General features: G+C 39.2%; 2 protein-coding genes and 1 long non-coding RNA gene across 4 annotated transcripts in view; 2 read left to right on the top strand and 1 right to left on the bottom strand.

Moving 5' to 3' along the window:
- The window catches only part of LOC128534539 (gastrula zinc finger protein XlCGF17.1-like), a 172,961-nt gene extending 160,148 nt beyond the window's left edge, over positions 1-12,813 (top strand). Inside the window, exons 1-2 of one of the 2 annotated variants that reach the window (XM_053509006.1) lie at positions 10,342-10,604; positions 11,155-12,813. In XM_053509006.1, the coding sequence (XP_053364981.1) occupies positions 11,202-12,194 (993 nt within the window). In that variant the 5' untranslated portion in view covers positions 10,342-10,604; positions 11,155-11,201 and the 3' untranslated portion in view covers positions 12,195-12,813. Of the gene's footprint in view, positions 1-10,341; positions 10,605-11,154 lie in introns of those variants that run through there. The other variant, XM_053509009.1, reaches the window with a different exon arrangement.
- A 5,956-nt stretch (positions 12,814-18,769) lies between these two features.
- LOC128534558 (zinc finger protein 850-like) lies at positions 18,770-59,040 on the top strand. The gene is made up of 3 exons (XM_053509028.1): positions 18,770-18,943; positions 37,820-39,352; positions 56,796-59,040. The coding sequence occupies exons 2-3, from the start codon at positions 37,918-37,920 to the stop codon at positions 57,467-57,469; spliced, it is 2,109 nt and encodes a 702-aa protein (XP_053365003.1). The 5' UTR covers positions 18,770-18,943; positions 37,820-37,917; the 3' UTR covers positions 57,470-59,040.
- On the bottom strand, positions 24,781-25,739 carry LOC128534559 (uncharacterized). The gene is made up of 3 exons (XR_008361474.1): positions 25,554-25,739; positions 25,081-25,173; positions 24,781-24,963 (listed from the first exon to the last, which is right to left on the bottom strand). It is a non-coding gene; the product is annotated as an uncharacterized LOC128534559 (long non-coding RNA).
- Positions 59,041-72,089: the final 13,049 nt, after the last annotated feature.

The following is a 72,089-nucleotide window of genomic DNA, read 5'->3' as shown; positions in this document are numbered from 1 at the left end:
CAAATAGAGGATGTGACAGAGAGGCTGAAGACAGATAAAGATGCTAAAGAAAAGGAGATAAAAGTTTTGTGGGACCGTGTTCAAATACTTGAAAACCATAGTAAGAGGAACAACGTAAGGCTCGTAGGGCTGAAAGAGAAGTATAAAACGAACGGCACCTTGGAGAGCTATGTGAAGAAAGTTCTGAGTGCAGGCCTGGGGATCGATATGGAGGGAGAATTCGAAATTGAGAGAGTTCATCGAATACTGGCCCCCATGCCGAGTGAGGATCAACCGCCGAGACCGGTGCTGATCAGGTTTTTGAGACAATCAGCGCGGGAGAAAGTTCTGCGAGCCGTGCGGGAACTCCGTGGAATCGAGTGGGAGGATGTTAAGTTATCCGTGTTTCCCGACATGACGAAGGAACTGGCTGAAAAAAGAAAGACTTTTTTGTCTGCCAAGAAATCGCTTCAACAGTTAAACGTGAGATACACGCTTGCTTTCCCTGCTACTCTGAGATTTACTTGGAAAGGTAGAAAACGTAGTTTCACCACCACGGAGGAAGCAGAGCGTTTCATCAGCACTTTACGTGATGATGGGTCATAAACAGGTACGCCGTATAAGACAGTGATATTTTCGGATGATGAGGATTATATAAAAGTCAACCATGGGTGGAAATTAAACACGAGTGGGTTTTGAGCTTTATGGTACGCTGCCGAGCAGCATGCAGCTGGACAGTGTCATTACGAGCTGCATGGGGGGTGCCCCACGGACCAATAAGAGTTATTTTTCGTTGTTGCATGTTATATTTGCAACTTTTTTTTTGTTTTCAGGCTTTGGCTTAGAGACCAGGGACTGGTCAGAGCTCCCAGGTTCTGTTTTAAGGGAGCATTTTAAGTTACTTATTTGTGTTCATAACGTTTTTTGCAAATTTTTCATTAAAAAAGGTTCGGTCATGACAAAGTTTACTACTAAAAGTTTGTTACTGGACTTGCTAGGCAGGAAGGTCTATATAGGTATACATACACAACAGTGGGTTCCTTTGGTGCTTGAATTTTATTTTATTTCATTTTATTTCTCCCTTTCTTCTGATATCGATATTTCATAGTGCATTATGGTGGGGAACCATATAACATGTATGTCTTGGAACATAAAAGGATGTGGGAGTCCTATAAAAAGAGGTAAAGTAATGACTTATTTGAAACATAATAATGTGGATATCGCATTTATCCAGGAAACACACTTTAAAGGAGATGAGGCTTTAAAATTAAAGTACGGGTGGGTTGGACACTTATTTCATAGCTCCTTTTCCAGCAAACGGAATGGGGTTGCCATACTAGTGAAAAAGAATCTAAATTTTGTTATGACTGGTGAGGTCAAAGACAGTGAGGGGAGAATGGTGTGTATACAGGCCACAATAAATGGTACTGCTGTAGTGTTATGTAATATCTACGCTCCAAATATAGGGGATCCTAATTTTTTCGATGAATTAAATAAGAATTTAGGGGAAATGGATGGCCAAATAATACTGGCCGGAGATTTTAACCAAGTGTGGCATGCCTTTATAGATAGAAGTATATGTAGGGACCAAACATATCCTAAAGACAGAACAGCAATTCATATGATGAGTGAGGATAATGGATTAGTGGATATTTGGCGTCTTGTGAACCCACGTGAGAGGGAATACACCTTTTATTCTCATTGTCATAAATCCTACTCCAGAATTGATATGTTTTTGATCTCAAACACCATGACAAAGCATGTAACACACTGTAACATAAATGCTATTGCTTTATCAGATCACGCTGCCGTGAAATTAGGCATTGATATTAACTGTGACAAAGAGCGAAAAGGCAGATGGAGATTAAACACCTCACTGCTGTCACACGAGGCCTTTAGTTTGTCGTTAAAAGAAGATTTAAAGTCCTTCTTCGAAATTAATACAGGTAGTACTGATAAAAGGGCAACTGAATGGGAGGCATCTAAGGCTTATGTGAGAGGGAAGATAATTGGTTATGCTTCTAAAAGAAAAAGGGAGGATCGGGTCAGAATACAGGAATTAGACAACAAAATTAAAAATTATGAAAAACAATTATCCCAATGTTTCTCAAATCAACTATATCAAGATATTTGTAAACTCAAATTTGAACTCCAGGAGATTTATAATAAAAAGGTGGAATATGCTCTATTCAGATTGGAAACGACTTTCTATGAGGAAGGGGAGAAAACTGGGAAACTGCTTGCTAGACAGCTGAAGCAAAAAAATACATGTAATCTGATATCAGCTATTAAGAAAGGAAACGGAGTAGTAACATCAGTTAAGGAAATTAATGAGGTTTTACAGAAGTTTTACAAAGATTTATACACAGCTGATATTAGTCCTAAACAAGAAGAATTTACCAGCTTCTTCTCCAAACTTAAAATGCCTAAATTGTCCCCAGAGGAGGTGAATATGTTAGAGGGTCCAATAACAGAACTTGAAGTCAGAAAAGCTCTTCCCTCTTCTTTTAATGAAGCTCTAATATCGGTGATTCCTAAGAAAGATAGGGAACCAACGGAACCCTCAAATTTTCGGCCAATAAGTTTGATTAATGTAGACTGCAAGATCCTTAGCAAAATTCTTGCGTTACGGTTAGAAAAGGTATTATCCAACATTATAAACCCTGATCAAGTTGGATTTATGATAAACAGGTCATCAACAGATAACATGAGAAGGTTACTACATCTAATTTGGTTAAATAGAGAAAAAACTGACCCAATTGTTGCCGTCTCACTGGACGCAGAGAAGGCGTTCGATCGGGTTCACTGGGAATTTCTGTTCACAACTTTATCAAATTTTGGGTTTGGGCCTGGTTTCATAAAGTGGGTTCAAACATTATATAAGACACCTAAGGCATGCGTGATAACCAATGGTAAAGTTTCTCCATCTTTCGATCTCACCAGGGGGACAAGACAGGGGTGCCCGCTATCGCCACTGTTGTTTAATATCACACTAGAACCATTGGCTATAGCTGTTAGGGCTAATGCAAATATTTCAGGCGTACAGGGAGGTGACAAAGAGCACAAATTGTTTTTATATGCTGATGACATTTTGGCCATGGTCAAAGACCCAGATAAGTCCTTACCTCACTTAATGGAAACTGTCCAATCCTACTCCAAAGTGTCTGGATATAAAATTAATTGGACAAAGTCGGAAGCTACGCCTATATCCGGAATATGCAACGCAAATATGGTAACTAAATTTGGCTTTAGATGGATCCCAAGAGGAATAAAATATCTGGGTATTAAAATATGCAGGGAGTTAGAAGAGATTCCTATGCTAAATTTAGCACCACTTTTACAAAACATTAAAAATAACTTGGATAAATGGGGGAAAATTCAGCTAACTTTATGGGGGAAAGTAAATATAATTAAGATGGTGGTTTTGCCTCAAATTAATTATGTGCTGATGATGCTCCCACTTACAATACCAGAGTTGATCTTTAACCAATATGATATGATGGTTAAACATTTCCTCTGGAACGGGAGAAGGCCTAGGATAAAGTTTAGCAAACTATGTGCAACCCGTGATAAAGGAGGGTTGGGATTACCAGACCCTCGGCTCTATCAGATATCTTTTGAAATGGCAAAATTGGCCAAGCATTGGAATAATAATACTCAATTAGACTGGGTTATTATTGAAAAAGCCTTGTCACGGCCATACAGTTCTATCGAGCACCTGTCTCAGTGCTTAGAAATAACCATAAATCCTATCATGAAGCACTCAAGAGAGGTCTGGGTGAAGATTCACAAGATGCATAAATTATCACAATGTAAACAACCATACTCTTCTTTATGGTATAATTCTGCTATTTGTATTGGGAAATCACCCATATATTGGAAGAAATGGCACATGAATGGCTTGTGTACTGTTATAGACTTGTTTGAACAGGGTGTGTTTATGTCTTATAATAATCTTGTACAGAAATATAATTTAAAGGGAAAAGATAACTACTGGAAATATCTTCAAATTAGGAATTGTGTTTCCACAAAAATTCTGCACACAGACGGAAACAATATCTTGGACTTTTTAACACTACCCCATCCTCAACAAAAAGCCTCCGTATTTTACAGGATGACCAACCAGGTGCTTAGCAATGACTGCATTAATTTAAAGACGATATGGGAAAAGGATCTTGGGACTGAATTTGGGCTCGAAGAGTGGAAAAGAATTTTGTCAAACACCGGAAAATATGTAAGAGAAGCTAGAGGACAATTTACACAGTACAAAATCTTACATAGGTTTTATTTGACACCTCTTAGACTTAACAGAATGGGTTTGACAAATAATGATGTTTGTTGGAAGTGTCAAAAAGATAGAGGTACATTTATTCATTGTATTTGGGCTTGTTCAATTATTCAGCCTTTATGGCACCAAACTTTAAATATCTTGAGCAAATGGCTTGGAACAACAATACCATTATTACCAAGGTTGTGTCTATTAGGAGACAGGGAGCAGATGCCAATTACTACAAAGGAAGAGTTTGCAGTGATTATGGTGGGGGTCTCTGTGACGGCTAGAGTCATTTTGAAGCACTGGAAAACTCCTAAAACCCCAGAGTTAAAAGAATGGGTCAACATAATGACTAGGACAGCTTCGTACGAACGTTTGCTTTGCAAACTACATAATAAGAACAAAGCAGGGGCCCCTGTGGGTATTCCAGTTTGGGAAGATTTTTGGTCTTTTGTGACGCTGTCTTCTCATGTAACACAATAATTGTGGCTTTTCATTGTTATTACCATTGTAATTTTTCTCTATTTATTGATACATCTACTTCTGTTAACTTCAGTCACTGTAATATTTTGGCCTTGCAAACACTATTGATACATTTGTTGTCATGTACCGAATGAAAACAATAAAAACTTAAATTACAAAAAAAAAAAGTGGGGGTGGGGGCAATAAAAACAACATATTAGTCGACTCCATTCAGGATTTGTATTACATGTTCTTGTTTAGTGAAGAATTCACAGACGTATACCACAGGGTATGTCTTCTGACAGGCTGTTAAATTAGAAACTGCCTTCATTAAAGATACCCTTTTCCTGAACTACATAGATGGATTACTCCAACACTAGTTAAGGAATGATGGATTTATTTCTTGTTAGGTAGATGCGTTTCAATACTCATCCAAGTAGCTACTTCTTCAGTCTGAGAAACTTCAAAAGTCCAAAAGTCAGACAACCTCACCTGAATGATTAAGAATCTTTACGGACAATGATGGCTTTATTATACACCACCATTTGTATTGACAGTATGAAAATGCAGAAAAGGTGAACTAAATAAGAAAAAAAAAGGTGGGAAACAGATATAAAACTTATTTATATGCATTTTCAGCCTGTATTACATGCATTATAAAGCCTAATGTACAGTTAGGTCCATACATTTTTGAAGAATGAGAATTTGTTTCTGTGAATTCTTTGTGACGACCCAGATCTCCATTGTGAGGCCAGCAGATGCAGCTCCCAGCTGTTATATACAATAAAACATATAACAATGACAAACCATGGTTTACAGCAAAACTCAGACAGCTTTATCAGGCCAAAGAGGATGCCTACAGGAGTGGGGACAGGATCTTGTACAACCAGGCCAGGAACACACTAACAAGAGCGATCAGAGCGGCTAAGAGAAGCTACTCTGAAACACTGTGACGCCACAAGACGCCATCCTCCAACACTGTAGGGAATCCACAACTGGTTGATGACCTGAATGAGTTCTATTGTAGATTTGAAACACCCAGTCTCACACCACACCCCTGTCCTGACCCTCTTTCTACACCACCTAACATCTGTGGTCATGAAGTAATTACCAAACTAAACCAGCTCTCTGTTCCTAGCTCTATCTGTCACTGGATCACCAGCTTTCTGACAGACAGGCAGCAGCTAGTGAGATCGGGAAAATTCATGTTCAACAGCCACACCACCAATACTACAGCCCCTCAGGGATGCGTTCTCTCCCCACTGCTCTTCTCCCTCTACACCAACGACTGCACCTCTAGAGACCCCACTGTCAAGCTCCTGAAATTTGCAGATGACACTACAATCATCGGCCTCATTCAGGACGGTGACGAGTCTGCATACAGAATTCAGGTCGAGCAGCTGGCTGTCTGGTGCAGTCACAACAACCTGGAGCTGAACACGCTTAAAACAGTGGAGATGATTGTGGACTTCAGGAGGAACCCACCTGCACTTCCCCCACTCACCATCATGAACAGCACTGTGACAGCAGGAGTCATTCCGGTTCCTGGGCACGACCATCTCTCAGGACCTGAAGTGGGACATTCACATTGACTCCATTGTTTAAAAAGGCCCACCAGAGGTTGTATTTCCTTCGCCAGCTGAAGAAATTCAACCTGCCACAGGAGCTGCTCACACAGTTCTACTCAGCCGTCATTAAATCCGTCCTGTGCACTTCAATAACTGTCTGGTTTGGCTCAGCTACGAAAACAGACATCAGCAGACTACAAAGGACGGTTCGGACTGCTAAAAGAACTATTGGCACTGGCCAATAGTAAGGAAAAGGGCTCGGATTATCACTTTGGACCCCTCACACTCAGGCCACCTTTTATTTAAATTTTTGCCGTCGGGTTTTTTTCCCCAGGCAATCTCCCTCATGAACAGTTAAACATCAACTGTCAATAAATATATGTGCAATATTGTGTACAGTACCACAGTGCAATATACTGTATAATATCACAGATTTCAGATATTTATATGCGCTGTTTTGTCTTGTCATCTGTTTTCTGTTCTGGAAGCTTTGTCACTAAAACAAATTCCTTGTACGTGCAAGCGTACTCTTTCTGATTCTGATTCAATTGGTTCACAAAAGGGTTAATTTCTTGAGGCTTCATTTGCACACAAACCCCCCTACTGGTCAAAGAATGTAAGATGAGCAGATGTGTTCATAGTCATTTTACCTGTACTGTATGTGATCCTCTCAAAGCTGTCTTGCTCTACTGTAGGTTGGGTATGGGAATTAAACATGATTTTGATTAAACTATGCATTTTTCTACTGTGAGGACAAGATAATAGCCCATTTAAACCATCTTTTGTTGTTTTCTCCTATTAATGTGCTAGTACTGTATAAGATTTCAGTGCTTGTTACATTTTGATCAATGTTCCATGGTAGTAGCACATTGATATTTGATCAAAAATATCATCATTGATCAGGGACAGTGATGTTTTCCAACTGGGGCAATTTTACTAAGAAGATGAAATAATAATAATAATAAGGCATTATAGGTGCTTAGTGGATGTGAGTCTGGCAGGACGTGAACTCTTTTTTAACTGAGGCAGTGGTACTCAAGTTGAAGTAGGCTTTATTGTCATTACAACCATATACAGTTAGTACACAGTGAAACGAAACAACGTTCCTCCAGGACCAAGGTGCTACATGCAACATAAATTTACAACATAAATTAACATAGACACTATACTAGCTAACCAAGAGGCCTAGTTAGCTGGCTAGCAGAGACAGGACAGAGAGACCTAACATAAATTACAACATAAATTAACAAAAAAACTAACTAGCTAGGTATAACATTTTTACAGACAACATAAAGTGCACGTGCAAATGTGCAAACAAGAGCAACAACAAAGTGATAGTGTGCAACCACGACATAACAGAACATAAAATATGGTGTTGAGGTAGTGGGTAAACATAAACATTCCTTAAAACAGCAGCAAGAATTGAGGAATAAGTGCAAAAATTAGTCCAGTAATGATCATTGTGCAAAAGATAAACAGTGAAGCATTTACAGGTTGGTGTGTACGATAATTTGGTGGTGTAGGTCAGTGTGTCTGTACTTGTGTTGATTAGTCAGTCCAGACCCCATATTTTGAGGTAGTTGAGTTAAGCTGTGTGATAATGTTTGTGTTTATCAGTCCAGTCCATTTTTGTTGAGGAGATGGATGGCTTGTGGAAAAAAAACTATTGCACAGTCTGGATGTGTGTGCCCGAATGCTTCGGTACCTTTTTCCTGATGGCAGGAGTGTGAAGTGTGTGTTAGAGGGGTGTGTCTGATCAGCCACAATGCTGGTGGCTTTGCGGATGCAGCGTGTGGTGTAGATGTCTTCAATAGAGGGGAGAGAGACCCCGATGATCTTCTCCGCTGTCCTCACTATTCGCTGTAGGTTTCTGCGGTCCGATATGGCACAATTCCCAAACCAGACAGTGATGCAGCTGCTCAGGATGCTCTCGATAGTTCCTCTATAGAAGGTGGTCAGGATCGGTGGGGGAAGCTGGGCCTTCCTCAGTCTTCTCAGAAAGAAGAGACGCTGTTGGGCTTTCTTGTGTAGGGAGCTGGTGTTGAGGGACCAGCTGAGGTCCTTCTCTAGGTGGACACCCAGGAATTTGGTGCTTTCCACGATTCCCACAGAGGAGCCGTTGATGCTCAGCGGAGAATGGTCGCCTCGTGTCCTCCTAAAGTCAAAAACCATCTTCTTTGTCTTGTCAACATTTAGAGACAGGTTGTTGTTTTTACACCAGTCCGTTAGCATCTGCACTTCCTCTCTGTACGCTGACTCGTCGTTCTTGCTAATGAGACCCACCACGGTCATTCGAACTGTGTGTTGCTACACAGTCGTGAGTCAGCAGTGTGAACAGCAGGGGACTGAGCACACAACCTTGTGGGACCCCAGTGCTCAGTGTGGTGGTGCTGGAGGTGCAGTTCCCGATCCGTACTGACTGAGGCCTACCGGTCAGAAAGTCCAGGATCCAGTTGCAGAGGGAGGTGTTCAGGCCCAACAAGTTCAGCTTCCCAATCAGTTGTTGGGGGATGAGTTGTTTAGCTTCCCAATCAGTTGTTAGGGACCTCAAGATGGCGCCGGTGAGGTCGGCTGCCATCACGACTGCTCCAACTACCTTTTCTTTGTTTTAGTCTCCTATAACCAGAGCTCTTTCAGGTTTCTCAGCGGGTGCATCACTGAGAAGAGCAAACCTGTTGGACACGTGAAGCGCAGAAGAGCTGTGCTCCGGTGGGCTAGCCTTAGCGTTAGCTTTGGCTGAACAAGTTTGCCGCCGAGTCGTCGCCCACTCGCCCCGCTGTGAGGGCTCTAATGGCGGAGTCTTATGGACTGAAGTCTGGAGTCGTCGCCCACTCGCCCCGCTGTGAGGGCTCTTATGGCGGAGTCTAATGGCGGAGTCGGGGGCTGGTTATCTCCGCCTGCGGCACCCAGACTGTCCGCTACGGGAATAATGCGCTCTCTAACCCTCTCTAAAGTCTGGATGCGATCCTCTAACCCTAATATCTTCTCCGTCAGAGTGATAACTAACACACATCTATCACAAGTAAAGTTTTCGCTAATGACGGAGAAAGAATGTCTAAACATCCTGCACTCACATTGAACGAGCTGAATGGTAACATGATAACGTTCCTGAGTTGGAGTTTAGTTGTTTGGAGCTAAATTCCGTTTGTTGTTCTTAGACGAAGAAACTCGCGCGTTCTTTAAAAAGCGCAGAAAAAGGCGAAGCCAAATAGTATGAAGATGTAAAAATTAGTTGCTATTAATATTATTGTTGTATAAATTAAAAAAAGCTATGTAATTTAAATGCTAATACAAACGTGAAACTTTTGCGGCAACGATACAAAAACAGGAAGCTACGTCACCAAATATAACGCCATAGTTTCAGGTCTAGGTTTGATTTCGTTTTAAATTGCCGGTTTATCATTTTACATTTATGAACATGAATAAACAAATACTGTTCATGACCCAATTTGGTAATACACCGATTCAGGTTTTTTTTTTTTCATAGGATTAAATGTAAATAGAATTAATCAATTCCCCATCACTATGAACTATATTTGACTTTTGATTCCTTTAGATTGCAAAGTATTAAAAAAGCCTTAGTTATACAAAATAATACAGCACTAAATAAACAGGAGCGAGCTAGCACTTTTATTTTTCATGCATTGTTCATGCCCCTTTCTGAGGGAGACTCGCTGATGTGTAGGAGCGGAGTAGAAGAAGATGGGTGGGGAGGAGGTTAGTGTTAGTGAGAGTCCCCTTCCATAATAACACTGGGACATTCTCCTTGACGGGTTTTCTTTCTTTCTTTTCTTTGCCTTTGTTCTGCTGATAGCGGCTGCTTGGGATGGCGGTTTCTGGGTCGTGTTCTGAGAAGGCTCTCTTAAACGGGGACAAATTTACAGGACAGATAAACAAATTGAACAGATAAAGCTCAAAAATTAGCTTTGCTTTTCCTCACATTACATGACATTTTAAACAATGACACAAAAAGTCGTTTTGCAGATTAGGATCAACGGAGTTCTATTGTTCTTTGTTTGTGGGAACTCGGACAGGAGATCTTGCAAATCAGATCTCTGACACAAATGACACAGACTAACAGAGTTGGAGATCATATTCTCTGGTTAAACAACAGCAGGAGCAGTGAAGTTCCAATGAAGAAAATAAAAGGAAACATTTACGGGCACTTTCTCACTGCAGTCCGGAAACCGTTGCCGAGAACACTTGGCCCCGGAATCAGTTGATTATTGTCTGTGAGATTGCAATCGTTCTGAGCTCGGGAACCAATCCCTGGGCCGATTGCAGAGTTGGTCTCGGGAACGATTCATGCATTCCGAAGAACGGTAGGTGCAAGGCTTATAGAAGATACGTTTGGACAAGAATTTAATTGTTTATTTATTAATTTATTTTTTAAATCACGTGTGGTATGCAACTGGTTCATTACTAAACATGTCATGTGCCGTCTCCACATGTGACTAAATCTGTACATTTTCAAACAATGCTCTCACCGCAGATCATGCACAGATTTTTAAAAAATGGCTAAATTGTAAGCTAGAGCCAACTAAAAAGCAGCTTCTGGTATTTCTTTTTGCTGGTATGATGTATTGTTTACTCAATGTTACATACATTAGGCCATAGCCGCTTTGATTGGCCCTCAGACCCACAGGTAATACTTTTGTCAATTGGGCATGAGAGGACGACAGGATTTTATGCAGCGTATCAAAACTTATTGCCCATCTACAACCTGTGCTCTTTCCACATATCTAATAATAATCTATTAATTTTTCATTTAGATTGGGGTCGGGTGGTGGGGGATTATTTTCATCTGGACAATGCCTAAGAATGTCATCAAAGTCGTTTTTTTTTTTTCTTTTCTTCTCTTTTTCCTCTCAGAGACGATCATCATTTACCAAGTCTTTCCTTCAAAATGAAGGTTAAATATGAGAAGTACTGAGAAGGCATTATTTGTTCCAAACACATCTCGTGAAGAAATGAAAAGGCAAAATTACCGGTGTTCAGATTATGGGAAGATAATTAGTTACCAAAGTAATCTGAAGAAAGATCAGCAAGTTCACATGGGAGAGAAGCCGTATCCCTGCTCACAGTGCAGGAAGAGTTTTGCTACTTCAAATCTTCTTCGGAGACACCAGCGTACTCACACTGGAGAGAAGCCGTATCCATGCTCACAGTGTGGAAAGTGTTTTACCATTCCTAGTAACCTCCGAACACACGAGCGTACTCACACTGGAGAGAAGCCCTATCCATGCTCACAGTGTGGGAAGAGTTTTACCTCTGCTGGTAATCTCAAAACACACCAGCGCATTCACACTGGACAGAAGCCATATCCATGCTCACAGTGCAGGAAGAGTTTTACCTCTGCTGGTAATCTGAAAATACACCTGCGCATTCACACTGGAGAGAAGCCGTATCCATGTTTACAGTGCGGGAAGAGCTTTGCTTCTTCTAATCGTCTCCAAGTACACCAGCGTATTCACACAGGAGAAAAGCCATATCCTTGCTCACAGTGCGCGATGAGTTTTACCTCTGCTGGTAGTCTCCAAATACACCAGCGCACTCACACTGGAGAGAAGCCGTATCCATGTTTACAGTGCGGGATGAGTTTTGCTTCTTCTAATCGTCTCCATATACACCAGCGCATTCACACAGGAGAGAAGCCGTATTCATGTTCACAGTGCGGGAAGAGTTTTACCACTACTGGTAGTCTCCAAATACACCAGCGCACTCACACTGGAGAGAAGCCCTATTTCTGTTCACAGTGTGGAAAGAGCTTTGCCACTGCTAGTTACTTCCAAACACACCAGCGCATTCACACTGGAGAAAAGCCGTATATCTGCTCACAGTGTGGGAAAAGTTTTGCTTCTTCTGATCGTCTTCGAAGACACAAGCGCATTCACACACGAGAGAAGCTGTAACTCCATTACAACACGGTAATGTATAGATGTCATGTCTAAATACACTGCCTAGACAAAATAGATTATAAAATCGACATCAGAAGGGTACATTTATTGAACTATGTTAAGTAAGGAATAATCAAAGAGGTCAACTGGGTTAAGTAACCTTTAAATTATCTTGGAAGAAGAGTACTGAACCGTCATCTTTGTGGAAGAATTGTGTTCAGAAGGATAAAACTTGACTTGAACTTCACTTGAACACTGGGAGAACTTGCATGGCAAAATATCAAAAGTTTAAACTGTAAGTATGTTTTTAATAGTGAACGTAAGACCATTTCTATACACACATGTGATGAGAGCTTTTTTGTTTGTGAGACTCCTCAGAATAAGAGCTTGACTTTGGTAGGGAGCATAAAGTATGAATTTTGTGGCAATGAAAAAAGGTCATGTGGTCCATATTGAGCCTTTCCCAAAGCAATGGGCGCATCAGGGTAAGAATGGAAGTGCATGAAGCAATTCACCCATCATTTATAGTGGCCACTGTACAGTACAAGCCTCTGGTGGCAGTGGTGAATCTGTGTTTATTTCAGTTGCTTAGGTCTAGACTCAACAACATTGTGTGTGAATAAAATGAAGTCAGCTGACGATCTGAATGTACTGAATGACCTGGTTATTCCATCTATAAAGTTTTCCTTCCCTGATGTCGAGGACTCAGATTGTGAAAGAGTGGTTCTGGGAGCATGAGGAATCTTTTTTACACATGAACTGGACACATTGTGTGTCTTTTTTTGGTAACACTGAAGTCTGCTACAGATGTACAGAGTATAACAGTTTTGCTCACTGAAGCAGCTGTAGAAATGTGTTGACTTTTTATATTTTTATTCGTAATTTATTATTTTTTTTTTTTTACAAAATTCAAAGAAATACTACTGAGAGCTCCCTACACGTTTTATTTTAAGATACCAAAGTTTTTTAAAGGCTATGAAAATTTGTCCCAAACAAAGTTAGTACAAAGTTAGTTTATTCCCCTCACTCTCCAGGGCAGTTAACAGCTTTTGTGATTCAAATGGCTGTTTGTCACAGTTACTCACTCAAACCCCAGCCAGAAGACATCATTCTTATTTCATTATAACCATGCAGGGCATTTGAAATCGCAGACACTGCAACTCCTGAAGCAAGTTCATAGTGTGATTTTTGGCTAGGGGTCATTTGATTGGATGTGATCACCTAAATCTACATAACAAAAGGTGTTAATTGGGAGGGCCCAGTGTATGTGGGTAGTAGAAGAGGAGGTTGCAAGTTAGGTTTGAGTAAAAACATTCCAGTAATACTACTGTTAAAGGCTTGCTTAAATGCATTTCAACAAAGTTTAATGTAGAAGATTGTCATTCTAAATTTTGAAAATTGAAAAATTAAAGGTTAAGATGAAAATGTTAAAAAAATTAGTTAAATTAATTAATTTATTTTTGCTACAAATACATATTGGTTTCAAATGTTGTAGTGATTTAACCACAAAATATGAATCACGAATTGTGTACCTACACAGATAACATTTAATCTTCTATATTATATATGTAGGGAACAATATAGTGCAAAATATATCATTGTACCCAGTAAGGAGACTAATGACTTAAAACTGTGTGCTGGGCCACCAAGGCCTCACTTTGTTGGGCTATGGTGAACTGAGTTTAAACCCATACCCAGTTCCCAAATACTGTGAACTTCTTCAAAAAGCAAGTTATTCTGTCATTAATAACATTACAAAGTTTTACATTATCTCAGTCACTTTCTATACCGCTTTATCCTGTATTCAGGGTTGGAGGGACCTGGAGCCTATCCCAGGAGGCTTAGGGCACGAGGCAGGGTACACCCACATACTCATTCACACACTACAGGCAATTTTGGAAAGCCAATCAGTCAAAACTGCATATCTTTGGACTGTGGGAGGAAACCAGAGTACCCGGAGAAAACCCACCAAGCACGGGGAGAACATGCAAACTCCATGCATACAGAGACTGGAATCAAGCCTTGCCGGGAATCGAACCCAGACCCTGGAGGTGCAAGGCGACAGCATCTCATTATCTCATTCACTCTTATTAGCTATTATTGGACTCTATTCTTGGATCTAGTACTGTTAATTCTAAAAACAAGTATCTTAGTCTGTAGTTATTAGTTCTCTAAGTTAACTTATTAGTACTTGTTTTAGGGCTTACCAAGATTTATGCTGGTTATCTGCATCAGTGTTTGTAGCCTTTGTGATTGATGGCTGTTTATCACAGTTACTCACAGCCAGAAGACATCATTCTTATTTCATTATAACCATGCAGGGCATTTGAAATAGCAGACTCTGCAACTCTGAAGCAAGTTTAAAGTGTGGTTTCTGGCTGGGTGTCATTTGTTTGTATGTGATCACCTAAATCTACAGAACAAAAACTGTTAATTGGGAGGGCCCAGTGTATGTGGGTAGTAGAAGAAGAAGTTGCTAGGATGGTTTAAATAAAACATTTCCAGTAATTCTGCCATTAAAAGCATGCTTAAAAACAGTTCAGCAAAGTTTTATGGAGGCGATTGTCATTCTAAATGTTCAAAATTAAAGGTTAAGATTAATGTTTTAAAAATTAAGATTTTCTTATTTTTTGCTGCAAATACATATTGGTTAATGTAAGAGAATTATTTCATATAAAATGAGTTATTTCTACTCTCTTGCTCGCTTCCTCATAGATCTGTTTAATCTTCCCTGCTGTTATCTTCCTTTCTCCTCATGCATCTGTTCTTAAAGGTGCTAATGCTCCCACTCTCATCTTCTCATTTTCTATTTATGTCTCTCTGTCTCAAGCCAACACCTCCTGATTCGTCTATGAACGGATACCTATCCAACTTCCACTTTTTTGTTCTTCAGGATCTCACCAGGACATTTATATGGGTTCATGTTTTTTGTAGTCACATCTGTAAATGGCACAGATGATAAAATGATAAAATAATTTGCTGTTAATAAACAGAGACCTTTCTAGCAGACTGTGTGTGTGTGTGTGTGTGTGTGTGTGTGTGTGTGTGTGTGTGTGTGTTTGACTGAGTCTCTCCTAGTGCCAGAAAAGCATATCGAAGCCCAGTGGTCAGACTGAGCAACTGGCTTTTTCAACTATGCAATTTTAAAATTTTACAGTTTAAAATATCAATTACCGGTCTCTTTCATTACTATGAATTACTATGAATTTAATTTCTATTTCATGACGTTTCAGTTGACTCATTATTCAGGATTTGTATTACATATTCTTGTTTAGTAAAGGATTCACAGACGTATACCACAGGATACATCTTCTGACAGGCCGTAAAATTAGAAACTATTAGAAACTTTCTGCCTCCATCAAAGAGACTCTTTTCCTTAAATACACAGATGGATGACTCCAACACACTGGTTAATGATTGATGGATTTATTTCTTGTTGGGTAGATATCTTTCAGTACTTATCTAAGTAGCTACTTCTTCAGTCTGAGGAACTTTCAGTCCAGAAGACCGATAACCTCACCTGGACGACTGATAATCTTTATGGACAATGATGGCTTTATTATACACCATAATAAAATGCAGAAGATGCAAGAAAGGTGAGCTAAATAAGAAAAAAAAATCTATAAAGAAACCAGATATGAATTATTTATACTAAACAAAAATAGAGATATGGTTATTTTGTGTATATAGAAAAAAAAATTTCAGATCTTTGAGTTCATCTCATAAAAAATGGGAGCAAAAACAAAAGTGTTGCGTTTATATTTTTGTTCAGTATATATTCAGCCTGTACTACATGCATTATAAAGGCCTGGGGCCTCATGTATAAAACTTATACGCACATAAGGCAGAATTATAGAACCTGCGCAAGGTTCGCTTTATAAATCACAATTATCTGAATATTGTGCGCAGGTGCACGTGCTTATAGCTTACCCCAATCTCCTCCCGAAATAACCATATTTGGAGGTTAAGACCGCCTATTTTGAATATGCATGATCTCCCTGCATATTAATACGACCGATAATTGTCATTGATCTGTTGGCTAAAAATGGAAAAACAGAAACGAAAAGCAAAAAAAAAGAAACTTCACCGACTGCGAGATGGAGGTACTGCTGTCTGAGGTGGAGGGCCGAAAAAAAGTTTTATTTGGTGGGCTCTCTGCGGGCATTTCAAATAAAAGAAAGATGGTAGAATGGGAGCAAGTATAACAGAAGCAGTCAATGCTGTTACATCGGTGCTTCGCACAGTCCAAGAGACCAAAAAAAATGGTCAGACTTAAAAGTAGTCGTTAAAAAAAAAAAGAATATGTGCACACAGGCGCAGTGTTGTAACAACTGGTGGTGGTCAAGGAATCACTGTCAAGGAATCAGCCTTTGATGCAAGGGTGGGCGCGATTATAGGGGAAACAGGATTAAGTGGAGTTCTTCCAGAATTCCAAAGTGATACGGATGTGATTTGCGGTGACGATGCTAAGTAATTGATTTATCTACACATTATATAAGTTTTTGTCTGTTTAAAATTCTGCTTTTTTATTGTGGATAATTTAAATCAACCAATTCAAATTCCGCGGAAGTGGAAAGTCCTAAAATATTCAAGTGACAAATCTAGCAATGTAGCTGCAGCTGTATTTAAGATACGTTTATTAAAACAGTCGATTTTCCTGTTTATTCATATGCAAAAAAATTAACTTAAAAAGACAACACCACTTGTACTTGAACACACAGCGCGTGGTTTCTCCGCAAGGGTCTTTCCAATACTGGCCCGAATTCAGAACACAATTCCAAGAGGATGGCTCTTGGGAATCGAAATCGGCTCATGAGCCAATCATCATCATGAGCAAGGAAATCTTCACGGTCTCTGAAAACACGCTCCCTCCGTAGAGCGTCATTAGCAAGGTCATCTAACAGCGCTAGAGCATCCATTATGATGATATGTTATATACGCACATACCTTTTTATAGCCCATTCATTAAAAAAAAAGTTAATTCAAAGTATTTGCACCTGGTTAAGAATGCTGATAATGATAATTCAGGTTGATGCAATTTGATTAATTGGGTGATGACTATTTTAAATAGTTATTGCTATTTGGGCCAGTTGGTGTTGCCAAAACACATACTCTTCTAAAAAAGTGCGTACGCACGGTCAAGAGCATCCTTACGGTGCGCACTTATTTACGCCAAGTTTATTTTTTATAAATCCCGATATGTGCGTGGAAAAATGCGTACGCATATTTCTATGCCCATTTTGGGCGTACGCAACGTTTATACACCAGGCCCCTGATGTTTAGTTAGGTCCATAAACTTTGGATCAATGAGAATTTTTTTTTTGCCATTTGGACCACTGCATTAAATTTTGTAATAAAACAAGATGGAAGCAAGGTAGAGACTTACAGCTTTAATTCGATGGGTTTGACAAAAGTGTGACATTAACGATTCAGGAATCACAGACATTTCGTACAGACATTTTTTGAGGGGGCTCATAAGTAATGTAACAAATGACAATGACCAAAATACAATTAAAATATGTTACTCCACATCCAGCTACACAAATTTAAAGAAAAACATAAACATATACATCGTATGAACCCATATTTAGAATTAATCCATAATTTATTATAAAATAAAGATGGATATTCAACCTCGTCATTTCACAGTGTACCTTTACAAAGTCCCATTAACAAGTGGTTTGTGCTGCAATGTGATTTCCGATTTTAGAATTTAGTTATTCAATAATTATAAGATAACGATTTAAAGTGTAAATATACATGTTTTGAGGATAGCTCCAGCAAAGACACACCTGTTACTTTCCTCTAGCAAAACCTTAAGTTACTAATTTGAATGATTACTATCCATTACTTTGAAAGACTGGTTTTAAATAACATCAAGACATCCATTCACTTTAACCTGGAGCCCCAAGTGGTGTCAGTGGAGATTGCGGTTATATAATCTGTACGAGTGTATGTGATTGGTCCAACCCATACACTCCAGCTTTACAGCTGAAGGACAGAAGGTGGCACCATTACCATGCACAGACAAAATTATTTGATCTGTTCTGCGTGATGGAGCTGGTGTTGCCTCACTTTTCATCTTGTTAGTCTGATCTGGACTGTGACAACCAGTAAGTGAGATATTCTATGCATGTGTCATTATCCAAGTAAAAAATCTGAAGGCATGTGCAAAAATGCAGATGTGCAAAATGATGAGTAGTGTGTTACATCCTGACTTAGTGTGTTAGCAGGAGTGTAGGAGAGTGTTTTATTGAGCGAGAGAAAAAACAACAACAATGAAAGAAAACAGTAGTATCCAGACTAATGTATGGACACATTGGATTTAACAGCATGCTATTTAAAATGTGAATACTGTGGACAGGAGAGAAAACAGTAGAGCACACCATGCTGTATTGTTCAAAATACGAAGGTGAAAAGGCAAGATCTGGTAAAAGAACTAGAAAACACAAAAGTCCAGTATAACCTATAGGAGAATTTATATATGCTTGTTTTTCCCACTCCACACCCCATTCCACTAGGTGGCGGCACATTTTCGTTGTTTGCCAACCGCCAAAAAAAGCCTACCAAAGAAGAAGAAAGTATTTTTTTCGCCGCGTTATTTGCTCTCATTTGGTGCTGCTCATTTGCTTTAACATTACTATTTTACCTCAGGTTTAGTATTTTGCCTCAGGTTTTGCTGTGTCGCTAATCACCCCTACCCGGAGATATTGCCTTTTTTTTTTTGCAGAGACCAGCAAAATTGTCAGCTTGTTGTGTCTGAGGTAAGTTCAGATGAAAAGTGCTTGTGGTGTTTCATAGCTAGGTTATATATTTGGGAGTTTTAAATTGATGGTTAACTACAAAATCATTTTACATTTCTAAACATTATTTCCTATGGTGTGATATCCCGGACAATATTCAAAAGGAATTGCAAATTGTATTTTTTCGCCTTCACGAACGCACACTGAGTGCCAAATTTCAAATGAAAAAGAAAAGTCCATTTGCATTTCTCATGTCTTACAAGTCATGAGCTTGTCATATTTAAATAGCAAAATCAATGACCACGTTTGCTTTTTCTTTTTCTTTGCGTCGCGCGTCAAACAGGTGTTCCGGGGAATTCAGTTTCCCTATGTTTCCCCGGTCGCGCGCAGATTTAAATCATGACGTCACTCGCTACTAAACGCTGAAAAGGCGAACGAGGATTTTACCAGTTTTTCTCCCGTTTTTAAGTGTTTTTACGAACTTTGTGAATTAAACAGATAACCTATGCAAAATAATCGAGTGTCTTTTTGTAATATATAATATATATTACATATAATATATATTACAAAAAGACATATATATACAGATGGAGCCACGCCAAATAGCCGCGGAAGTGTGAATTGCGTACGAATGGCGTACGGCTGCCTTATGCACGCCGTAGTCCCCCCTCCTTTTTCTTCGAGAAAGGCGTGTCAAGATTTCACAGTAAACACGCCCATTCAAGCCCTATTCATGCATTTACCTGGTTCTCAAGGACACGTTAACACAAGCCAGCAATTTAGTTGCGCTGAGTTGCAATCACGTGATTTTAACAACCCACCCCCACCCCCGCCGAACTGACGCTGCCAAACTGCACTAGAGATGAAGATGGCGGCTTAATGGACTATTCGCGGTAAGTGGTGTTTTTATTTATAAAATTTGTTTGGGATTAGTTTACAGTTTATTTTCCAGTTTAGTTTTTTTACCGGCCGTTTTGAAAATCACTGGCAGCACCAGCAGCGGTCAGATGTGACTTTAGATAACTTAATGATCTGTTTACCAAGTCTGGAGTTAACATTACAGCTTACTGTCAGTGTCACAAACTCACAATGTCACTCCTCTTTAACTAAAAAAGACACTAAAGCTTCGAAAATACTATTAATGTCCCTAATACAAAAGCTGCACTACCGGATGAAGAGTGTTTGTGCTCTATAACAATGCCTTTAGAGTCTGACCGCGTGTTGTCCGGATTAATTCAGCATTTATTTATTCTTTGGGTAAGAGTTAAACTGCAGGTTATATCTGTGAATATAATGTGATGCAGTTCATGAAGGACACAAGCTGAGGATAGATGTACAGGAGCTCGCGAGCTAAACGCTCATAACCAGGTTTATATTTTTCTCAGTTTGGCCGTGACTTTGCGCGGTAGCGCGAGCGCTTAGTTACCGAACTGGATAAAACTCTGAAGTGTTTATCAGTTAAGGAGTGTGGGTGTGTGTGTGTGTGTGTGTTTGTGTGGGGGGAGGTGTGTGTGGGAGGAGGTGAGGGGGGCTTCAGTACTCGGGTAGTTATAGTTTGGCTTCAGAGATGAACTAATATATACGAGTGTTATATCGCTTAACTTATTTGTATGAAAAGCGCATTTTAATTTAATGCAGACGATAATACAGACAGACCGGGGTTAACACTAACAAAGTTCAATGGTTAAAGTTATCCCAGTTTATTTACATTTCAGAATTCCCTAAAACAGTATTTTACACACTCTGTGGTGTAGGTTTACTAATATCTTTTATATCTATTACAACTAGATATTCTGTAAAGTTTATTTATCTTTGTCTTCATTAAATTCTCCTGTTGTCTTTAAGCAGAGCTCCGCTGTGGAGGATTGGGGGGTCAGACGGATGACGGTTGGCCTTTTGGAGCTACTGGAGGAGCCTGAACAAGCTGTTAAAGGGAGCTGTAGGAGGGATGACGTCACAGTGCAACAGCTTTAGAATGATGTTTGGTCAGGTCTACTGTATATTCTGAACATAGAATTGCAAAACGTCTAATACTTTAGGGGGGAAACAAAAAATTAAACAGTTCCATCTTTAATATTTTTAAAAAATGATATTTTAATATAAAAGAACCAGATAGAGACTGATAAGCAGCTGGTGTTATCCGGGTATTTTAATGACCTTTAAGCAAAAAATTAACATGTTTTTACCTGTTTTATACAAATTATTTGTTTTTACTTTTAACTAGTTTTGAAAGAATAAATTTTATTTTTAAAGTCATGTGTGCGTGTTTTAATTGTTGGGGGATTGTTTGTGTATTTAAAAATACATTTACTTAAACCAACAACTTCAATGTGCAAAAAATGGGACCCGACGTTGTTTTAAATAGTCAAAGAGTTGGGCTAATAATAATGATAATAATAATAATTATTTTTATTACTGGTTATAGAAACGAATGAAAACAACAGTTAAACACTTGATCATATGTATCTGTGCTAGTTTGTGATTGTGACCCGTAATCATTTTTTTTCTCAGTATACTTTTTTTTGGGGGGGGTTAAGAATCCATTAAAAGAGCAAAGACAAACTTGGAAGGTAAAAACCTCAGTGGAGAATACTGACTATGACATGGTGCTAATTGCTCTGTGTGTGTGTTTTTGGCGGGGGGAGGGGTACTTCAGACTGACTTGTCTGTGCGCAAAATGTTTGTGTTAAACCAACGGAGAAATGCAGGAGCGCGCGCACACACACCTCTCATCCACAATCGCTTTAACTGTTGTCTTGTAAATCGTTGATTAAACCTAAGAACACAGCTGTTCAGCATCAGTCCTAAACACAAGCGCAGTGTCTGTTTTTGTCCTTAATTAAAAGGCACCAATATGTTAATAATTTACACAATGATAACATGTTTATGTTTATTGTTTATTTTGCGGGAAAAGGTAATAAGCAATATTTAAAATAAAACAAACCAGGAAGTAAGTGTTTCATACATTAAGGTGCTGTGTATAACCAAGTGCCCCAACAGACATAGCAACAGTGTGGAGAGTGTGTGCGCTGTGGGGGATTGGAAGGTGAACGAATATAATCATTTACAAGACAAAGGACGTTAAGAGGTGTGTTATACCCCCCTTCCACGGATTGCCGCCCATTACACAATCGCTATCTTCAAAGAAAAGCCGCCGCTCCTTTTCATTCAAACGCGTTAGCGAGTGTTTTTCTTTCCCTCCGCTCGGTTTTGTGAACACAGTTGCGTTCAGTAACACGGTGGAACCAATTACATAAACAGCAGCAACAACAACCATTATGATCACACTTTGTTAAATTTATATTGCTTAAATATTTCGCAGCTCTATCCTCTTTGCATTGCTACGTGTTTATTTACTTCCTTTTCGCATCGTATAATGCACTCTAAAATCGACACTATCAAACTTGGAAATTATATAATATTCAATCAAACATCAAGTTATTAAAAGTAACGAATTTGTCACTACTCTTCTCTCATGCAGCATGGCTAAAAAGATAATAAAAATTACACCAAAGTGCTGCAGGTTTGGTGTCTGTGAGCTTTTCCTAATCAGAGTAACACGGGGGGCATTTTGTGGCTGCTTCAGTTACACTCTACTTAGATATTACACAGAGGAGAGTTCACTTCTGTTCTCTTCATCCTAGCTTAATTTCATCTCATGAAATAATAGGAAGTTTTGTAAAGTCTGAGTTCATCTCCCCAGCCAGTGTTGTGTATGGACAGGATAGCATCATGGCAGGATTGGTGTCATTTTTATTATCTTTTTAGCCGTGCTGCGTAAGAGAAGAGTAGTGACAAATTCGTTACTTTCGTTACTAGACTATTTTGTCTGCAAGTGAAATACATCGATACGTTAATAATTTACACTACGATAACATTACTGCAGACGGATCTAGAGACGTGACTTTGAGACGTTCACAGTATATTCGAACCGTAGACAGTGTTTATTCTGCATAACATTACAAAACAGCCATGTCCAATGAAACAGTGCATCTTTAATAAGCCACATTGGTTTCCAGTCTGTAGTAAAATTAACGAAAGACTGAGAAGCCCCGTATATATATATATATATATATATATATATATATATTTTTATGTTCAAATTAACGTTTTAGGGTAGCCTATATAATTTGTCTTGTCTGTTTACAGCGTTGGCTGATTTTGTGATTGAGACCCATGGGTTACATTGAAATATTTTATTAGTAGTAGTAAGCCAGTCTTTAGTAACCTTGAATAAATCACAATATAAGCCCTCTCCCGCGCGCACGCTCTCTCTCTCTCTCTCTCTCTCTCTCTCTCTCTCTCTCTCTCTCTCTCACACACACACACACACACACACACACACACACACACACACACACACACACACACACACACACGTACACACACACGTACACACGTACACACAAACAAATAAAACATGAAATCGCGTAAAACCAAATGAAACTATGGCAAAAAATATATAAGCAGTAAAAATTACAGTACTATCCTGTAGGTGATCCCTGTCCGGATAACAGGCGCTGACCCTCTGGAACTGTTTAGTTCTGTTAGTATTGTGTTCAAGTGTGAATGTTTAAGGGGATTTAATCTGTCTCTGCTGCCGCATCTATTCACCGTAGTGATAAGTGATTAATGTCCCATCAGATCTTTAATGGGGAAACGTTATGCTGGTTAAATGACTAAAGACATACTGATCCGTATGGGCAGATATTTGTTTCATATATTATGCGCCATTAATAGATTTGTTTTGCCAATTTTTGACTATCAGCGAAAAAAAACATTAGCGAAAACATAAAAAATATAACGAAAACAAACCCAAGCAGAAGTTAAATTTTAAGCGTTACTTTGCAGCAAAATATTATCTACCAGTGTATTAAACGGAAATAGATAAAATACACCGTAATGTAAAATACTGTACATAGCCCGCATTGTATTCCGTACCTACAACGACTGGTATAGATAAATTACAGATGTTACCGTCTTTAAGTATTATTAAGGATGTCGTGAAAAATATTGCAATAAGTAGTTTTTTATTAATTAATTTAATCATTAATTAAAAATAGCATAAGCATCATGGATTGTGTATTGAGGGATTTAAATCTGTTTTATGAATCGTTTTTTATCCCTCTTTTTTACCACATCATCTATTTATGAAACTATGTTGATGTAAGTTATGTTATATATATATATATCAAATATAGTAACCGGCTGCTTGGACACTGCAGTTAACTGAAGCAGTCAATGCTCCATCTGGCGGAATTATACAGCATTGCAACCATCTTTTTAGGAAGCGCATGGGGGCGTTTATGGGGCGGGGCATCGTTAACTACGTCATTGCGGGGGATCACATTCCGTGCACGGATCGATCATGGTCCTGTCACGGTCCTGTCATGGACCTATCATGCTCCAAGCGGCTGTTTGACGTGGCTCCCACTGTATATATATATATATATATATATATATATATATACCCAGTGGGCACAAACTCGTGGAAACCACGTAAAGAAGACGTGTTTTCACCACGTGGAAAAGACGGGTAATTTAGGCGTAAAGGGCAAGTCCAATTCCACGTGGATTTGACACATGGAATCCACGTGTTTTTTTACCACTTGGAAAGGACATGGATATAAGCCCATGGAAAATACGTGTTGTGTTCAACGTAAATTCTGCAAAGTTTAAAATGTCTACAACATCAAGTGTAAAGCAGACACAAATTACATAAAAGTTGTAATAACCAATCATTTATTCATATTTCAAAACAAACAATACAAAATGCACATAAAAACTGGGTGTAGTGCATAATACTAAAATACCATAAAAATCTGAATACTAAAAGACCAATTAAACCAAAAAAACATCTAAGAGAAGATAGAAAACTGTCTCAAACAGCAAAAGAAACAAAATTACAAAAACATTTACTTAACACTTAATAAATGACACTGCATCCAGCCTTTCTTTCCTCTTAGGTGCAGTTCGTAACTGATTGGCAATGGTGCTGAGGGCAAAGGCTTCTGTAACATCATGCGCCTTTACTACACTGTCTGTCAAAGGATAAAAATGTTTAGTATAATTTAGATGCATGGACTGCAATTTATCAATTCAATCATTGTTTTAATATAAAAAAAGACACGACCACAAGGCACTGTTCAATTACTTACCAGTTATTAATTTGCACAGCGCTGTCAAATGATGTTTTATCCCCTCGTGATCCCTTCATGTTTAGTTGAAACATAAGTGAATTGGTAAGGAATCTAGAAGTAAACAACCTTATCTATTTATTTTCAAAGAAACAAATGGGTAGAGTAACCACATAAGTTACACGGAAAAGTTCCTACTTCTATTCTTAGAAATTCAATGGAACATATATTCTGCAAGTAAATGTTAGTGTTTACTGCCAGAACTCCTTAGTGCATATATATTATACATGGTGATGGTGCTGCATTTATGACAAATTATACCTGTTCATTAAATACTAGCCTGTTTTTATGATTTTTGACAAATTAACGTTTGCAATTGCCTATTATGCTTCGAATCCTATGTTAGCTACATACATAGATTCACAATCAAGCTAACCGCGTCGGTTAGAACCTACACTAACTGCCACAGAACATACTAGAATATTACTGCTTACCTCAGTGCTCACCCTGTAACATCACACACAATTGTTCTCTGTATGAAACACAATTGCCACGGGTACTTTGTAACTTTAGCACACCACAAATTTAAACAAATTTCGAAGTTTCTAATTTCTTTTTATTAGCTATAAATGTTTCGCGCTTCCACTTAAAAAAACGGGATCCAGGAAAGGCTGATCACTGCGCATGCTCAGTACCACTCGCTAGATTGCAAAGTCACTCTGCGCAGCGACGCCTATGTGTCGCCTCTAATAGCACATCGGTGTTCTAAACTTCTTTTTAGTTTGCAAATCCAGTGTACGTTGTAGTCAGATGTGGCATTTAGGCGATCAGTAACACATTTTGAAAATGCCATTTTAGAACACATTTTGGCTCATGTGTTCAACTTTAGAACACATTGGACGCGTCATATGCGTCATTTTATTTTAGAGTGTGTTTAATGTTAATTAATGATTGTCACATTTATGTAAAAACATACAAAATATGCATTCAAAATTAGATCAAGCAACCATGGTACGAAATTATTTTCCACGTGATATCCACGTGGAAATGCACGAAGAATAATGTAGAACTAAAACTCCATGTGGATTCCCATGTGCTACCCTTGAGTTACATGCTATAATAAATTACAAAGTATAACCTTTAAATAGATTTAGAATAAATCAGTATCACATCTATCATCACACAGCTAATGTACGTTTAATAAAAGTTGTCGCGATGTCAGTACTGGCCCAGCAAACCATTCTTTTGCAGCGGCTTAAAATGTCTGAATTATCTTCAAATATACAAAAAAAGCGAAAAGACAGTTGATTATTTTGCATAAGTTATTTGTTTAATTCACAAATGAAGTTCGTAAAAACGTGAGAAAAAACGTTAAAATCCTCGTTCGCCTTCTCAGCGTTAGGTAGCGACGCTAGGTAGAGTGACGTCATGATTTGAATCCGCGCGGGAACCGGGAAAACATAGGGAAACTGAAATTCCCCGAAACACCAGGCAAAATTCAAACGCAATCGATAATTCATTGCAATTGCATTTCCAACGCGTTACATGGAAACCTGTCAATCAGCATCAGGGGCGGGTCTTTACTGTGGGGCGGGATTGTATGGGGAGTGACGACACTCGCAGTCGCCAACCAAGAGGGGGGAATTTGAGCAATGGAGGTGAACCGAGATGTGGTGTGAAAAACTATTTGCCCCCTTCCTGATTTTTTATTCTTTTGCATGTTTGTCACACAAAATGTTTCTGATCATCAAACACATTTAACTATTAGTCAAAGATAACACAAGTAAACACAAAATGCAGTTTTTAAATGATGGTTTTTATTATTCAAGGAGAAAAAAAATCCAAACCTACATGGCCCTGTGTGAAAAAGTAATTGCCCCCTGAACCTAATAACTGGTTGAACCATCCTTAGCAGCAATAACTGCAATCAAGCGTTTGTGATAACTTGCAACGAGTCTTTTACAGCGCTCTGGAGGAATTTTGGCCCACTCATCTTTGCAGAATTGTTGTAATTCAGCTTTATTTGAGGGTTTTCTAGCATGAACCGCGTTTTTAAGGTCATGCCACAACATCTTAATACGATTCAGGTCAGGACTTTGACTAGGCCACTCCAAAGTCTTCATTTTGTTTCTCTTCAGCCATTCAGAGGTGGATTTGCTGGTGTGTTTTGGGTCATTGTCCTGCTGCAGCACCCAAGATCGCTTCAGCTTGAGTTGACGGACAGATGGCCGGACATTCTTCTTCAGGATTTTTTGGTAGACAGTAGAATTCATAGTTCCATCTATCACAGCAAGCCTTCCAGGTCCTGAAGCAGCAAAACAACCCCAGACCATCACACTACCACCACCATATTTTACTGTTGGTATGATGTTCTTTTTCTGAAATGCTGTGTTACTTGTACGCCAGATGTATCGGGACATGCACCTTCCAAAAAGTTCAACTTTTGTCTCGTCGGTCCACAAGGTATTTTCCCAAAAGTCTTGGCAATCATTGACATGTTTTTTAGCAAAATTGAGAGCTTAATGAGAGCAAGCCTTAATGTTCTTTTTGCTTAAAAGTGGTTTGCGCCTTGGAAATCTGCCATGCAGGTTGTTTTTGCCCAGTTTCTTTCTTATGGTGGAGTCGTGAACACTGACCTTAATTGAGGCAAGTGAGGCCTGCAGTTCTTTAGATGTTGTCCTGGGGTCTTTTGTGGCCTCTCGGATGAGTTGTCTCTGCGCTCTTGGGGTAATTTTAGTCGGCCGGCCACTCCTGGGAAGGTTCACCACTGTTCCATGTTTTTGCCATTTGTGGATAATGGCTCTCACTGTGGTTCGCTGGAGTCCCAAAGCTTTAGAAATGGCTTTATAACCTTTACCAGACTGATAGATCTCAATTACTTTTGTTCTAATTTGTTTCTGAATTTCAAGTTCAAATTTTATTTGTCACATGCACAATCATACAGAGTACAATATGCAGCGAAATGATTTTTGCGACCACAGAGTCGCGACGGCAGCCACCTAACCGGCGCCATCATAGAAAATAAGAAATAAGATACATTAGGATAACGAGGGTAAAAAATCCCCTCCCAGACTGTCCTTCGAAAAGGGCAGTGTGCGATCAGGGGTACAAAAAATACCTCAGCAACAAGCACAGAAAAAACATGTAATCACAAGATATAAACATTGCAACGATGAGGGTACAAGGGATAGGAAATGTCCAATGTAGGCAAACAGCTCCAGTCCCTGCAGCTAAAGAGCGCTTGTCCCGATTCCGCCTGCCCACACTAAAGGGAATAAGCACACAAAGGTGTTGGATCTGGGGAAGGTAGAGTGTCTATCTGTAGCTGTTCTGTGAGTGCGTGCGTGTCAGTTTGTAAGCCTGTAACATCCCGTAATAGTCTGTGCCAGGTGTCCTTGAAGGGGGGGGGAGTAGGATTCCAGAGCGTCTCGTTATCTTGGTCTTCGGGGAGTTAGTTATATCTCCAGCCACGGCCTTGAAATGCAGTAGCTGAAAAGAAAAAGGGCAGCCGAAAAAGAAAAACATATTTTCCAGGTTTCGATCAATATCTGCCAATTTCACAGATATTTAATGTCCATCACTGGATCTTGGCATGATGTCTAGCTTTTGAGGTGCTTTTGGTCTACTTCTCTGTGTCAGGTAGCTCCTATTTAAGTGATTTCTTGATTAAAACAGGTGTGGCAGTAATCAGGCCTGGGGGTGACTACAGAAATTTAACTCAGGTGTGATAAACCACAGTTAAGTTATTTTTTAAAAGGGGGGGTAATCACTTTTTCACACAGTTTTTTTTTCTCCCTTAATAACGTAAACCTTCATTTAAAAACTGCATTTTGTGTTCAATTATGTTATCTTTGACTAATAGTTAACGGGTTTTGATGAGCAGAAACATTTAAGTGTGACAAACATGCAAAAGGATAAGAAATCAGGAAGGGGGCAAATAGTTCTTCACACCACTGTATGTTTACCAAGAAATGACAAATCGCATATTTTCTTACTCTGGAGTGGACAGAGAAGCTATTATAACTAAATATATTCTTAGATATTCTCCTGTTACAGCCTGCTGGAGCTAAATCTTTCAGAAACGCTGCTTATATGGATATGAAACTGGGTGTATTTATGGGTGTATTTGGGGTTACCCCTTTTCGACCCCCCAGAAGGTCTGCATATATACAGTCATGTGAAAAAATTAGGACACCCTTTGAAAGCATGTGGTTTTTTGTAACATTTTTAATAAATGGTTATTTCATCTCCGTTTCAACAATACAGAGAGATTAAAGTAATCCAACTAAACAAAGAAAACTGAAGAAAAGTCTTTTCAAGATCTTCTGTAAATGTCATTCTACAAAAATGCCTATTCTAACTGAGGAAAAAGATAGGACACCCTCACATGTATTCCCTCTTAAATTGGCTCAGATCTCACACAGGTATATCACACCAGGTGCACATAATTAGTAGATCGTTACTCTGCATGTTGAATGAGGCTTGCCCTATTTAAACCTCAGACATTTAGTTTGGTGTGCTCCTGACTGTTGAAGTGAGAGTGAGCACCATGGTGAGAACAAAAGAGCTGTCAGAGGACTTCAGAAAAAAGATTGTAGCAGGCTATGAGTCTGGGAAGGGATTTAAAAAGATCTCAAAAGATTTTGAAATCAGCCATTCCACTGTCCGGAAGATAGTCTACAAGTGGAGGGCTTTCAAAACAACTGCCAACATGCCCAGGACTGGTCGCCCCAGCAAGTTCACCCCAAGAGCAGACCGCAAGATGCTAAAAGAGGTCTCCAAAAACCCTAAAGTGTCATCTCGAGAACTACAGCAGGCTCTGACTACTGTTGATGTAGAAGTACATGCCTCTACAATCAGAAAGAGACTGTACAAGTTTAACTTGCATGGGAGGTGTGCAAGGAGGAAACCTTTGCTTTCCAAGAGAAACATCGAGGCCAGACTGACATTTGATATAAAGTTTGATAGAGATAAAGTTGACAAAGACCAGGACTTCTGGAATAATGTTCTTTGGACAGATGAGTCCAAAATTGAATTATTTGGACACAACAGCAGAGGACATGTTTGGCGTAAACCAAACACAGCATTCCAAGAAAAGAACCTCATACCAACTGTGAAGCATGGAGGTGGAAGTGTCATGGTTTGGGGCTGCTTTGCTGCAGCAGGACCTGGTCAGCTCACCATCATAGAATCCACGATGAATTCTACTGTGTATCAGAAGGTGCTTGAAGAACATGTGAGACCATCAGTTAGAAAATTAAAGCTGAAGCGGAACTGGACCATGCAACATGACAATGACCCAAAACATACTAGTAAATCAACCAAAGATTGGCTGAAAAAGAAGAAATGGAGAGTCCTGGAATGGCCAAGTCAAAGTCCAGATTTGAATCCCATTGAGATGCTGTGGGGTGACTTGAAAAGGGCTGTACGCGCAAGAAACCCCTCAAACATCTCACAGCTGAAAAAGTTCTGCATTGAGGAGTGGGGTAAAATTTCCTCAGACCGATGTCGAAGACTGGTAGATGGCTACAAGAACCGTCTCACTGCAGTTATTTCAGCCAAAGGAGGTAACACTCGCTATTAGGGGCAAGGGTGTCCTATCTTTTTCCTCAGTTAGAATAGGCATTTTTGTAGAATGACATTTACAGAAGATCTTGAAAAGACTTTTCTTCAGTTTTCTTTGTTTAGTTGGATTACTTTAATCTATCTGTATTGTTGAAACGGAGATGAAATAACCATTTATTAAAAATGTTACAAAAAACCACATGCTTTCAAAGGGTGTCCTAATTTTTTCACATGACTGTATATGTTACTCAAAAAAATGGGGTTGCTTCACATCACCTCATCTTGAAAATAAATAAAAAGCAGGGGTGTGCTATGCCCTGTTTTATAAAAGTCATCAAAAATTTATTGTCCAGGTTTTGCAAATGTTTTACGATTTGATGCACAGAAATGTACAGCCATATCTGTAGAATACTCATAAATACTCATCTGGTATTTTTAGAATGGAAGTTACCTCAAATTCTTCTGTAATGCATATCTAGTCAAAGACTAATAATGAAGTTATTCATCTCTCTACACTGAAAGGACATTTTAGACTACAGGGTCTGGTAGCAAAAATCACCAATCACAGATTTGTTTCATCACCCTGGGTATCTGATTCTGAATAAACAAAGCCCACAAAATGATTTCATGGAATAAGACCAAAAGGGTACATGTAGGAGACCTGTCCAGTTGCAGTGACACAAATAATATCAACTAGGAAAGGCATGCACTTTGTAGTGCACAAATGCTTGACCACTAAGTTGTTTTAGTCATCTTTGCCTGAAAGTTTTCAAAGCATGCTTCAACGTTTTTGATATCCTCAGCTGGCAATCTATATTGTCGTCCCATTCCACCTGAGACAGCAGGAACAGAAACTAACGTCAGTATATGGATGAATGGAATTTAGCATTCTTCTTTGCTTTCTGGCCAAAACAGATTGTTCCCAAATGCCCCGCGATGCATAAACCTGACAAAAATGTCCTGATTTTTATCAGATCTTTGATCAATACAAACAATGTACCACTTGTCGTTTAACATTACCACCTATCCCGTCACAAGGACTCTTTCCATGACTGGTAACAAAAAAATTCCAGGCAGCACTAAGGCCAAAGTCATCAACATGGTGAGTAAATTTGTAAAATTTGTCAAATTCAATGCACATAATTTAAATTTGGTAGAAGAACTTTCAGTGGATTCATGAGAACCTCAATAAACTTGTGAACAACAATAGCATTGTGTTCCCTTTCTTTACTAACAACACAAAAACTTTTGCAACTTAGTGAACCATCGTTTTCAATACCATCCCTATTGTAAACCACGAAGGGATGCAGAGTCACCTGGGATGCATCCCAATGAAAACTTTGAACAGCATTCTGACAAATAAAAAAAATAATTTTCCGCAAAATCCATGAGGATAACAGCCTCCTTTCCAATGGGAAGTTTTTCTTTCAGTTCTTCCAAATAAGCAGCCTGGGCCTTGGCTGTATAGGGATGAGCTGTGCAGGAGTCACATTTTTCACAAAGTCTCATAATGAAATCAGACACTGACAAAGACATGTCAGAAATTTTGCCATGGATTTCATGATTCCACTGCTTGAACTGAACAGTGTCATCTGGGTCCAAATCAGCATTTTTAAATATACAATCAAGATAATCATATAGTTTTGATTTTGGGGGGCACTGCTCACACCTGTGCAACATGTGTACAGTCACGAGAATCCAAAGAACAGACAAGCTGTGCCATCAAGTCTTTGTAATCAGATTGTGATTAAGACAACAAACTACTTTGGAAAGAATAAGTAAACAAATAAAACACACTCACCTGCTTTTGTTTTGCTGCACTTAATTAGTACCAAAAAAAAGATGATGCAATCACCAAGTTAATTCAACTTTCTGATCAGTATGAACCTGAATGGTTCAGTTACAGGATACTGTTTGACAGTGATACATGTATCTTACATGTACCACCATAAAATGACACATTTACTGGTAGATAAGGCCTATTGTGTAGATCCATGTACATTCTCTGTATATAAAATGTGTATCAAATCGTAAAACATTTGCAAAACCTGGACATGTAATTTTTAATGATTTCTATAAAATGGGGCATAACACACCCCTGGTTTTTATTTATTTTCAAGATGACGTGATGTGAAGCTACCCCTATTTTTTTTTAGCAACATATACATGCAGACCTTGGGTTCTGGGGGGTCGAAAAGGGGTACCCTCAAAAAATGTTTTTTTTTTTTCAGAAATATCTCCATAACCACAAGAGAGAGCCAGATTCTGATTGGAGAATCTAAATCTACATGAAAAATTACATAAATACACCCAGTTTCATATCCATATGACATATAGCAAGTGAGTTATTAAGGAAAAGAGGATTTCAAAAAGGGGCGTGGCATGTCTCAAAGCGCGTCAAGGCCAAAAATCAAGATGGCTGCCATTTTTTAACGAGCAGGAGTTGGGACAAAACAATTGGAGGTTTTTATTTCCATGCCAATACCAACAATTGGTGAAAAAATCAGCCAAATCTGTAATCATGTGGTGGCACCCACTGGTTGATCTAAATTCTCATCATCATCATCAGGCAGTCTGCAGAGAAACTTGACCTTGGGCACCAGTGGGCACTTCAGCATGACAATGACCCACAGCACAAGTGGTGAAGAAATGATTAGCAGACAAAAACATTAACGTTTTGCAGTGGCCCAGCCAGAGTCCTGACTTAAACCCAATTGAGAATCTGTGGAGGGAGTTAAAGATCAGGGTGATGGCAAGGAGACCCTCCAACCTGAAAGAGTTGAAGCTCATCGCTAAAGATGAATGGGCAAAAATACCAGTGGAGACATGCGAAAAGCTGGTTAGCAATTATAGGAAGCGTTTAATTGCTGTATTAGCCAATAAAGGCTTTTCTATTGCTTATTGAGAAGGGTATGAATTTTTTTGGGAGATGCCACTTTTTGTTTAAATGTAAATAAAAGATAAGAGTAGTAAGAGTAATAATTTTTTTCACAATGATAACGTCGCAGCGCACGGTAAAAGCATTTGAGTTTGTGCGTTTGCTGGCTTTTACCGCTGAGGTACGCTATATAACTATGGACTGAGACCTCAGGCCCTAGTTCATTCTCTCCAGGATTAATGAGCCGCAGCTCATCTAGAGCCGCACGTAGTTGCAGATAAAATCAAGTTTTGAAACATTGTAATTAATCGAATTCATAATCACAGTACAAAAATTACAGTACAAATTTATCATTTAAATTAAATATTTTTAGGATCAAATTTAAGCAACGTAAACGTTAACACACTGAGCCCTTTAGATTTTTTGTATAATTAGAAAAGCTACGCATGTAGGGTCTTGTCATCTTATATTTTGTGTTCTTTAGATTTGTAGTTTTGTTTTAATTTTTTTTTTTTACTTTAAATTAGTTTAGATTTATTAACTGAAATAAATGAAACTAAATGACCATAAAATTAAAACATTGTCAGATTAAAGTGCTATATAAACTATATAGTAAAACTATATTAGCAACATAGCCTTTATAAGACTCTACTTTTATTTAAGTGCACTAACAATGACAAAAAAACTTCATGATTTTGTTAAATAAAGAAAGTAAACAGGGTTCTGTATTGTTTTTGGTGAACTTGAGCGTGTCAGAAAATAAACCGAAACTTTGTGCATACTTGCCTCACAGACGTGAAAAAATTATATGGGTCAATGACGTGATGCCCCCTTTTTCTGTCCGGGTTAATTTTATTTTGCAGAAAGAACTAAAAAAAAAAAAAAATTTCTCATCCACTTGTTATACCTTCTTTACCTACTAAACCACTCTAACTTCTCCAAATTTTTTAGTTTTTCATTATTTTTCTGCTATCCGAAGTGCCAAAACACCATATGGGGCGACCGTCCGGCCTTGACTTTAGTTAGGACAACTGGTTTAAAAACACTTTAAATCAACTTAAATATATCCCTTTTCCTAGTTGGCATAATTTTAAACATGTTTTACATCCATTAACAAAACTATAAAGCATTTGCTCATATATTTCTATCATGATATACAAACGAATGTTGTCTGAATTATGTTGATTCTATCCATTTCATCCGGGGCGACCATCAACAAACCACAATTTTGGGACCTTTATTTTAAAAAACATCTCAAGGATGGGATACTGCATCAGCCAGACACAAGTGAAGACCCCCTGGAAACAACTGTATAGTAAATCAGTTTCTCCCATATAGTAAGAAAAAGCAGTTTTTTAACGGCTGTGATGTCGTAGTCACTTTTGGTCATCATGTGGGGCGACCACCCCAAAACTGTGAATTATAATTTTTTTTTCCACAAATCTATATTTTGATGATAAATTTGAAAGTGCTTTGTCACTAGAAGAAGCTTGTTTGGTTTCTGAGGCTAACTGTTAGCCTGTTATACTTGAGTAAACTTGAAAACATCATATGGGGCGACCGAGTATCATGTGGGGCGACCACTGCCGAGTGTTTTAAATGATAGATATATGTCCTATATTTGTAGTTTTCATATTCTATACATCAATTATATACATAGAGTTAATTGTTTAAGTATAATTATTTGTTTATTTTATCTTTTTTTTTTTTCTAAATTCAGCCATTTTCCATTACATTAAACATTATTTTAACTGGATAAACATTTATTTTAACTGGATAATGAAGGAGACTCTATTATAGAATAAACTTGTGAAATAATAGTTTTCATAAAATGAAAGGGCACTAAAGTTTATCTTTCTTCATCAGTTTATCTATTTACTGATATGAGTTCAACTAGTCTTAATACATAAAAATGTGAATTCTGAGATATATTACAGTCGAACCAGATGAATTTTTTAAGGCTTTGTTTTATTAACTTAAGTGTTAAAACACTAAAATGACAATTTTTTTTTACTTTTCTTTATAAAGGCATGTGTACACTACATTCCAAATGTTTAGAAAATGGCCAAACATATCCATATTTTTAGTATTTTAAAATTGGCCTATTAAAAAGTCTTATCCGTCAATGACCCATATACTTATAGAAAGTGAAATGTCTGCTTTTATATAAAATGTTTAGAGTCAGTCTCCTTGCTGTTTTTCCTCTGATGCATTTTTTTACTTTATGGGGGCGGCTGAGCGCTAATTAGACTATGTAGGAAATTTAAAAGGAGGATCACGATATGTCACCACGTGCGCTTGTGATGGGTTTGCGCCCAAATCTACTATCGCTCCTCGCTTACTCAGTAGGCTCACTAAATAGGCGGCATGCACTTCTGCAGGTATGCAAAGGGACGGAGCCACCTATTCGTGCAGGCTGGCGATAATTAACGCTAACAGGATCTCAGGCTTGCTCCGCATTATAAAAGTAAGGTGCGGAGTTTAGTCCGGGGTTTGTGAAGTACGTGATGCGGTGGAGCAGGAAAGAGAGGCATGCGAGTGGGACGATGTGATGCGCCCCAGGGACTTTAAACAGGACACATGCGGGAGCGCTGCCTCCGTGTGCTCCGTTTTTCCCGTAAGACCTCGCCTGGTGTCCGTGCTTTATGGTGCCACCCGTGCAAATAGAGTCGAACCCCTTACAGATACCAAATCAAAATTCCGTGCCCAAACCTCATTTAAATGAAATTAACAAATATTGTAAGTAAACAACAAAAGCCCACATTTAGAAAACATTAAGAAATTCTTTCGGGTCTGCGTTGGGCCGGTGTTATGCAGTGAGCGCCGGGGAATTTCCTGAAGCACAATAACAGTAATATTTCAAACATTTTGGAGAAACCAAAGAATAAAGAATAAACCAGTTGTTGGGTCAAAATAACCCAACCAGGTGTTCATTTGTAAATGACTCACTACATCCCATTTGACCCAACATGAGCAATACAACAATGTGTTTAAAGTACGCGAAATAACCCAGAATTTTGACCCAGCATAAACCACCCAACAATGTGTTTACAGAAACAACACAGCATTTTTAGTGCATATTTTTTTAATTATTGTAGCCTACTGTTTTATTCTAAAAGTCTATTTTACTAGTTATTTCTATATTTAAAATTTGATGTATTTTTGGATGTATTTTTCGAAATAACAATAAACAGATACAAACAGAGAGAGTCTATATAACAGTTCATTCTTTGTACAAATAAAATGATCAGCTAGTAAACTTGATCGTCTGACCAAACAACATTTAACCAGTTTTGTTTTTTTGACTCATTATTATACAATAAATATCAATAACGATTATAATAATAATAAATAACAATAGAGATTACGAGTAACTCGGTTTACGAGGGTTCCGCAAGCCGAGCAAAGATTTTTAAATAAATTTTGACTTGAAAAACGAGCGTGTTTAAGTTTACGAGCACCGAGTATCATGCATCAGGCATGTGCTTCTTGTTTTGATGCCGAGCTTCACGTCATCACAACTGAGCCAACGGTTTTTCTCTCTCTTGCAGAATTGTAGGTAATCATCTCCCCTGCTGGGTGAATACACACACACACACACACACACACACACACACACTGGTGCATGTTGTGCAGGTTAATTTGTTTTATTTTTACTTTATATTTTGTGTTAATTATTTTTATGTATTTATTTTTTGGGCTGTAGAACAAATAATTTAAGTTTCAATTATTTCCTATGGGTAAATTTAATTTGGTTTACGAGTGTTTTGGAATATGGGCCCACCCCCGAAACAAATTATGCTCGTAATCCGAGGTTCCACTGTGTTTAAAACTGGCGAATGAAAAATGTCACTATGCGCCACCTGGTGGTCATTTCACAAATGACTTTAAAATGCACCCGATTTATTTTGCCAGCTGTCGTTTTGCCACGGCGGTAAGTGCGACGATAATAGGCATTCTGGTTGTCTACCTACTGTATGTCCTACTCTGAGTTATAGAGATTTTTAGTCCTAAATGAACTTTGAGCCCGAGTCCTACGAGTGATTGAGACCCGTAGTTAATATGGGCCCAGATTTGTGATTCAAACCGGATCACACCACACTTGATTGCCCCTCAGACCCACAGGTGATACTTTTGACAGTTGGTCGACAGCGTTTTATGCGGCATATCAAAACTTATTGCCCATCTCTTACCTGTGATATTTGATTATATACCTAATAATGATCCTGTGTGTTTTACTTAAATTGTTAAAAATTTTAATTTTCATTTGCACAATGCCTAAGTGTCATTAAAACCATGTTTTTTTTTCCTCCTCAGAGACTATCATCATTTACCAAGTCTTCTCCTGCAAATGAAGGTTAAACATAAGAAGGTCTAAGAATGCATTATCTGGTCTGAACACATCTCATGAAGAGATGGAGGAGCAAAATTACCAGTGTCTAGGTTCTGGGAAGATATTAAGTGACCAATGTAATCGGAAAAAAGTTCACACAGGAGAGAAACCGTATCACTGCTCACAGTGTGGGAAGAGTTTTGCTCGTTCTAGTGATCTTCGGAGACACCAGCGCACTCACACTGGAGACAAGCCATATCCCTGCTTACTGTGTGGGAAGTGTTTTACCACTTTTAGTGTCCTACAAATACACCAGCGCATTCACACAGGAGAGAAGCCATATTCATGTTTACAATGCGGAAAGAGTTTTTCTTGTTCTGGTTATCTTTGCAAACACCAAAACGTTCACACAGGAGAGAAGCCCCATCACTGCTCACAATGTGGTAAGAGCTTTAAAACTGCTAGTGATAAACGAACACACCAGCGCATTCACACGGGAGAGAAGCCGTATTCATGTTTAGAGTGCGGGAAGAGTTTTGCTAGTTCTAGTAATCTTTTGAGACACCAGCGCATTCACACTGGAGAGAAGCCCTATTTCTGTTCACAGTGTGGGAAGAGCTTTACCACTGCTGATCAACTCCAAATACACCAACACGTTCACACAGGAGAGAAGCCATATTTATGCTTACAGTGTGGGAAAAGTTTTACCACTGCTGGTAACGTACGAACACACCAGCGCAGTCACACAGCTGAGAAGCCATATCACTGCTCACAGTGTGGGAAGAGCTTTATCACTGCTGGTGAAGTACGAACACACGAGCTTATTCACACAGGAGAGAAGCCATATTCCTGCTCACAGTGTGGGAAGAGTTTTAACAATGCTAGTAATGTACGAAAACACCAGCGCATTCACACGGGAGAGAAGCCGTATCCATGTTTACAGTGTGGAAAGAGTTTTGCTGCTTCTTATCATCTTCGGATACACCAGCGCATTCACACAGGAGAGAAGCCATATCACTGCTCACAGTGTGAGAAGAGCTTTACCACTGCTGGTGAAGTACGAAAACACCAGCGTGTTCACACAGGAGAGAAGCCATATTCCTGCTCACAGTGTGGGAAGAGTTTTACCACTGCTAGTACCGTACGAACACACCAGCGCATTCACGCGGGAGTGAAGCCGTATCCATGTTTACAGTGTGGAAAGAGTTTTGCTGCTTCTAATCATCTTCGGACACACCAGCGCATTCACACAGGAGAGAAGCCATATCACTGCTCACAGTGTGGGAAGAGTTTTACCACTGCTGGTGGAGTACGAAAACACCAGCGTGTTCACACAGGAGAGAAGCCATATTCCTGCTCACAGTGTGGGAAGAGTTTTACCACTGCTATTAACGTACGAACACACCAGCGCATTCACACTGGAGAAAAGCCCTATTTCTGTTTACAGTGTGGGAAGAGCTTTACCACTGCTGATCAACTCCGAATACACCAGCACATTCACACAGGAGAGAAGCCGTATCCATGTTTACAATGTGGAAAGAGCTTTGCTTCTTCTTTTCGTCTTCGAAGACATGAGCGCATTCACATGAAAGAGAAGCTGTAACACCATTACAATGAGGGAAATGTTGAAAAAAAAAAATTAAAGAGCCTATCCTAAAGCAATGGGTGCATCAGGTTATGAAATGAGGCAAATCACCCTTTGTTTATAGTGGCCACTGTACACGCCTCTGGAGGCAGTGGTGAATGTGTGTTTGCTTTAGTAATGTTATGTGTGAATAAATGGAGTCAGTTGACGATCTAAATGTACTGAATGACCTGGTTTTTTCATCATTGGAGTTTTTCCTTCCCTCATGTCGCAGCCATATTCCAGGACTCAGATTGTGAAATAGTGGTTCTGGGAGCACGAGGAATCATTTCACACATAATCTGGACACATTGTGTGCTGTAATCAAAGCTTTTTTTGGCAAAGCAATGTACATCAAGATGGGGATGGGTGTTGGGCTACAATGAACTGAGTTTTACCCCATAACAAGTACCCAAATACTGTTAACTTCAAGAAGCAAATTATTTAGTAATTAATAACATTACAAAGGTTCATGATCTCATTCACTCTAAATGGCTGAACGAGCTACTTGATTAGACTGTAGTCTTGGATCTAATATTGTTGATTCTAAAAACAGCTTCTTAGTCTGTGGTCATTAGATCTCTCAGTTATATAATCATTACTTGTTTTAGGGCTTACCAAGATATATGATGATTATCTGCTTTAGTGTTTGTAGCAGTTAGAAGCATTCATTTAGATAGAACATGCTTAGTATTAAGGCTCGACCTGGCCAATCATGAGGACTGTAGCATTTTTACTATTATTGGTATCTGTATTTTTAAAAAATCTGATTTCTGGTCAAATTTATTTAAAAACGTGCTACATTGGCTCTGACACAGACACTTGGTGGTCTTAAGACATGTTTTACCCACAGCACGGTTTGATTGGTTCGACGTCACCAGTAACTAATATACAGTATACAGTATGTATATATACAGTGGTGTGAAAAACTATTTGCCCCCTTCCTGATTTCTTATTCTTTTGCATGTTTGTCACACAAAATGTTTCTGATCATTAAACACATTTAACTATTAGTCAAAGATAACACAAGTAAACACAAAATGCAGTTTTTAAATGATGTTTTTTATTATTTAGGGAGAAAAAAAATCCAAACCTACATGGCCCTGTGTGAAAAAGTAATTGCCCCCTGAACCTAATAACTGGTTGGGCCACCCTTAGCAGCAATAACTGCAATCAAGCGTTTGCGATAACTTGCAATGAGTCTTTTACAGCGCCCTGGAGGAATTTTGGCCCACTCATCTTTGCAGAATTGTTGTAATTCAGCTTTATCTGAATTAGGTTTTCTAGCATGAACTGCCTTTTTAAGGTCATGCCACAATATCTCAATAGGATTCAGGTCAGGACTTTGACTAGGCCACTCCAAAGTCTTCATTTTGTTTTTCTTCAGCCATTCAGAGGGGGATTTGCTGGTGTGTTTTGGGTCATTGTCCTGCTGCAGCACCCAAGATCGCTTCAGCTTGAGTTGACGAACAGATGGCCGGACATTCTCCTTCAGAATTTTTTGGTAGACAGTAGAATTCATGGTTCCATCTATCACAGAAACCCTTCCAGGTCCTGAAGCAGCAAAACAACCCCAGACCATCACACTACCACCACCATATTTTACTGTTGGTATGATGTTCTTTTTCTGAAATGCTGTTACTTTTATCCCAGGTGTAACGGGACACGCACCTTCCAAAAAGTTCAACTTTTGTCTCGTCGGTCCACAAGGTATTTTCCCAAAAGTCTTGGCAATCATTGAGATGTTTTTTAGCTAAATTGAGACGAGCCTTAATGTTCTTTTTGCTTAAAAGTAGTTTGCGCCTTGGAAATCTGCCATCCAGGCCATTTTGCCCAGTCTCTTTCTTATGGTGGAGTCGGGAACACTGACCTTAATTGAGGCAAGTGAGGCCTGCAGTTCTTTAGATGTTGTCCTGGGGTCTTTTGTGGCCTCTCAGATGAGTTGTCTCTGCGCTCTTGGGGTAATTTTGGTCGGCCGGCCACTCCTGGGAAGGTTCACCACTGTTCCATGTTTTGCCATTTGTGGATAATGGCTCTCACTATGGTTCGCTGGAGTCCCAAAGCTTTAGAAATGGCTTTATAACCTTTACCAGACTGATAGATCTCAATTACTTTTGTTCTCATTTGTTCCTGAATTTCTTTGGATCTTGGCATGATGTCTAGCTTTTGAGGTGCTTTTGCTCTGCTTCTCTGTGTCGGGTAGATCCTAATTAAGTGATTTCTTGATTGAAACAGGTGTGACAGTAATCAGGCCTGGGGGTAACTACAGAAATTGAACTCAGGTGTGATAAACCACAGTTAAGTTTTTTAACTTAATAGTTAACGGTTTTTGATAAGCAGAAACATTTAAGTGTGACAAACATGCAAAAGAATAAGAAATCAGGAAGGGGGCAAATAGTTTTTTACACCACTGTGTGTGTATGTATGTGTATGTATGTGTATGTATATATATATATATATATATATATATATATAATGTATGTATATGTGGCAGGGTAAATGGTAAATGTTTGTTTTGATTTGTGCTTTGTTGGGGGTGTGGTTATTAGATTAACGAGGGGAACGCAGTCTATTTAAGGACCCTTATTTTGACTGGTGGTGACATGTTTGTGGTGTGCTCTTCAACCTGGCGTGTCCCTTTACGTTCCTGGTTTTTTAAGGTAGGCTTGAACTCTGTTGACTGTGTTGCTAGGTGAATAGCTTAATGCTAATCAGTCCTATTTACAGTTTAATTCCAGTGGAGGTGGCGGCATGGACGTGTGGGTTATTCTCGGCGGAGTGCGCTTTTAGGTATGCCGGTATTCATAATAAATTGTTATCACTTTGGCAGTAAGCATATTTAGTGTATTTTTATAGTGTCAGCGGCGCTAGCAGGGTGAGAATGCTGGCCGGTAGATTGAGCTTCGGCATCGGCGGTGAGTACTCATGCAGCTACACGCGGGCGATTGTCTAAACCGAGTAAGTATATGTTTTGTGTTTTTTTTATTTTATGTGGTCAATAGGTTGAGGTTAATGTGTTTATTTTCCTCATGTTAGGAATGAGGTGGACTATTATAATTCCCTCGCCTTATTCTTAGTTGATAATGCTAGCAGTGACGCCATTGCTGTTTTGCCTATGAGTAAAAAGATTGCTTGCTTGTGACTCGGCTGCTTTGTAGGCCGTTGGGCTGGTAGCTACGGTGTGCATGCCAACTAAGTTTCTAAGTTCAGCTAAGATTTGATTGGCTGTTTTTCTTGTTTTGTGTGGATGGAATTGTCTTTCTTGGCTGATTGTTTTGCATGTCTGCTTTGTGTATTATGTTGTGACGGCATAAATGTTTGTGGTGTTGTCCTTTTTTTTATGTTAATTTGGTGCGTTTAGGCACTGGTCTCGGTCGTATATAGGACTGGGAGACGATTTGGTGCCTTGCTCCATATGCTATTGAGTCTATGAACTTGTTTGTTTATATATTTTTTTTCTTATGTATGATGTGATTATTGTTTAGTGGGAATTGTGTGGACTTTACACAATTGTGTTAGCTCTGTGTGTGTGTGTATGTAGTTGTTGTGTTCTTTTTCTTTTCTTATTGTTTTGATCAGGAGGCAGGCACGGTGCAGGACAGGGGAAGCTGGCTGCATGCATTTGTGATGTGTGCTTCACCGATTGCAAGTGTATTAACACATTCCTTCCTTGTAGTGACTGCATGGCATTTAATTTGATGTGAATTTGGGTGGGTTTTGGATGATTTTCTGAGCTGTAGCCGGCCTGCTTTGTCCTGTCAGTTTCTGTTCCCTTTTTCCTTTTCCCCCTCCCTGAGGAGGGTTTTTATTAATTAATTTTTGTTTATTGCTTCCGTGTCTCTTTGGAGCGAATTGATATTTGTTGTTTGTTTTTAATAAATAAAACATCCCTTTTGTATTGCTACCCACGTCTCAGTTACTCTTTATTCTTGCCTTTGATAGGCGGAGCTTACCTGTGTGCCTTTATTGGGAGTATTTCCCTGGCATCCCACCAGGGTGGCGTAGTCGAATTAAGTTAATTTAGCAAATTCCCGCCTTTCGGGATATTACGGTTGCCACATATACTCTGTGTATGTGTATATATATTTTTATATATATATATATAAATATATATATATATATACACACACACACACAGGGTGGGCCATTTATATGGATACACTTTAATAAAATGGGAATGGTTGGTGATAACTTCGTTAAAACCAAGCACACCATTGTTTTTCTTGTGAAATTCCCAATAAGTTTGATGTGTCACATGACCCTCTTCCTATTGAAAAAAACAAAAGTTGGATCCAAAATGGCCACCATGGTCACCACCCATCTTGAAAAGTTTTCCCCCTCACATATACTAATGTGCTACAAACAGAAAGTTAATATCACCAACCATTCCCATTTTATTAAGGTGTATCCATATAAATGGCCCACCCTGTGTGTGTGTATGTGTATATATATATATATATATATACACAATCAGTTTTGCTTACTGAACCAGCCTCAGAAGTGTGTTCCCTTTTTATATTTTTATTTGTATGCATGTCTGCAACTCCCAAAGCAAATTCAAACTGTGATTTTTGATTTCAGTAATTCTACCATTAAACATGCTAAAAGACATTTTAGCAATGTTTTATGTAGCAGATTGTCTTTCTAAATTAAAAAAAAGTGGGGGTGGGGGCAATAAAAACAACATATTAGTCGACTCCATTCAGGATTTGTATTACATGTTCTTGTTTCGTGAAGAATTCACAGACATATACCACAGGGTATGTCTTCTGACAGGCTGTTAAATTAGAAACTACTTGTTCTGCCTTCATTAAAGATACCCTTTTCCTGAACTACATAGATGGATTACTCCAACACTAGTTAATGAATGATGGATTTATTTCTTGTTAGGTAGATGCGTTTCAATACTCATCCAAGTAGCTACTTCTTCAGTCTGAGAAACTTCCAGTCCAAAAGTCAGACAACCTCACCTGAATGATTGAGAATCTTTACGGACAATGATGGCCTTATTATACACCACCATTTGTATTGACAGTATGAAAATGCAGAAAAGGTGAACTAAATAAGAAAAAAAAGGGGGAAAACAGATATATAAAACTTATTTATATGCATTTTCAGCCTGTATTACATGCATTATAAAGCCTAATGTACAGTTAGGTCCATAAATTTTTGAAGAATGAGAATTTGTTTCTGTGAATTCTTTGTGACGACCCAGATCTCCATTGTGAGGCCAGCAGATGCAGCTCCCAGCTGTTATATACAATAAAATATATAACAATGACAAACCATGGTTTACAGCAAAACTCAGACAGCTTTATCAGGCCAAAGAGGATGCCTACAGGAGTGGGGACAGGATCTTGTACAACCAGTCCAGAAACACACTAACAAGGGCGATCAGAGCGGCTAAGAGAAGCTACTCTGAAACACTGTGACGCCACAAGACGCCATCCCCCAACACTGTAGGGAATCCACAACTGGTTGATGACCTGAATGAGTTCTATTGTAGATTTGAAACACCCAGTCTCACACCACACCCCTGTCCTGACCCTCTTTCTACACCACCATTATCACCTCTGGCAACCACCCTCTCTTCCCCCCTGCACTTCAGGTCTGTGAAAAGGATGTTTGCAAGATCTTTCTAAAACAAAAGAGAAGGAAACCTCCAGGCCCAGACGGCGTGACACCAGCCTGTCTAAAATCCTGTGCTGACCAGCTGGCTCCCATCTTTACACAGATCTTCAAAAGATCACTGGAACAATGTGAAGTGCCTTTGTGCTTTAAACGTTCCACAATCATCCCCATTCCAAAAAAACTAAAATCACAGGACTTAATGACTACAGACCAGTCGCCCTAACATCTGTGGTCATGAAGTAATTACCAAACTAAACCAGCTCTCTGTTCCTAGCTCTATCTGTCACTGGATCACCAGCTTTCTGACAGACAGGCAGCAGCTAGTGAGACCGGGGAAATTCATGTCCAACAGCCACACCACCAATACTAGAGCCCCTCAGGGATGCGTTCTCTCCCCACTGCTCTTCTCCCTCTACACCAAGGACTGCACCTCTACAGACCCCACTGTCAAGCTCCTGAAATTTGCAGATGACACTACAATCATCGGCCTCATTCAGGACGGTGACGAGTCTGCATACAGAATTCAGGTCGAGCAGCTGGCTGTCTGGTGCAGTCACAACAACCTGGAGCTGAACACGCTTAAAACTGTGGAGATGATTGTGGACTTCAGGAGGAACCCACCTGCACTTCCCCCACTCACCATCATGAACAGCACTGTGACAGCAGGAGTCATTCCGGTTCCTGGGCACGACCATCTCTCAGGACCTGAAGTGGGACATTCACATTGACTCCATTGTTTAAAAAGGCCCACCAGAGGTTGTATTTCCTTCGCCAGCTGAAGAAATTCAACCTGCCACAGGAGCTGCTCACACAGTTCTACTCAGCCGTCATTGAATCCGTCCTGTGCACTTCAATAACTGTCTGGTTTGGCTCAGCTACGAAAACAGACATCAGCAGACTACAAAGGACGGTTCGGACTGCTGAAAGAACTATTGGCACTGGCCAATAGTAAGGAAAAGGGCTCGGAATATCACTTTGAACCCCTCACACTCAGGCCACCTTTTATTTGAATTTTTGCCGTAGGGTTTTTTTCCCCAGGCAATCTCCCTCATGAACAGTTAAACATCAACTGTCAATAAATATATGTGCAATATTGTGTACAGTACCACAGTGCAATATACTGTATAATATCACAGATTTCAGATATTTATATGCGCTGTTTTGTCTTGTCATTTGTTTTCTGTTCTGGAAGCTTTGTCACTAAAACAAATTCCTTGTACGTGCAAGCGTACTCTTTCTGATTTTGATTCAATTGGTTCACAAAAGGGTTAATTCCTTGAGGCTTCATTTGCACACGAACCCCCTCCTACTGGTCAAAGAATGTAAGATGAGCAGATGTGTTCATAGTCATTTTACCTGTACTGTATGTGATCCTCTCAAAGCTGTCTTGCTCTACTGTAGGTTGGGCTTGGGAATTAAACATGATTTTGATTAAACTATGCCTTTTTACTACTGTGAGGACAAGATAATAGCCCATTTAAAACATCTTTTGTTGTTTTCTCCTATTAATGTGCTAGTACTGTATAAGATTTCTGTGCTGGTTACATTTTGATCAATGTTCCATGGTAGTAGCACATTGATATTTGATCAAAAATATCATCATTGATCAGGGACAGTGATGTTTTCCAACTGGGGCAATTTTACTAAGAAGATGAAATAATAATAATAATAAGGCATTATAGGTGCTTAGTGGATGTGAGTCTGGCAGGATGTGAATTTTTTTTAAACTGAGGCAGTGGTACTCAAGTTGAAGTAGGCTTTATTGTCATTACAACCATATACAGTTAGTACACAGTGAAACGAAACAACGTTCCTCCAGGACCAAGGTGCTACATGCAACATACATTTACAACATGAATTAACATAGACACTATACTAGCTAACCAAGAGGCCTAGTTAGCTGGCTAGCAGAGACGGGACAGAGAGACCTAACATAAATTACAACATAAATTAACAAAAGAACTAACTAGCTGCACGTGCAAATGTGCAAACAAGAGCAACAACAAAGTGATAGTGCGCAACCACGACATAACAGAACATAAAATATGGTGTTGAGGTAGTGGGTAAACATAAACATTCCTTAAAACAGCAGCAAGAATTGAGGAATTAGTGCAAAAATTAGTCCAGTAATGATCATTGTGCAAAAGATAAACAGTGAAGCATTTACAGGTTGGTGTGTACGATAATTTGGTGGTGTAGGTCAGTGTGTCTGTACTTGTGTTGATTAGTCAGTCCAGACCCAATATTTTGAGGTAGTTGAGTTAAGCTGTGTAATAATGTTTGTGTTTGTGTGTTTGTGTTTATCAGTCCAGTCCATTTTTGTTGAGGAGATGGATGGCTTGTGGAAAAAAAACTATTGCACAGTCTGGATGTGTGTGCCCGAATGCTTCGGTACCTTTTTCCTGATGGCAGGAGTGTGAAGTGTGTGTGAGAGGGGTGTGTCTGATCAGCCACAATGCTGGTGGCTTTGCGGATGCAGCGTGTGGTCTTCAATAGAGGGGAGAGAGACCCAGATGATCTTCTCCGCTGTCCTCACTATCCGCTGTAGGGTTCTGCGGTCCGATATGGCACAATTCCCAAACCAGACAGTAATGCAGCCGCTCAGGATGCTCTTGATAGTTTCTCTATAGAAGGTGGTCAGGATCGGTGGTGGAAGCTGGGCCTTCCTCAGTCTTCTCAGAAAGAAGAGACGCTGTTGGGCTTTCTTGTGTAGGGAGCTGGTGTTGAGGGACCAGCTGAGGTCCTTCTCTAGGTGGACACCCAGAAATTTGGTGCTTTCCACGATTCCCACAGAGGAGCCGTTAATGCTCAGCGGAGAATGGTCGCCTCGTGTCCTCCTAAAGTCAAAAACCATCTTCTTTGTCTTGTCAACATTTAGAGACAGGTTGTTGTCTTTACACCAGTCCGTTAGCATCTGCACTTCCTCTCTGTACGCTGACTCATCGTTCTTGCTAATGAGACCCACCACGGTCATTCGAACTGTGTGTCGTGAGTCAGCAGTGTGAACAGCAGGGGACTGAGCACACAACCTTGTGGGACCCCAGTGCTCAGTGTGGTGGTGCTGGAGGTGCAGTTCCCGATCCGTACTGACTGAGGCCTACCGGTCAGAAAGTCCAGGATCCAGTTGCAGAGGGAGGTGTTCAGGCCCAACAAGTTCAGCTTCCCAATCAGTTGTTGGGGGATGAGTTGTTCAGCTTCCCAATCAGTTGTTAGGGACCTCAAGATGGCGCCAGTGAGGTCGGCTGCCGTCACGACTGCTCCGACCACCTTTTCTTTGTTTTTGTTCTTTAAGTTAGTTTACAGCGTTTTAAAACCGGCAAAATTACCACCATGGAGTACATTAGTATTGATAGAGACACTCTTGTTTCTATTGGTATACAATGTACTCACAATTCGACGTTTTTAACTCCGGATCCGAGCTGGCCGAGTGAGATCCTGAGGGACAACAAAGGACGCGACGCGAAGCGGCGGCCCCGAAGGAAACGAGCCGGCATCAGGAACAGGCTGAAAGCCCGTGCACACCGCACACCTCTGCCTAGCATTCTGCTCGCCAACGTCCAGTCACTGGAAAACAAGCTCGATGACCTCAGGGCCAGGATAAAGTTCCAGAGAGACATTCGGGACTGCAATCTCCTCTGCTTCACCGAGACATGGCTGAACCCAGAGGTGCCGGACCACGCCATCCAGCCAGCCGAGTTCTTGGTTCACCGCATGGACAGGACGCGGGACTCGGGGAAGTCAAGGGGAGGCGGCATGTGTTTAATGGTGAACAGCAGCTGGTGCAACAGCGCGAGCGTTGTTCCTCTCACACGCTCCTGCACACCAAATCTGGAACTACTGTCCATCATGTGTCGTCCTTTTTATCTACCTCGGGAGTTCACATCGGTCATAATCAGTGCCGTTTATATTCCACCACAAGCGGACACGGACACTGCCTTATGCGAGCTGCATGAGGCACTTACACAGCACCAAACACAACACCGGGACGCTGCGCTTATTGTAGCGGGGGACTTTAACAGTGCCAACTTTCATCAGCATATCACTTGCCCCACCAGGGGCGAAAGGACACTGGACCACTGCTATACAACGGTCAAGGACGGCTACAAGGCACAATCTTGTCCTCCATTTGGTAAATCCGACCACGCCGCCATCTTCCTTATGCCAAAATACAAACAAAGGCTGAAACAGGAAGTTCCAGTTCAGAGGGAGGTCGCGCGCTGGACAGACCAATCGGTGGCCGCATTACAGGACGCACTCGATGACGCAGACTGGGACATGTTCAGAAACAGCTCCGATGATGACGTCAGCGTGTTTACGGAAGTGGTTGTGGGATTCATCGGGAAACTTACCGTAGAAAAAAAGACTATTAAAACGTTTCTCAACCAGAAGCCGTGGGTGGATAAAACCATCCGCGACGCTCTGAAATCTCGCACCGCTGCCTACAACACGGGACTCGCGTCGGGGGACATGGAACCGTACAAGGCTGCATCATACAGCGTCTGGAAGGCGGTGAAAGATGCGAAACAGCGCTACGGGAGGAAACTAGAGTCACAGCTCCAACAGAGTGACTCTAGGAGCCTGTGGCAGGGATTAAGGACAATAACGGATTATAAAGCACCAACATCCGGTATGATAAACGCAGACGTGTCTCTGGCAGACGAGCTGAACACTTTCTATGCTCGATTAGAGGCTGCAGCTAAAAAAGCTAGCGATGCTAATGCTAGCGGCGCTAACGGCTGCAGACAGGAAGTCACTGCCAGCACCGGAAGCGCGTTCATCATCACAGAGCATGACGTAAGGAGAGCCTTCAAGAGAGTGAACACCAGGAAAGCAGCAGGACCAGACGGCATCTCAGGTCGTATTCTCAGAGCCTGCGCAGACCAGCTAGCACCTGTGTTCACTGAGATATTCAACATCTCTTTATCTCAGTCGGTGATCCCCACATGCTTCAAAGAGTCCATCATTGTTCCTGTCCCAAAGAAACCTCATCCTGCTTCCCTCAATGACTATCGCCCTGTAGCCCTCACTTCAGTAGTGATGAAGTGCTTTGAACGCCTGGTCAGAGACTTCATCATCTCTTCACTACCAGACACACTGGACCCACTACAGTTCGCTTATCGTCTAAACCGTTCAACGGACGATGCAATCTCTCATCTCCTCCATACATCTCTCACTCACCTGGACACTCGGAGGGGGAATTATGTGAAAATGCTCTTTATCGACTACAGTTCTGCATTTAATACCATAATTCCCTCCACACTTACCACCAAGCTGGAGCACCTGGGACTCAGCTCATCAATGTGTCAGTGGATCTCCAATTTTCTGACTGGCAGACCACAGGCAGTAAGGATGGCGGACATGTCTCAGCCTCCCTCACTCTCAACACTGGAGCCCCCCAGGGTTGTGTTCTGAGCCCCCTGCTGTACTCTCTTGCCGCGCTTCCGCTTCCTCGCGCACCGCTTCCGATAACCCTTCCTCCGGCCTCCGGCATCAGGCAACGCTGAGGCTTCGAGGCCTGGTTTACGCAGCAAGCCGAGGTCGCGTAGCTTTTCCCGCAGCTCATCGTGGATATCATTAACCGGGTTATTTAGGTTGAAAAGTGTCTGGCTGTTGTATGTACGGACACCAGTTGCGATATTCATACACATAGAAAAATAAACGCGCTACACACAAAACGTAAACAACGTAGCACCATTTTGGCTCCGGAGCGGCCGCTGCGTGCTACTGCCGCGCCGCCATCTTGGATCTAATTTGAAAAGAGGAAAGAAGAGTAGGGCAGTGCATGTGCTTGAAAAGAGGAAAGAAGAGTAGGACAGTGCATGTGCTTGTGCAACTGGTGATTCGTGGGTACTACTATATATATATATATATATATATATATAAGTAAAAGTAAAAAATGTTTGGAATCATGTATGATTTTCGTTCCACTTCTCACATGTACACCACTTTATATTGGTCTTTCACGTGGAATTCCAATAAATTGATTCATTTTTGTGGCTGTAATGTGACAAAATGTGGAACAGTTCAAGGGGGCCGAATACTTTTGCAAGCCACTGTATATATACAAGGGCATTTCTAGGATTTTCAGTTAAGGGGAGTTCAGCCCCCATATATGTTTAACACATATTTGGCTTGTTTAGAATCAGTACTCAAATAAGTCTTCTTGATTACACACGCTGTCTACCATATAAACCTTTTTCTATGTACAGGTACAATCAGAAAAATGTAACCAGAAAACAGCTAATAACTTTAAACTTACATTTATTAGCAATATAAACAACACACCTACAGTATGAGGCTGGACAATGGAATAAACTGTGTGGGTGCCAATAATGTCAAACATTTATCTTAATTCTTTGACAATACTGCTGCTTTTTTCGAACAAATTTTGGGAACACAGTGTTACTGTGCCTAAAAAGCTGCCCTTTCAGAGAACTGAACAGAGAACTGTAGATGGAAGGTTTTTCAAGTCACATGGGAGTAGCAGCAGGTAAAAATGGAACATCTTTTTTTTTATGTGACTTGAAAAACCTTTCATCTACAGTTAAATATAAATATTAAAACTTTGATCATGAGGTTATCTAGTTCAATTTAGTGTTACATAAATAAGAGAGTAGGTTTTCTATTCAAACCCCTAAAATATGGGTTTAATACGGTTAAGCCTAAAAGGAATACAGCTCTAGCTATTGGGCATGCACACATCAATCTAACGTTATTTTTCTCTCACTGTACAACAATACAACTTTTTGTATTACAGAAAGGATTAGGTTAAGATGTGAAAAATGATCCAATAGGTATAACAATTCATTTCATTGTTGGTTTCCGATCAGAGCTATATCTCACTTCTAGCTACGACCATGACTCAAACGCGCGAGGATGAGGTCAGTAACCCGTGGCAACGCAGTAGAATGTTTAGAAAGGAATATTTGTCACATAGCCCGGTAGTCATATCCACCCTTCTGATCTGGGGTCAATTCAGCCGACACTTCAAATTTATCTCTGCCTCAACATTAATGCCGTTACAGGACAATCACATGTTTCCACCATCTATTAATGACCCTGTTTTTAAGCAATGGTATGGAAAAGGTATTAGATACTTTCAAGACCTATATAAAGAAGGTACCTTTTGCAATTATCTGCAGTTGTCTTCAGAACTGGGGCTGCCTGATTTCCATCTGTTTCGGTTCTTTCAGTGCTGCCGCTCTGTTTCCTAGCTACCCCTCTTTACCCCCTATGCAAGAATGGGAAGAATTTTTGAAGTTTAACCCTTATCATAAGTCACAAATCTCAAAAATTTATGGTCGATTATTATCTTTAGATGGCAGTGTTATTGATAAAATTAAAAGAGCCTGGGAGGGGGAGCTTGGAGAGGATTTTGAAGAGGAATGGTGGGCCGCTGCATTGGACAGAATACGTTCTAGTACAATATGTGCTCGTCTGAGCCTTATACAATTTAAAGTACTACATAGAATTTATTTCTCTAAGGCAATCTATCTACAATATATTCGACTGTAGAGGACAGATGTGACAGATGTCAAGCATCTCAGTGCAATTTAAGTCACATGTTTTTCACTTGTTCTAAGCTGCAAGCTTACTGGATTAACTATTTTACAGTGATGTCCAAGGTTCTCAGGGGGTGGGGTTAAGTAAACGCATCCCGATGGGTAAACAACTTCGACACAACACCACTATGTCTCTTTAAATTTTAGATATGTCTTTACCATTTATTTACTAATGCTTATTAAATACAGTTGCATGACAAAAAAGGTGCTTTAAAAACTAAAGTTCCCGATATTTAAATTTTTACGGTAATATGGATTTAGCTGATTTGTGTATCGCCTTTTACAACGTTGTCTGTTTTGTTGCAGATTTTACATGGTGCAAGCGTATACGTAGGGTGACCAAGCGTCCTCTTTTGCCCGGACATGTCCACTTTTTACGTCCTGTCCGGGGCGTCCTGGCGGGTTTTATAAATTCATGAAAATGTCTGGTTTTTCATATGACCATTACGTGTGTACGTAAATTGACTGGCGTTTTGCACACAATACTAGGCTACTACTTTTTTGTGTGACGTAATTACTGGAAGACTGCCTTGTGGGCAGGTCTGCGCCGCGCGCGCAAACACACACACACACACACACACACAGGGATCAGAGCAGAGAGCGGAGCAGTATAGCAGGGAAAATGCCGAAGCGTAAGTGCAGCTTCACCGATGAACTGCAAAGAAAATTTCCCACGTACCGTCCTGGTTGGGAGAAGTGGGAGGCAGAGTGCACCGTGTGCAAAGCCGGTACATATGTCTCAGTAACCAATAAAGGTGCTGGAGATCTGAAAGCCCACATGGACACCGAAAAAAAAAAAAATGCTTTGCGAGGAAAATTAGAGGATGATGTAAATGCAGCAGAAGGTGCAATGGCTTTTCATACAGTGAAACATTACAACAGTTACAGTTCCATTGACTGCACCAGTACTTTGCTTAAAAAGGCATTTCCTGACTCTGACATTGCAAAAAATATATTTCGCATTGCATATTTAGAACAATATTTAATTATTCATTTGAAGAAAGTAAGAGCTATTATTTTGTGAAGTTTTTATAAATTTCATATTATTTTAGTACGGAGATTAATTCTGCACCATTGAAGTATAATAAATACTGTAATGTTCATCAACCACCAAGAAGCTTGTCTGAATTCGTCTGGAGGCTGTGCCGATCGTCCTCTTTTTTGGAAATCAAAATATGGTCACCCTAGTATACGTTAAGTGTAAAGTTAATGTCTGTGCAAGGTAGCAGTATGTACAGTTGTTGAAATAAAGAATGTAATTAAATGTGCATGTCTTTGCATTGACACTTGTAAGAGTGAGTGCTCTGTCGTTGGGTGTTGCTACGTTACCAGGAGATTTAACTTTACAGTGAGCAGCTCAGGTTGGCAACTATTTCATCATGTAAACGTATAACGTCGACAGAAATATAAGTCAGATTTTAAAACGGAGAGCCCACGGCTTAACAGAGCAAAATGCACGGTGGTGTAGTGGTTAGCACTGTTGCATTGCACCTCCAGGGTCCAGGTTCGATTCCCTGTCAGGCTAGATTTCCGTCTTTGTGTGCATGGAGTCTGCATGTTCTCCCCGTGCTTGGTGGGATTCCTCCGGGTACTCAGGTTTCCTCCCACAGTCCAAAGACCTGCAGACTGGTGTGCCCAAATTGCCTGCAGTGTGTGAATGAGTGTGTGTGTGTGCCCTGCGATGGATTGTCACCCTGTCCAGGGTGTACCCTGCCTCGTGCCCTAAGTCTCCTGGGATAGGCTCTATGTAACCCGCAACCTGAATACAGGATAAAGTGGTATAGACAGTGAGTGAGTGACAGTATTTAGAATTAAATATGAAACATAAATATGTTAAGAAAAACAGTTTTTATCTGAGATTTCTTTTAGCATTTAATTCAAGAAAAAAACAAACTTTTTTTTTTTTTTTTTTTTTACACATTTTTAACTGCAGATGCTAAAATGACATACACTATTACACCTGTGGGCCCAGTTCTCATGATTTTGCCTAGGCCCTCAAAACCATACAGGCTGGCATTGATTAACACACATACTGGCAAACTGCAAAAGATATGACGTGGAAAGATAAAATCTTAGAAGCCATGTAAGGGGCTGAAAATACAAAACTTTTTAGGCAAAATGACCTGGAAAATATATAACAAAAAAAGGCTTAATAGATAGAATCTAATACATTTTTTGTTTGTTCTGTTTTTGTGTTCTGTTTTTGTGTTCCTGCTAATCTGATGTTACCCCTTCAGTCCAGCAGGTGGCGGTAATGATTATATACGTTGGTTTGCCATCCTCCAGGCACAACAAAGAAGAAGAAGACGTGGCTGTTAAAAATAAGTGGAAGGTTTGTTTTTTTCCCCAAGAATTTACCTGTTCTCACGTGCTGTTCATTTACTTAAACGTTTTCTTTCGTATTTTACCCCAGGTTCAATATTTCACCTTAGCGGTAGTATTTCAGGTTTAATATTTTTCTTTGGCTGTAGTATTTTACTTCAGGTTTAATATTTTACCTTAGCTGTAGTATTTTACCTCAAGTTTAATGTTTTACTTTGGCTGTAGTATTTTACTTTAGGTTTAATATTTTACTTTAGGTTTTATATTTTACCTCGCCTTTATATTTTAATTCTGGTTTTGCTGTATTGCTAATCGCCTGTTGTTTTTGTTGTTGTTAGTCTTGGTATTATTCCTCTGTGGTTTACTATAAAATCATTTTACATTTCCAAACATTTTTAATTAATTTATTTAATGTTACATACAAATAAGGAGTGTTTACCACAGGTCTAAAATATATTTGTGGTGGTAGCCCTCAGAAAGGGCGCGTGTGTATGTATACTGTGTGTGTGTGTATATATATATACACACACACACCCTGTGTCTCGTATATAATTTATATACACATTTGTCTACTCTAAATTATTTGAGTGTACACAACTGTTAATTTTCTGTTATAAGCAGCACTTTATCACGTCATTAATACAGCATATCCTCGTATTGCACACTCCTCAGGGTACGCGCAGCAAACTGACAGGTGGCTTGATGCTTTCACAAATAACCATTTCAAACTACAATCATACACAGCTCTATTATTGGGGCTTTAAACAGTTTTGATTGGAGCAGTCTGATTTGGATAATGTCATGCAGCGAGTCGCGCATCTATACATTTTGTCTGTGTGCATAAAGCTTTCACACAACTGGTGCTGATTTTACCATTTCACTTTTCCACCATTTAAAACTACAAAACAAACTCACAAAATTAAACTACCCACTATAGTGAAGTAGGCTGCACGTTATAATGTCAGCCTACTTTATGGCTCTCGGTGTGAAAAGTAAGCCAACACACACTTTCATTTGTGCAGCCCTACTTCTGGCTGAAAAAAAGTAGGAAGCTTCATAAAGAACTTTTATGTCGTACTTTTTATGTCGGTAGGAAGATTTTCATTCCTAAATGAACTTTGAGCCAGATTCCTATGAGTGATTTTGAGACCTTTAGTTAATATGGCCCAGATTTGTAAGTCACATTTTTGCAGTGTTCCTGAGGTTTTTAATTAATTTAAAAAAAGATTTTGCAGCTAAAAAAAATCAATTGCAGCTAGAGCCAACTAGAAAGCAGCTTCTGGTATTCTTTTTTGCTGTTATGACATTATGTTTACTCAATAATGCATACATTAGGCCACCCCCACCTTTGATTGCTCTTCAGACCCACAGGTGATACTTTGGTCAATTGGACATGAGACAACAGCATTTTATGCAGCGTATCAAAACTTATTGTCCATCTATAATATGTGATCTTTCATTATATACCTATTAATAATCTAATATATCATTAGGGGGGAATTATCGGCACAGTGTCCAAGAATGTCAACTAATATTATGTCAGTGACTTTTTTTTTTCCTTCCTCAGAGACTATCATCATTCACCAAGTCTTCTCCTCAAATGAAGGTTAAATCTGAGAAGTACTAAGAAAGCATTATCTGTTCTGAAGACATCTCATGAAGAAATGAAGAAGCAAAATTGCCAGGGTTCAGGTAATGGGAAGATACACCAGCACATTCACACGAGGAAGAAGCCGTATTCCTGCTCACAGTGTGGGAAGTGTTTTACCACTCTTAGTAAGCTACGAAAACACCAGCACATTCACATGAAAAAGAAGTCGAATCCCTGCTCACAGTGTGGGAAGTGTTTTACCAGTCCTAGTCACCTCCAAATACACCAGCGCATTCACACAGGAGAGAAGCCGTATCCATGTTTACAGTGCGGGAAGAGTTTTGCTAGTTCTAGTAATCTTCTGCGACATCAGCACATTCACACCGGAGAGAAGCCGTATTTCTGTTCACAGTGTGGGAATTGTTTTACCACCTCTAGTAGCCTCCAAACACACCAGCGCATTCACACTGGAGAGAAGCCGTATCACTGCTCACAGTGTGGGAAGTGTTTTACCACTCCTAGTAATCTCAAAACACACCAGCGCATTCACACCGGAGAGAAGCCGTATCACTGCTCACAGTGTGGGAAGTGTTTTACCACTTCTAGTAGCCTCCAAACACACCAGCGCATTCACACTGGAGAGAAGCCGTATCCATGTTTACAGTGCGGGAAGAGCTTTATCTCTGCTGGTCAACTCCAAACACACCAGCGCATTCACACTGGAGAGAAGCCGTATCCATGTTTACAGTGCGGGAAGAGCTTTATCACTGCTGGTCAACTCCAAAAACACCAGCGAATTCATACAAGAGACAAGCCGTATTCATGTTCACAGTGTGAGAAGAGCTTTGCTAGTTCTAGTGAGCTTCGGAGACACCAGGCCATTCACACAGATGAGAAGCCGTAACACCATTGGACGGTGGGAAATTCTTACGTATTGCTGTCATGTCTAAATACACTGCCTGGACAAAAAAACATAGACATTTTATCAAAAGGGTCAATTTATTGGGCTGCATTAAGCAGAGAAAATTGAAAGGTTTAAAATTCATTGAACTGGGTTAAGTAAAATTAAAATTACCACCTTTTGGAAGGATAGTACTGAACCATCAACTTTCATAAAGATAGGATTTTTGGGCAAAGGAAAAAGTCATGTGGTCTAAGTCCAAATTGATCTTATCCAGAGCAACTGTGCATCAGGTTAAAAAGGGAAATGCATGTAGCAATTCACGCATCGTTTATAGTGGTGACTGTATAAGCCCCTGGAGGTGAATCTGGGTTAGCTTTAGTTGCTCAGGTCTAGACTCGGCAACGTTAGGTGTGAATAAAATGAAGTCAGCTGACGACCCGAATGACCTGGTTATTTCTATCCAGGATGGAGTTTTTCCTCCCCTGATGTCGCATTCATATTCCAGGACCTGTGAAAGAGTGGTTCTGGGAGCATGAGAAATCATTTTCGCACATGAACTGAAAACTTTGTGTTTGCAGTAATCAAAGCTTTATTTTTTTTGCGAGGCAGGGTACATCAAGATGTGGATGGGTGTTGGGTTACGATGAACTGTGTTTTACCCCATACCCAGCTCCCAAATGAACTCCTTCAAGAAGCAAGTTATCCAGAAATAAAATTACAATGTAAACTTTTTTCATTCACTCTAAATGGCTGAAAGAGCTACTTGATTGGTCTCTAGTCTTGAATCTAGTATTCTTGATTCTAAAAACATATCTCTCAGTCTGTAGTCATTAGTTCTCTCAGTTAACTAATCATTACTTGTTTTAGGTTTTCTTACCAAGATGTATGATGATCATGTGCTTTTTAGCAATATTGTGCTTTGTAAAAATATTTGTAGCAGTTTAAAACAAACTGTATTTTAAAATCTGATTTCTGATCAAATATATTCATTTACAATGTGCTACATTGGCTCTGACACAGCCAGTTCGTGGTCTCAAGCAATGTCCCAACCACAGCACAGTTTAATTAGTTCGATGTCGCCACTAACTAACCATTAACCCTGAAGAATAACACAGATGTACAGATTGTAACAGTTTTGCTCACTGAAGCAGCCTCAGAAGTGTGTTCACTTTTATTTTCTTATTTGTATGTTTATTTTTTAACAAAATTTAGTTAACTTTAGAGCTCCCTTCACTTTTTATTTTAAGATACTTAAAAAAAAAAAGTTCTTTAAAAGATATGAAATTTTGTCCCGAAGTTAGTATGAAAAATTTATTTCCTGTTAAGTAGATACATTTCACTACTCTTCTAAGTAGCTACTTCTTTAGTCTCAGGAACTTCCAGTTTAGAAGTCCAATAACCTCATGATTGAGAATCTTCACGAACAATGATGGCTTTATTATACACCACCATTTGCATGGACAGTATGAATATGCACACCGAAACCCGGATAAGTTCTACTAACTCAAAAATATGAGGCAACTGATTGTTGCTATTTTTTTAAGTTTACAAACTTAAATATCATCAGTAAGCATATTCCTACTTATTTTGAGTAACTGCAAATTATAAATAAACATTAATATAACTTAAAGTTTTGATTACTGACAACTTAAATTACTTCACTTAATTAAAATATCAATTTATATATATAATAAAAATTATTTATCTAAACTTGATTTAAGTGTTATTAAATTAAATGATATAATTTACAAAACTTAAATTGTAGTAGTAATGTAACTTAAATATTTTGTGGCAACTGATTGCCTCGTTTTTTTTTTTTTAAGTTTCCTGTACTTAAATATCTACATTTTACAACTTAATAGTACAAATTACAAATCTGAAATCATTAAAAAAGTACAAAAATTTATTATAAAACATTAAAACAGTTAATACATTAAAAACATTACCTAAACAGCCATTATGCCAACAAAAACAGTGACAACAGCTCTGTGTAACAAAAAGGCACACCAGGTCAAAGAAAAGAAATAGTCATATTACCTAAAGGAATAGGCATTATGAAACAAAAGTCATGAAAACCGTTCAAAAATATTGCACTTCTGTGCAACAATAAGGCATACCAAGTCAAAAGAAAAATTATCTTAACAAGCATTATGCTGACAAAAACAGTGACAACAGTTCTGTGCAAAGAAAATCAAAGAAAATAAATTAAAATGTTACTTTAATGAATACGAAACAGGATTAAACTTTCTTGATCTCAAAATTGTTTCGAACTTTGTGACAGAAGAAATTGCTATTTTTTAGAGCACTTTAAAAAAAAATAAACTCAAATGTGTTGGCCATCTCTTTTGGATATGAAAGATCCAATGCATAGATTAAGCCAAACATCAAAAGAAAAGCATCAGAGAGTTGCTGCAGGTTTGTTATGACAACTTCATTCTCAAGGATGATCGAAATCTTCTCTGGATTGTACTGAAGAACAACGTCTGGGAGTTCTCGGACGACTGTCAAAAGTGCAACTGATGAATCAACATCTGGCTCTTCTGAATTATCTTCAATCTGGATGTAAAAAGTGTTGAAACAATTACCAAATGATATCTTACCAATGTGAAAAAAATTCTAAAATATGTTCCTAAAAATATGCATAATAAGTGACTTACCGTGCATGTTTTAAAAATTTTTGAGGTGTCTTCTCTCAGATACACAGGAAGCGCACGGAGCACTGTTGTTCGCCTTGTGTGTACGTCATGTAGATCCTTAAAGTTCACATTGAAAACAGTGTTAAAAGTGGAACACCCAGTTTAGCCAAAACCAAACAATGCTAACTTGACATGGAATGAATGCCAAAACGTCGATCAAGGCATGCATAAAACAAGTGATCATAGTAAGAGCCCTGACTCCTAAAAGGGATATTACACCCCCAAAAAAAATTCTGTCATCATCTTCTCACCTTTATGTTGTTCCAAATCTGTATAAATGTCTTTGTTCTGATGAACACAGAGAAAGTTATTTGAAAGAATGGTTATAACCAAACAATTCTTGGACCCCATTGACTACTATAGTAGGAAAAAATGCTTTATGTTTTGTTGTTCTGTTGAACACAAAACAAGATATTTAGAAGAATGTAGGGACAGCAAATAGTTCTGGAGAACGTTTGACCACCATTGTAATTTTTCCTTTTTTATGGTAGTCAAAGGAGGGCTAAAACGTTATACAGATTTGGAACAATGAGTAAATCATGACAGAATTAAAGGTTTTCTGTGAACTATCCCTTTAAAAAGGACAAAGATACATCAGAGGTTTTTTTTTATGTATTCTAAAATTAAATTAAAAAAAACTCTGAAAATGTTTACTCATCACTTAGTGCATGATAAATCCAAGTCATAGTTAGACTTATATATTTAGTTCAAGTGATAATATTTAGTACATGAAGTCAAAACAATGCTTGTTAAAGCATTAAACAACAATTGGCGATGATACCTTTAAGTCATGAACCCGAAGAAATTCAGCAAGTGCATCAGCAGTTTTTCCAGTCTTCGCTGCTCTCTGCCGATATAAAGTCATCAGGCGAAAACTGTGGCGGTCTAGCTCTGCGTAAAATGTGTTTGTCAAATTCTGGTTGGTAATGCGCTGAAATTCAGCACCTACCTAAAACAGAAAACAAAAAAAGTATGTCACAAACTGGCTAAAAAATTTTAAATACATTTTTAAACACATAGTTAAACTTAATTTTACCTGTGATTTAACCCGTTTTCCAGCATTAACTGCAACCTCCATACATCCCGCTCTCCTCAGCTTGTTTCGGTAGTTTCCCATTTTTAATTTTATGCTAGTTTTCCATTCTAACCATCCGGTGTCTGAACCCAGCTCCTTCAGACATGGGTGTTTGGTGACTAGAGCCTCTGCTGCTTTTGACAGGTTTTTGTCACTTGGGTGGGCTTTAAAATTATAGATTGCTGCTGCTACTTTGTCAAGGACATCATGCTTCTGGTCTCTGGTTAGCTGCAGCACTTTACCCGTTTTTTCAAAGGCAGAAATTCCTTCTCTAAGTACGTGTTCAACCTCATAAGAAAATACTGGCACTGGAAAATTGCCTTGAGGCCACCTTGAAATACGTTCTGGTGTGGAAACATCAGTTAATGATTCAGTGTCTGTTGTCGATGTAGAACTAGTTTCTCCATCAAAAGCTTTTGATGGCAACTCATTGACGTCCACCTAAGATACAAGTTGTCCATCAAAATCTGGGTCTTCGTATTGTATGCTGAAGTTTTTATCCAAGTCCAGTTTTTCTCTTAAAACATTTTTCAGGTCATCAGTTATAGCCTCAGGATAGGAGGCGAGTGTAATCTTCCGAGTAGTCCTGGCATCAACAATGACACAAAGCATCAAACAGGAAGAAGCTGCCATTTTTCTTTGGACTGGAGGGAAAAAAAAGAAGAACCACATGCACAACATCTGAAAATGTGTTTTGTTACACACTTGATCAAACAACCACACATGTTGAACTTCAGCAATACCTTTGCAAGATGAATCTCCTGGGAGACAGCATTAACCGACCAGCACTGAAGTAAGCAGCATGTGTGATTGTGTCATTCAGATCCGAAATCTGAAAAATAGAGCGTCTTCCTGGCATTGGTGAAAGCTCATAACAGTGCACATGTTCAACATACCATGACTCAAATGAACTGCAGAGCAATGACACATTGTTATTGACAAGAAAGATTTCATCAATCCTCCAGAACTGAGGCAATCCACCACAGGCTTCTGCAGACACAAACATTCCTGGGGCATAGTCAGTGCCATCTACGGTGACCCTAGATGTGGTGTAGACCATGCTAGTATTTGTCTGTCCCTGAATGAAAACCCTAACACAATCAGGCAGTGTAAGAGACACTTGAAGTATGTGTATGTGGCTTAAAATATGATGGTGAGCTCAGATGATATGCCATCATGTTCTGGTGTCTAGTTTCAAGAGTAGAAGTGACATTTTTAAGGTTTTGGGTGTCATGTACAACTCTTTTAAAGAATCTGTGTTTCCCCTCGAACCTCATTGTCCAGAGATGCACTAGCGGCCCGAAACACCTTATAAGATGCGGGTAGTGCTCCACAAAGTGGTGTTTAGGGTGGAAAAGCGATTCAGGGAAAACCTCTGAAAATTACTGCCTGTGGTCAATGATCTTACATTGCAAATACTGTATAGTTTCTTCCGTAAATGCTGGTAATAATGATAGCTCAACAATGTCTTTTTGAAATTCACATTTCATACAAACTTAAATAATTCTTTTGACTGTGTAAAGCTGCTTTGCGGCAATGAAAATTGCTAAAAGCGCTATACAAATAAAATTGAATTGAATTGAATTGAATTTTAAATCCATTAAGACAGCCCATGCCTTATCTCCCTCTGGAACTTTGCTACCTACCATCAGAGGAAACAGTCTAAGCAAGGTGGCATTTTCATGACCATTTCCACCAACACTACCTTTTGAGAAACACGTTTTTGGTATTGTGTGTGGTCTGTCTGTTTTGTCAGTGTGTTCATATGGAAACAACTCAATCTTATTGTTTAGGTAGTCTAAAGTAAAGTACTTCTGCTTTACCAGCTTTTGAAGGCATAAACACAACTCAACTGGTACAATACCTTCCAAGAGATCATGAAAGATGTCTGGAGCAAATCCAGTGACAGGGTGGAAATGTTTCAATGCTTCACGCAGCACACAGTCTCCTTTTACACCAAACTGACTTCTTTGGGTATCACTCTGCGAAACATCACAAACATGAATGTCATGACTGGTCTCCGTTCTCATGGGGAAATCCCCATGAATTACACTTATAGATTTCATCTGATCTCTAGTGGCTAAACAAAACCTACAGGCGTACTCAGATCTAAATGATTCTGTGAAGCCTCCCAATCCGTGCGCTGCAAGATTGTCTGCAGACACACAAAAGACAGTTCCTTTAACATTCTGCCCTAATGACTCAATGAAAACACCTTCTTCCTCAAGAATGCTAATGTCTTTCAACAGTGAAGAGAACACAGCTTTATACCCATTCTTTTTAAGGTCAGGTACTTTACATAGAAGTGCCAGCTAAATTGTATGCAAGGCTGAGCGATACTTGCTGGGAAGGCTGGCAAAGACCCAATAAACAGCACATAGTTTGTGGATTTTTTTTTTTGATGTTCCAAGTGGGTTTGCCATTTCTAATTCATCAATATATAGTTGGAGTGGCAGACTGATCTCTCCTGATGAAAACAATGTGTTAGTTAGAAAATATGAACCATCACAGCAGGATGTGTAGTGATCAGGTAAACTAACAGTTTCATGGAGCTTGTGAAGAACATCCGTGTTTTTGAACAGCTCCTGAATCATTGTAAAAATAGGCACGTAAACCATTTTTTCCCCTGACATCTCCAAGGCATACTGAACAGGCAAAGGGTAAATTCTTTCGACAAAGAGTTTTCTGCGCTTTACAGTAGACAAGTCTGAGCCTTCTGATGTGGCTTTGACTACAACATTGCAGTCCATAACAGCCTAAGTTAATTCATCCAGAACAGAACTAGAAATAGCCAAGTTATGTTTCTGAAGTGTCTCTCTTAAGGTCTCTTTGACTGTTGGCCTCAATAAGGAAAATATCTCATTCAAGTGTTGAATGATTTCCTGTGAAGCTGTGTCCGAGACATGGAGGATGCTTTGCATCTTCAAAAATAATGAGGACAAATTACATTTTAATTGACATCTTAACTTGTCAATATCACACTGCATCTCTCTTACATCAAGGCTGTAATCATTTTCTGTAGTGTCAGATGCTGTAGCATGAGAGCACTGTGGTATCTGATTCCTGACTAACTACTAGACCATCTTTATAATCTGAGGTGTCAAATTGGTGGTTCTTGCTCTTGTGTGAATTGAATGATGAGTACACATTACTTTTAAATTGGCAATTCTTGTAAGGACATTCAACCACTTCATGGCTTTTTAAATGGACTCTCAGGTGCCTGAAGAGAGTAGTGTCTGAGAATGGCTGCTTAAACAAACAAATTGGACAGATAAAAACTAAAGGTTTCTGATTTTGAGCCTCTTGTGTAATACTGTCTCCTATGTGATATCGAGATAAATGGGTTTTCAGGGCATTAAATGAGTAAAATGAACATTCACAATCTTTATGTAAACATGGCAATGGACTAACTTTTGAATAATGACTATGCTGCAATCGAATGTGTGTGAGCAAGTGTGTTCTGGATTGAAATGAGGCTGTACACAGCTTACAGACCCAAGACATCTCTCTAATTCACCAAACAAAAATCTTTGACAAATTTACCTGGTACTTTATTTTTACCTGGACAAATTGAACTTTCAACTTTCAGCAGAGATCCTAAAAACAAATCTAATGAAACCTAAACTTCAGATGCAATAAATAAATATTTAATTTAATCGCAGTTTTGTTCGTTACAATTTTTTTAATGTTTGTCTAATGGAATTATATTTGCAAGAATGTGCGTCTCACCTTAGGAACTGCAATAGTAACAACTCAATCACCCTGTGAAGTTCAAACTTCTTTTATGCATCAAAAGGTTGAAAAAATTATAACACAAAGAAAACAGGATTGAACAAGGATTTATCAGATGATCTGCAGCTGATTCCACCTACAAAATGCAGTAATTTTTAGAAAGGCCAAACTCTAAGACTGCATATGCACTACATCATGTAATATACTTTTTTTTAAACAATCTTTCAAAACAGAAGACCTTATTTTGGCACTTTTTTAACAGGCAGTGACAATCCTAAAAACCTAGGGCTAATTCAAATGAAATAACATTTAACTTTAAATGTACAAAAATTACATCTGTGAGGCAATTTTCAGTACATATTTTTTAATATTAGTCTATTAAAATTATATCTAACAGAACATGCTTGTTTCACCTTAGGAACTGGAATTGCGCGGGAACAACGATGACTCGACAGGCCTATTAGGTTCAGACAACTTTTATTGACGGAATCGAAGAGAAAACTACTCATACCACAAAGAAAACAGACTGAACATGTATTTTCATCAAATAACCCGCAGCTTACTTTATGTATAGAAAAATACACGACTTAAAAAACAGAAATGCCTAATATACAGACCGCTTGTGCTGCTGCATCATTTAATATCCTTTAAATATTTCCAAAAAGTATGCATCCAAACAAAAGGATATGTATGTTATATGTTCCTGTAATGATTATGTTACAAAAATGTTCGTGTCTCACCTTGGGAACTGAAATCGCAGGAACAATGTGGACAGATGGACCGCGCAGGCCTGTTAAGTTCGGACTGCTTTTATGTATCCAAACGTTGAACAAAATTAGTCAACAACTTCATCTGAAACAGCTAAATACTTGCATATTTTTTGTAGCCATCGATATAAAAATGAATGTATTTTGACTGCTGTCAAATCCAACTGTCTTGTGAGCGCGAACCTCTGTGTATCAATTTTAAACACTTCTGAGTGCAGGTTAAGCGATGACGTCACTTTTTGGTTAAAACCCGCCACTAGAGGGCGTATTTTTGATATTAAAATATTTGATTATAGTTGAATCAATTTTTAAGTTCCCTAAAACTCTTAACTTAAGTATAGTTGTAAAAAAAAAAAATACTGTTAACCTAAATCTATGATAGATGTTGAATTAATTCAAAAATAATAGTTAGCTAAACTTTTTTGCACATTTTAAGTACCAGGTACTTTCCATTATAAGTTAGTTATACTGTTTGGGTTTACAGTGCATAAAAGGTGAATTGAATAAGAAAAAAATAATTTGTAAACGAAACATATAAGACTTATTTATATGCATTTTCAGCCTGTACTACATGTATTATAAAGCCTGGTGTATAGTTAGGTCCATAAATTTTGGAACAATTAGAATTTGTTTCTGTGAATTCTCTGTGAAGCCCCAGATCTCTGATGTGAGGCCAGGACATGTGGTGGAGAACAACCTATATTGAAAGCAAAAACAAAAAGATCAGGGACTAAATCAGGTTGTCCTGAGGTATTATATACACACAACCTTACCGTCATTGTCTACCTTTATAACAAATATATACAGTGGTGGCCAAGAGTATTAAGACAAAAGCGAAGGTTGATGTTTTTATGACAAACATTTAATTAATGACAATAAAAAAATAAGCATAACTTACAATTGTGTTCAAAATAATAGCAGTGTTGAAAAAAGTGAGTAAAGCTTCATATCCATATAATAACTTTTAATTTAAATCATACAAATGCATTGGACACCCTGCACGTTCTATTCTGAATCACTAACTGAAGAAAAATGTGCTAAATATATTATTAGTTTTTCAGAATGTGAAGAAAAACAAATATTAGTCTGTTCAAAAAATAGCAGTGATGAATTTACCATTTTTTACCATTAGATGAATTGACATTTAATCTTTCTTGTGCATCTCTGAACTAATATTTAGTTGTATAACCATGCTTTCTGAGAACTGCTTCACATCTGTGACAATTTCACTACACGCCACAATTCCTCTGCATTTCTTGGATTTGCCTCAGAAACAGCATTTTTAATGTCAGGCCACAATTTTTCTATTGGATTAGGGTTTGGGGATTTGGCTGACCACTCCATAACGTCAATCTTGTTGGTCTGGAACCAAGATGCTGCTTGATTATTAGTGTGTCTGGGGTCGTTGTCTTGTTGAAACACCCATTTCAAGGGCATTTCTTCTTCGGCGTGAGGCAACATGACCTCTTTAAGTATTCTGATGTACTTAAATTGATTCATGATCCCTGAAATTTAATAAATAGACCCAACACCATAGTACGAGAAGCATCCCCATATCATGATGCTTGTGCCTCCATGCTTCACTATCTTCACAGTGTACTGTGGCTTGAATTCAGTGTTTGGGGGTCGCCTGACAAACTGTCTGCGGCCCCTAGACCCAAAAAGGACAATCTTGCTTTCATCAGTCCACAAAATATTGCGCCATTTCTCTTTGGGCCAATCAGTGTCTTCTTTGGCATTGTTACGCCTGTTTATTGCCCCCTCTGCTGGAAGTGCAATCGCTGGCTGGGCAACAGGTGATATTAATCACTGATTAAGCCTCTGATTAAGCCTCTGTATAACAACCTGTTTTTTTTTCTTTGGTGGGGGAGCAGGTTTTGTGTTTGCTTGTGTGTTTTTCTCCCCCTCTTCTTAGTTTTCCCATTAAATACTCGCGCATGTATAATTTTATTTTACACCCCTAGACGTTTAGTTTTGTAATGTAAACTTTTCTCATTTTGGGTAAATAAATGGAGTTTTCCCCAAAAATGTGGTTTTGTGTCTGTTTTATGTTGTGACTCACGAGCCAGCCATGGCATAAAATTCCTCATCCCGGATTTTGAGTTCGTCGTTGTATGTATATATATTTTTTTCTCTTCTGGATTTCCTTTGAGAACTGGCTTTCACTCCAGTTAGTTAGCGTGTTTCAGCTGAGCTGCGTGTGAGCGGTCTTTCCATCGAAACACTGTTTGTTGTTTTGTTGATTTTTTAATTTTTTTGTTTTGGGGGTTTTGGAAGGAAATCCCGGGTGGGGGTACGCTTCGCGCGCAGCTGAACTCATTTGGAAAACGGCTGTTACGAGGTTCAGCGCTTCAAGTCGACTCAAGCCCGGCAGTCCTTTGAAGACTAGAGAGGTTGGTTTGGTGATGATCAGATATATCGGAGATGAAAAGCCAATGAAAATCCCGGTGAGTACTTTCCCCCAAGTTTTCTCTTTTATTAAATTTGATAAAGAGAGCGTTTTGTGTTTGCGTGTGAGTATTAGGGGTACTGTTGTTATTGTTAAACGGGAAGTACGTGGTTGCTTGTAAAGGCTAAAATAGATTAATCTAATAGGCATCCATTTGAGTTTAGGGACAATAGTAATTGTAGACAATAAGAGGAATACGTTTGAGAAGCGGCATAGCCGATCGATATCGGCTTGTGCATGATGTAATAAATCCTCTTATGAATTAGTAGTGCTTCATTGTCCCTATAACAAAAAGAAATTTAATTGTATTAAAGCAGTAATTGTACGACCTGTTCGATTGATCTGAGTAATAAGAACTGGTAGTTAATTTGCCTTGATCTTAACCTTATAGTGGGCTGGTAAGCTAAATTGTCTGATATAGTATGTCTGTATTGGCATATTAAATATTCATTGTGGGGTTAAGTAGTTGCTAATTAAAAAGGACTTACATTGGGGAGTTTATTGTTGAACTTTCTGAAAAGTTTTTAAATCGGTGCACCAAAGAACAACTTTTAGAACTTGCAGAGAGTCATGATCTTGTGTTGACTAGCGATGATAAAAAGCGCAAAGAGGATATGTTGAGGGCTGTTAAAAGCCAGTTAATAGTCAATGGAGTTCTTGTTACAGAAAAGGAGGTTGGGTTTGTTAGAATAGAATCCCCACAAGTGGAAGGGGATTTGGTGTTGAAAGAAAAGCAAACACAATTTGAAACTGGGAGATTATCTTTTGATGGCACAGGTTTTAAAAGATAGGGAATGGGAAAAACGGTTTCAGTAAAAAAAAAAATTTAGTTTGAGTTAGAGCGTGAGCATACACAGTTTGAGTTGAAAAAGCTAGAGTATGCACGTGAGAGTGAACGTGAACAGAGACAATATGAGGTGAGGAAGCTAGAGCTTAAATTGGAAGCTAAGAAAACTGAAGCTGCTAAGCCCATTCAAGTGGTGCAGTCTTCCTTTGATGTCGGTTGAAATCTCAAAATCGTTCCCCCATTTTGTGAACGGGATGTAGACCGGTATTTTGCTCATTTTGAAAGAGTCGCTAGTTCTTTAAAATGGCCAGTGGAGGTCTGGACAATGCTTTTACAGTGCGTTCTGACAGGGAAGGCCCAGGAGGTGTTTGCGACCCTTTCTGAGGAGGAGAGTGCAGATTTTAAAATGGTTAAAGCATATGAGCTAGTACCCGAGGCTTATCGCCAAAGATTCCGGGGTTATAAAAAATTTAAAAAACAAACTTATGTGGAGTTTGCTAGGAAAAAAGAAAATATGTTTACAAGGTGGTGTCAGTCTCAAAAATTAGAAACCTTCTAATTCTACTAGAGGAGTTTAAAAACTGTCTACCTGGATCTGTCTCTACTTACCTGAATGAACAAAAGGCTCTTACTTTGGCTGATGCGGCTGTTTTTCTTTGGCTTTTCCTGGAAGAGGGTCGAATGATCAAAGTAAAAGGTCTTTTCGAAATCGGTGGACCCCTCCAGTGACAACATTGGGTGTTGCTTCAAATGTCCACCCTGTGAGTCAAAACACTTCTTCAGACAAGAAAGGTAAAGTAGTCTGTTTTTACTGCCATAAAGTTGGACACAAAATTACTGAATGTACTGACTTTAAGAAGTCCAAGCCAGTTGGTTTAATTGGGTTGGAGCCATGCAGTTTTGTTAATCCTGAGGTTCCAGAACAAGATCTTAAAATTAAGGATGTGATGTCAAAACCAGTAGCTGTTGAGAATTGTGCAGTTGCAATTTATTACTACGGGCATTGTGTCTCTGGCAGGGCCGGAGAAAGGAGTTTCTGTAAAGATCTTGAGGGATACAGGAGCCTCCCAATCTTTTTGGTTAGAGGGAGTTCTTCCCCTCTCAGATCTGACTGCAACAGGGAAGGATGTCTTAATTAAAGGTATTGAGATGACCTTTCTAAAAGTTCCTTTGCATAAGGTACATCTCAAATCTGATTTTGTAAATGGTGATGTGATTGTTGGAGTACAATCTTCCCTACCTGTTCCAGGCATTTCTTTCATTTTAGGGTATGATCTTGCTCAGGGTAATGTTTGGGGGACATCAAAATCTGTGCCCTCCACTATAGTGGTCTCCTCACATGTGCTGGACAATGTTCTTGATGAATGTGGTCAAAAATTTCCCCATGTGTTTTCCTACTGCGCTGTCACCGGAGCCATGGAAAAACAGCTTAAAGTTGAAAGGTTCTGTGAAGATGGTCTTGATTTATTACCTTCCGATGGTGGGGTTAACGTGGGACAGATCTTACCCGAACATTCTGATAATGTGATTGAGAGTGGACTTGTTTCAACATATCAGTCTCATAGTGGGGACGGCAAATGTGGTTCCCTGGGTAGGACTTTAAAAAATCCCATTTTAGAATCGTCTGATTTGTTTTCTGAAGAGTCTATGTCACATGAGAAAGAAGCAACAAATGATCTTTTGTCCTCCCTCTTCCATGATTCTCTGGAGACTTTGATCCAAGAACAATTCGCAGATGTAACTCTTAAATCTTTGTTTTCCATGGTGTGTACTGAGGGAGATGTTGCAACTGAGTTACCCTCTTGCTATTTTCTTAAAGGGGGCTTGTTGCTTAGATGGTGGATCAGAAAAATTTAACCCACTACTAAGTTTTATGTGCAGGTGGTAGTTCCTTTGAAATTCAGACAGTCTGTAATTAGTCTAGCTCATGATGGATTGGCTGGACATATGGGAGTGAGGAAAACATATGACCGAATACAGCGTAGAACTTATTGGCCCGGATTTAAAAGAGATGTAGCAAAGTTTATTCGATCTTGTCATGTGTGCCAACTTGCTGGTAAACCAAACCAGAAAATTCCTGTGGCCCCTCTCCAACCTATTCCAGCTATGTCAAAACCATTCGAGTATTTGCTGGTTGATTGCGTAGGTCCTTTACCTCGATCTAAGGCTGGTCGTCAATATTTACTTACAGTTATGTGTTTGTCAACTCATTTGGTCATTTGGCAGACGCTCTTATCCAGAGCGACTTACATTTTTATCTCATTATACATCTGAGCAGTTGAGGGTTAAGGGCCTTGCTCATGGGTCCAACAGTGGCAACTTGGTGGTTGTGGGGTTTGAACCTGGGATCTTCCGAACCGTAGTCCAATGCCTTAACCACTGAGCTACCCCTGAACTCGATTTTCAGCTGTATATCCTGTTAGGTCTATCACTACCCAGTCTATACTCAAAAGTTTAACTGACTTTATGTCAACATTAGGCATCCCCGGAGTGATTCAAACAGACCAGGGGCCTCATGTATCAACGCTGCGTACGCACAAAAACTTTGCTTACGCCAGTTTTCATGCTTACGGTCAGATTTACTAACAGTGAAATTAACATGAAAATGTGCGTTCTTCCACGCCAACTTCATGTCTGGCGTATGTGTATTTCTTGTGTGTGTTTGTTTTTTTTCTGTTAGCGACTTCTAGAGGCAATTATGTTCAATTGCACACCACAAAGTATCGCACCAACACATGTGAAAAACATAAAATTGATAAAATGGGTTAATTACTGTAACACTATTTTTCTACCAATTATTTGATTTGGAACATATAAAAGCATTTGCAAATGTATACAACCCTTAGTCTACGGCAATGGCAGTGTTGGCCTTATTAGAGGACATTGTCAGTGGCCGAATCTGAAGGGAACGCGTTTTTAGGGATCACAACATTAGGTTTTCCTAATGTAATCGGAGCGATTGACAGCATGCACATTGCTATAAAGGCACCATCTGAAGACGAATTTGCATATGTGAATCCGAAACATTTCCATTCAATGAACCTGCAAATAATATGTGATGCTCAAATGCGCCTAACAAATATTGTGGCAAGGTGGCCTGGGACAACCCATGAT

The sequence above is a fragment of the Clarias gariepinus genome, chromosome 12 (assembly GCF_024256425.1).
Source record: "Clarias gariepinus isolate MV-2021 ecotype Netherlands chromosome 12, CGAR_prim_01v2, whole genome shotgun sequence".
NCBI classification, from domain to species: Eukaryota; Metazoa; Chordata; class Actinopteri; order Siluriformes; family Clariidae; genus Clarias; species Clarias gariepinus.
The sequence above is the reverse complement of the archived record's forward strand: the minus strand, read 5'-3'. Positions and strand labels throughout refer to the sequence as shown.

What these genes read in the sequence shown, in the direction of transcription:
- LOC128534558 (XM_053509028.1), top strand. Translation starts at nt 37,918, where the DNA reads ATGGAGGAGCAAAATTACCAGTGTCTAGGTTCTGGGAAGATATTAAGT. An exon ending in TCACACAGGAGAGAAGCCGT is followed by an intron (nt 39,353 to 56,795) that starts ATCCATGTTTAC and finishes AAAAGAAGTCGA; the next exon opens with ATCCCTGCTCACAGTGTGGG.